Source organism: Phaseolus vulgaris, chromosome 8 (genome assembly GCF_051622355.1).
Source record: "Phaseolus vulgaris cultivar YP4 chromosome 8, ASM5162235v1, whole genome shotgun sequence".
NCBI lineage: Eukaryota > Viridiplantae > Streptophyta > Magnoliopsida > Fabales > Fabaceae > Phaseolus > Phaseolus vulgaris.
The window spans coordinates 41490766-41562854 of record NC_143505.1 but is presented as its reverse complement, the minus strand read 5'-3'; the positions used below and the strand labels follow the sequence as shown (position 1 = coordinate 41562854).

The 72089-nt window shown below is 42.2% G+C and overlaps 2 protein-coding genes across 21 annotated transcripts; both read right to left on the bottom strand.

Annotated features, from left to right (window-relative positions):
• Positions 1 to 13892: 13892 nt before the first annotated feature.
• Positions 13893 to 34813, bottom strand: RCK (DNA helicase ROCK-N-ROLLERS). 18 transcript variants are annotated; one of them, XM_068629241.2, is made up of 29 exons: positions 34674 to 34813; positions 33889 to 33975; positions 32854 to 33037; positions 32489 to 32650; positions 31865 to 32102; positions 31731 to 31767; positions 31586 to 31632; positions 31307 to 31344; positions 31153 to 31174; positions 30822 to 31034; positions 30532 to 30688; positions 30396 to 30447; positions 18232 to 18303; positions 18017 to 18066; positions 17785 to 17902; positions 17644 to 17707; positions 17492 to 17575; positions 17270 to 17395; positions 16991 to 17187; positions 16724 to 16912; positions 16370 to 16621; positions 16243 to 16289; positions 16054 to 16071; positions 15607 to 15686; positions 15320 to 15509; positions 15192 to 15229; positions 14727 to 15080; positions 14378 to 14640; positions 13893 to 14241 (listed from the first exon to the last, which is right to left on the bottom strand). In XM_068629241.2, exons 2-29 carry the CDS (start codon positions 33954 to 33956, stop codon positions 14041 to 14043), a joined length of 3561 nt encoding a protein of 1186 aa, XP_068485342.1. In that variant the 5' UTR covers positions 33957 to 33975; positions 34674 to 34813; the 3' UTR covers positions 13893 to 14040. The 18 variants fall into 18 exon arrangements, 13 of the variants coding, with proteins under 13 accessions (XP_068485342.1, XP_068485338.1, XP_068485340.1 ...); XM_068629237.2 differs by lacking the exons at positions 33889 to 33975; positions 34674 to 34813 and adding an exon at positions 33191 to 33346 and having other exon boundaries at positions 32854 to 33093; XM_068629239.2 differs by lacking the exons at positions 33889 to 33975; positions 34674 to 34813 and adding an exon at positions 33191 to 33346 and having other exon boundaries at positions 14378 to 14616; positions 32854 to 33093.
• Positions 34814 to 45184: 10371 nt separating this feature from the next.
• Positions 45185 to 49222, bottom strand: CRK42 (cysteine-rich RLK (RECEPTOR-like protein kinase) 42). 3 transcript variants are annotated; one of them, XM_068632586.2, is made up of 6 exons: positions 48353 to 49222; positions 47683 to 47796; positions 47217 to 47567; positions 46871 to 47105; positions 46130 to 46274; positions 45185 to 46027 (listed from the first exon to the last, which is right to left on the bottom strand). In XM_068632586.2, the coding sequence occupies exons 1-6, from the start codon at positions 49122 to 49124 to the stop codon at positions 45971 to 45973; spliced, it is 1674 nt and encodes a 557-aa protein (XP_068488687.1). In that variant the 5' UTR covers positions 49125 to 49222; the 3' UTR covers positions 45185 to 45970. The 3 variants fall into 3 exon arrangements, with proteins under 3 accessions (XP_068488687.1, XP_068488686.1, XP_068488685.1); XM_068632585.2 differs by having other exon boundaries at positions 45185 to 46001; positions 46871 to 47042; positions 48353 to 49221; XM_068632584.2 differs by having other exon boundaries at positions 45185 to 46001; positions 48353 to 49220.
• Positions 49223 to 72089: the final 22867 nt, after the last annotated feature.

The window sequence follows — 72089 nt, the reverse complement described above, 5'->3', positions numbered from 1 at the left end:
AATTTTCTAATTCCTCTTCCAGTGATTTTACTATGTTTTCAAGCCAGCTATTCTTTTCTTTTAACCGATTGTTCAAGAGGGCCAATCGGTTGGCTTCTTCATGCGTTTCTTGAAAAGCTTGAAGTAATTGACCATAATTTCAAGAGTTTGAGGAGTTAGATGAACTTACACTACTTGAGTCATCCTCCTTTCTGGCCATGAAGCAGAGGTTGAGGTTTTTCTTGTTTTGCCTTCTTTTCCTTCTTGCTTGACTCTTTGACCTTGCCTCCTTTGGTTCATTGTTTCCATGAGTAGCCTTGAGTGTGTCCCACATCTCTTTAGCAGTTTTGCATTTTGATATCCTGAAAAACTCATTAGTATCTAGTGCATAAGCTATTATGTTTTGAGCAGTACAATCAAGCTTGGCCATTTTACATTCATTTAAGACCAAGGTTTTGCAATGAAAGAACCATTCTTTTTAAACTTTGGAATGTAAGGACCATTCTCAATTGAGTCCCAAATTCCTTTATCAATAGATTCCACAAAGATTTTCATTCTGGCTTCCCAGTATTTGTAATTCAATCAACAGAATAAAGGTGGTTTGTAGATTGAAGCACCTTCCTCAAAAGATTGTTTTCCAGCCATAGAAAAAAAAAATGGATCAACTTGAATAACTTTCAAGAACCAAGCTCTTGATGCCAATTGTTAGAATGTATGGCTTTAAACTAGAGGGGGGGGGGGGGGGTAAATGGTTTAAAGAGAGATTTCGAAAACTTTTAAGCCTTGAATGAAATTACTTCGAGAATATCTTGATTAAGAAATCAGTTTTTCAAAACATAAAGCAAAAAGCACAGCACCAGAAAAACAATCGGTTGTTTATACCAGTTTACTAATAACAAAACTAAATTTAAAGAGTTAAGGGATAGAGAAAATGCACACATAGATTTATACTGGTTCACTCTAAACCCAGAGCTACGTCCAGTCTTCTCACAAACCACTGAGGAACACCACTAAGCAATCAAACCTAGATCACTTACAACACAACCAAGAAAGTGACCTTGATCCCCTCAAGACACACACTTCTCTTCGCCAACACACCAACACTAAGAATGTTGATCTTGATCCCCTCAAGAACACACAACACTTCTCAGCAAACACACAAAGATTCTTGTTCAACAAAATACAATGATTACACCTGTTACAGAAGCAATTCTGAAATCAATACAAGCAGAAATCCTATCTCACACTCTTTGATCAATCTCAATCTCTAAGCAATCTCAACTCTTTGAAAAACTCAAAACACTTGTGTAAAAAATTCTTAATTCAAATCTGTTTTTCTGAATATATTCAAAGATGTTGTTTGTTATCAAATCTTAACAAACTTATTCATTGCATTTAAGGATTGGTCAAAGCATTAAAGACTGGAGCGTAAACAGTTAGAAAAAAATTTAATGCTCAGTCAAAGTGTAAACCATTTTTCTGTTATGGTACCAAAACAAACAATCGGTTGTTTCCACGAATCAATCGGTTGTTTTGGTTTTAACAACTCAACCATTTGAAAAACAGTTTTCAACCTTTTATAAAAACTCCTAAGTATAAAACAATCGGTTGTTTCGACAAAACAATCGGTTGTTTTTCACTTAGTTTGAAAAACACTTTTCTTTTAAAAAGATTGAGAATGCCTATGCTTTGGAATCAATCAAGAGTGGATTACATAAACAATCTACCCCAGATCCTATCTAAGATAGCTCAGCAACAGCAAGCACAGCCAAGCCTTCAACATCCTTCAAAGGGTTTGGATTCTTCAAAGCTTGAACACCACTTGGTTCAACAAACATACCATTAAAATCCATCCACTTCGTGGTTGACCCATATAAAGCTATCAGCTCTCAGGTTGGCAGCTTATAAGGCAGTTGATCAATAACAACTAAAATCTCTTTATCAAAGGGTGAAAGGGATGACCAAAACCAATTACCAAGTTGCGTCGGTTTTTCGGTCCAGTGAAATGGAAATTTGGTTGTCCCATATGTGTTATAAAAATAGTCTCGGCCATCCAGTTCCACAAAATTTTTAAGGTATCTTTCTTTGAAATTTTTATACGAAGTAGTAAAAGCGGCAAAACGAATATTCCCCGGTCGGCTAGACAAGGATAACCAACTCACAGGAGTACTCAGACGCGCGTTATAATACAAGAAGGATTCGAGGGTAGGTTCCAATTTAAACAGTCGACACAATACTCGGAACGCCTGAAGGGCTGCCCACGAGATGGGATGTAACTGTGTCGGTGCTACGTTGAGGGTCCGAAGGACCCCCATGGTGAAGTTATCGAAAGGTAGGGTTACATGCAAATCAACAAACAAAGTGCTATATACAAAGAAAAAGTCGACCGGTGCGTTCTCCCGACCATGACACACAAGGTCGGTCACACCACATGTATCAGTTATTATGGCTCCGGGCGGACAATTGAGCGCTATAAACAATTTTTCAGGTAGCAGCTCGTCTAACTTATCAGTCCCTTAACTTGGTGGGAATTTTCAAAACTACAAGATCGACCCAGTCGTAACTCGGGCTGTCCGACAACTGACTTGCACCGTTATATGCAGTGCGAGTCTCAGATGAATCAATATCTAGAACATTATCAGCGGAATCTACAGAAGAAGACATTACTAACCTCAACCTGACAATTCAAAGCAATGAACTCGGCACTCAAAGCATATGGCATAAGACTTAAGTGTAGAAAGAGAGCGTAAACCTCTTAAGTCCTCAATGAAGCGTTATTTATAGCCAACATAGTAGGAGAGAGAATTCTCTACCATTCATCCAACACCGTTGGATCTAATGTAATATAACGGTCAAGCCCACTCGGTATACGAAACGACACGAAATCTCCACCGTTGAAGACATCTGATGAAATGGTGCATCATGAAATGGCGGCTCGGCCAAACGTCACATCTCTGCCATGCATTCAAAGTTGCTAATAATCGCGCACTATCTTGGAATCCTCAGCCATCCTATACGACTCTTCGGAGATAAATCTCCTCGAGCCTGGGGAGCAAGTGTACCGGTCGGGCCTCGAACGACCAAGCCAAGTGACATTTACAATATAACAAATGCAAAATAAAGAAGTAGTTGAAACCGGCATTGAATGAGTCAAAGACACATTTCAAGATACGTTCCCATGATATCAGGAAGCCACTACACACGTTCTAAAGACCACTACACACGTCTTGGCGAACTGATTACCTAGCCCACACAAGTGGGGGCCCAGGTCAACCTATAAATAGGATTCCTAAAGGGGGAAAAGGTACGTTTTTCATATCCTAAGAGAACACAGAAAAATACTAGCACTGACTTGAGCGTCAGAGTGCAATCGTAGGTACCCCCGACCGGCGGAGCACATATAGCGAAAGGAAGATCTTCAAAGAACTAGGAGATTATCGACACGTCAGCGAATTGTGTACCAGTGGACAAATATTACCTAGGCCCCATCATCCGTACAGTTACAATACGGATTTGAAACCCTAAATGATTTGATTAAATCACACAATTCATGACTGTTTATGTGAATTAACTTTGTAATTAAAATTGATATAGTTTTAAATAATCATTTCTTTAAAATTTTAATTATTAACCATTTTAAAAATGAACACATGTTAATTTAAGCACTCAATAAATGTAGCAGAGATTTATGTAAAAAAGAGAATAAGAAATTATATATTCTCATTTATATAAGAAATTATATATAAGCTTGAAAAGAGACTTTTCTTTCTTTCTTTTTTTTCTTTTCTTTTCTTTTCTCCAAAGGGTGATAAATACCTCCCTCCCTCAACATAGAATCATTGAATTCACACCAATAAATATCATATATTCACACTATAACCAAACGTTGTCTCCTCAATGAGTTCAGTTCCTTCCCATTTATGAAGTCAAAGCACTGCACTGTTCATCACATTTCTTTCCCGGTAAACACTGCATTGCGCTATGAGGGCATGAGTCATTGATTTGCTCCACGTTGGATAGTTTGAGCCATTCAATTTTTTTGGGACAAGTAGGTGTTCGAGTTTATCTAAATGATGTACGTAGTATGAATTTATGCATCCGTAACTGCATCTTTGGAGTTTTCAGTAGACATGATTGTAGAGGAAAAAATGGCGAAAGAAAACTTTGTAGAGTCACCAGAAACAATGCTCTGATACCATGTCAAATATTATGAGATGATATTTCTGTATATTCCTTCAACGCATGCCTACTATATACAATCACATTAGAGAAATATGCTTAGAGAATATGCTCCATATAATTTGCTACTACATATGTTATGTCTATCTATTAGTAGTTACACCAAATTATTGTCTAATTTTTACCACGTATATTATACATTGATACACTTTCTACCTAAATAATTCCAATCTTAACTTATTAGAATTTAGAAGATATAAAAAGAAACATTACTCAACATTATATACACCTTAATAGATTAGTTTGAGAAAATTTCAATCAGTTTATTTCTTAGTAAAATAGGTCCTAACTTGTGATCTCTTTCTTCTTCCACTAAAAGTTTACATTATTCATTGTTAAAAAATTTAGATTACAGTATTTTAAAATATATTTTAGATTATATGTTTTAAAATATATTTCAGATTTATACATATGAAATTGTATAATGTAAAATATAATTTAAAATTACTCAGTTTAAAAACATATTTTAAATAATATAATACACAAATATATTATAGATAATAAGTATGTCAGATTATACAATATAAAAAATATATTCAAATGATATAATCTAAAAATCAATAATGAATTTGAATATTATACTATTCGAAATATTTTTAATCCATAAATATTGATTTTTTTTGCACTTCAAGTGGATACAAGTATGGAGATGTTGTTAGGATTTCGGTGAGTTTAATTTTATAATACATTTTTAATATAAAATAAATTAAGATGATAATGACATTATTATTCGCTTCCGATAATCAGTCATCAATTTCGACAACCGTTTCTATTTTTTTATTATTGCCTTTTGATGTCTACAGTGAATTATGTATACCGAAAAAGTTGTCGATCAAGATTAAATGTGACTCAATATACTGAAAAAGAAAAACTTATTCTCCTACACCAAATATTTTTAACAAAGAAAAACTAATTCTCCCTACACCATATCATTTTTAACTACACCAATTTTTTTTATAAAATCCCACAATTGTTCTCCATAGTTTTATTTGAAAATAAAAAATTACGGCAATGAACTCCAGATATCTGAAATGTTAATTTTAAGTTCTGGATAAGTAAACACGGAATAAATTAAAGTTCATCCCGATATCCACATCCAGAAGCAAATGTTATGTGGTGCTGGTTTATTCTGGACGACGATATCCAGAAGAATGATTCATTTGTTGAATAAGACACGGTAATTGGTATTCGAAATACATGAGAAAATTATGGACATATGGATCCAAAATCAGTGATTTGTGTTGCGGAAATGAATATCCAGACGATGTTATGCTTTTTGGGTTTAGTTTTTTATGACATGTATTTTTTTATATAATGGATACAATAGATTCATACATGGAATATCATGGGATATCATGGGAGATTGATGTGTGGGTGGATTAGATGATGTTGATCTTGGGTTGTCAATATCTTATAACACGTTAGATAGTGAATGTAGGGCACATGAGGTAAGGTCAAAGGTGTTTTATTTAGTCATATGTCGTATGTGTGAAGTGTATTTTATGAATGATATATATATTTGACATATGTTATTGTAGGTATTTGGTAATCAAGATGAGTTCTTGGAATATGCGAGAAGTGTTGCCTGTGGTTTTGACTTTGTTATTGTTATATTAAGGTCGGATATATGGATTGAGCAACAAGGAAGGATGACGTACATATTATTATATTGTGAGAAAGGAGATAAATACAGATAGTATAAAAAGGACATAGATGTCAGTAGAAGTGGAACTAGGAAATGTGATTGTCCTTTCAGATTGCTAGGCAAACCGGTAAAAGGTGATGAAGGGTGGATGGTGAAATTAATTTGTGGGTCTCACAATCATGACTTGAAAGAGATATTGGTGGGTCATCTGTATGCTAGAATGTTAAGTGTTGATGAAAAAACCATGGTTGTGGATATGACAAATAATTCAGTGAAGTCAAGAAATATTTTACTAACCAGCGAAATGAGAAGAATGTGACCATGATAAATCAAATTTATAATGTCATGGGTGTTCATAGGACAAAAATGAAACAATTGATGGGGTTATTGGAGCGAAACATGTATGCGCATTGGTGTAGATTTGAAGAGTTGTTGAATGTCATGCAAGATATATTTTGGACACACCAAATTCAGTTAAACTACTGAATTCTTTTAACATTGTAATATTGATCGATAGAACCTACAAAAATAACAAGTATAGGATGTCGTTACTTGAGGTTATTGGGATTACATCAACGAAGTTGACCTTTTCCATTGCATTTTGTTTACTAGCACCCGAAAAGGAAAATAACTTTGGTTGGGCCCTTGACAGACTTAAATGGTTGTTTCTGAGAGTTGATGCATACCCTAGGGATCCTCTACACATATCCATACTAACAAAGAACACGTTCAAGCAAGTGAAATTGTCTCCAAGCTTGATATACCCCGAGAATAAGGATATACATTCAAATGGACGTTCTTCCCTGTGCTCCTTGTATGAGAAAACCGAATGTCAGGTAATCTGATTGTATCTAGCTGCAATTGTACAATTGCAACTAAAATGACTTTCCCAACCTCATACATCATACAATGGGGTTCCTACTCAAAATACTATAGAGGGGAAATGCTCGTAGATCCAACCTTGCAACAAAGTCATATAACCAGCTAGTTGCCTAGTCTTTGCGTAGGTACCATCTTCTAATTGCTCATACATGTGGATTAAGGCAACTGCTGCCCAGGTATGCACACAAACTAAAGTAGCACTCTTGTTAGTGAAGATGGTGCAACCAACAAGATGAAGCATATACGTTATGGCAGTAACACATTGCCTCTTCGAGCATGCGTCCTCATACATCTCTCTCAACCAGCTCAACTACACATGAACACCCCGTCTCTTCAGTTGCAACTCCACGATCAACACGCAAGGACTCTACCAACAAGTCATTCGCCCCATTTCCATCTAAGGTTTGATGGGTATAAAACTGGTAAAAAATGGGGAGATGTAACAAATTTGACACATCATCTAGCGTGATGGTCATATTCCCAATAGGTAAATTAAATGTGCTAGTCTCTATATACCACCTCTCTACGAATGCACAAAGTAATTTTCTATATTGTCATAGCTTGCATGTAATTTTCTATATTGTCATAGCTTGCATGTATGAGACCACTTAAGACAAACATTTGCACTTCAACATTTATGCGCTCATGTGGTGCTCCCAACTTATTCACCTTTCTTCTATGAGAAACGAATTTAAACTCACTATGATCCTACAATAATCAACAAATACCATTTCAAAATTTCACTATAGTACATAACACTCAATTAACTAGTTGTATAAAATCCTCATTACTTACCACACCATCCCATTAATGTCTTGCCATATGCTCTTCATAATTAATCTGAGATGACGTATCCATTGAACCTCCAAGATAGCCTTCATCCTCAATTTTCAGTTTTTCATGTTTAACATTATTTTCAAATGTGTCATTTTCCAATGAATTACGAGGACCACCACGCTTTCTTCTCACATATGCGGCTGATCGCACGTGGTCCGCCTTAGAAGATCTTCCTCTTTTAGTTCTCACCATCTTCCTGTACTTTAAAAAAAATGGCATCAAACATGCAAACATGTTTTCAGAAAAAAACAATCTCAAAAACTTATTTCGAGAACACTTGTGGATTTTCATATTCAAAACAACTGAGGATATTTATATCCGAAATGCTTCATTTTCTCATTAACATACTAAAGAACGTTATGCATAACAATTGCGAATATTGATATCTGGAAAGCTTCATATTTTGACTAACAAACCAAACAACATTATCCAGACGACAACTTTCTTCACCAAACACGAAAGGAAAACTCACCTTTCTTCTCAAAAGAAAATGTGATTGGATGAGTTACAAGATGACATATAAGAGGGAATTACTTTCTATATGTCCATATTTTCCTCTTGCACTCTCAATTTTTTTGAAATTCTCGTTTTGTCCCTGAGAGCTGAAGGTAGATGTAATTATGGTATTATAGATGGTTCTTGCCAAATGATTATAAACTTGTTGTAACAAATATAGCAGGCCTTCGTCTTTTCAGTCTTCTAAATTAACTAAAAAAATAAACTTTAATAGAAGTAATTTTTTATTTAAAATAATTAATTCAAAATATTTTTTTAACTCTAAATTATGCAATGCAAAAATATAGTTTCAGATTGCAGTAATAAGAAATAATAGAAATAATATTATACAATGCAAAATATATTTTTGAATTTTGAAAGAATATTCTCTGTTTTATTCAATCTGTCTTTCATCTATAGCAATGATACATATATATAACCATAGCATTATAATCGTACAGATTCTTTTTCTCACATAACATCTGTAATTAAGACTAATTATAGACCCATTAATAGTGATTATATTCCTATAATTAAGTCTAATTATAGACTCATTAATAGTGATTATATTCCTGTAATTAAGTCTAATTAAGTCTAATAATGATTTTGTCCGGTAATATCCCCTCAAGTTGGAGCATGTAAGTCTTGAATGCCCAACTTGACCCAGATGGCTCCAAACTTTTTAGCACCGAGAGCTTTGGTGAAAAGGTCAGCTAGTTGTGTATGTGTGGGCACATAGGATGGAAGAAGGCGATTGTGAATGATTTCATCTCGAACAAAGTGGCAGTCAACTTCAATGTGTTTGGTGCGTTCGTGGAAGACCGGGTTTTTAGCAATGTGAAGTGCTGCTTGACTATCACAATAAAGACGAATTGGGTCAGGATGAGGAACATGTAGAGAAGCGAGAATGTCTTTAATCCACTTTAATTCTCGGGTGGTCTTAGCCATTGATCGATATTCAGCCTCAGCAGAGGAGGCAGAAACCGTTTGTTGTTTCTGGGTTTTCCAAGAGATTGGGGAAGTGCCGAGTTGAATAAACCATCCGGTGAGAGATTTCCGTGTCAGTGGACAACTTGCCCAATCAGAATCACACCACCCAAAGAGTTCTAAGTTGTTCTCTCGAGGTAGGAGTATTCCTTGTCCAGGATGCCCCTTTAAATATCGAACAACACGAAGAGCAGCTTGCCAATGCTCGGAGCGTGGATTTTGCATAAATTGAGATAAAGCTTGGACACTGTAGGCAAGGTCAGGTCGAGTGAAACACAGATAAATTAACCTCCCAACAAGTCTACGATAAGTAGCCGGGTCAGAAAGAAAAGAACCAGTAGCGGAGCTCAATTTGTGATTTTCTTCACATGGTGTAGTGGCGGGCTTCGCACCCAACAATCCGACTTCAGTAATGATATCTAAGGCATATTTCCTCTGACAAAGGAAGATTCCGTTGGGGGAGCGAGCAACTTCAACCCCCAGGAAGTACTTGAGGCGGCCTAAATCTTTCATATGAAAGCATTGATTTAAGTAGCCTTTAAAACATTGGATGGCAGTACCATTATTCCCTGCAATCACAAGATCATCAACATAGACTAGCACAACCAACTGTATGTCATTATTATTGAGAGTAAACAAGGAATGATCCTTCGGGGATTGTTGGAAGCCGTAACGAGTGAGAGAAGAAGATAGTTTAGCAAACCAACACCTGGGGGCCTGTCGGAGGCCATATAGAGACTTTTGAAGCTTGCACACTGCCCCTGGTTGAGATTCTTGGAAGCCAGGAGGGAGTTTCATATAAACTTCATCATCAAGATCACCATGGAGAAACGCATTGTGAACGTCCATCTGATGAAGCTCCCAATCTTTTGCGGCTGCTACTGCTAGAGTTGTGCGAATGGTTACCGTCTTTACGACAGGAGAAAACGTCTCGTTGTAATCCAAACCCTCCACTTGATGATTGCCAAGAATTACCAATCGAGCCTTGAATCTTTCAATTGTTCCATCCGAGTTGTATTTGATTTTGTAGATCCATTTACACCCAAGTGCCTTCTTTCCAGGAGGGAGAGCGGTGAGTTTCCAGGTGTCATTGAGTTCGAGAGCATGAATCTCCTGTGCCATAGCATCACGCCACTGGGGTTCTCGAACCGCTTGAGAAAAAAACAGGGGTTCCTGCTCGGTGTGTAAAGAGGCAAGAAAACTTTGATGATGGTTAGAAAAGGAATCACAATTCACAAAATCATGTATAGGATACGAAACACCTGAGGATTCTGTTGAAGGAGGTGACGGAACAGAGGGGCTTGACGGTATCGTGGTGGCTGCGGCAAAATCGCGTAACCGTACGGAAGGCAGCTTCGCGCGATGCCCTCGCCCAAGGGGAACCGCGGCCGTCAGCGGTGGTGAAGAAACCGACGGCGCCGTCTCCGTCGGACGCGGCGGTGGATCCGCGGGTAGCGTCGAGGCTTCTATACACGGATCGGAGTCGTTGATAGTGTGGTCGAAGTCATCTGTGAGGGTAGCATCCTCCTTGGCTGGGATGGGAGATGCAATGGGTTGGTTGACGATGCATTCATCTAGGTTTGAGGAGGCAACTTCATGAAGAAAATGTGGGTCCGTTCCAGTTTCTAAAGAGTTGGCAATAATTGGGTTTTGCAATGGTGGTGCAGTGTCCATCTTTTTGGCTTCAAAATATGGAAATTTATTTTCGAAAAAATGTACATCACGAGAGACAAAGAAAGTTTCTGTTTCCAAATCAAATAATTTCCATCCTTTTTGGCCATATGGATACCCAACAAACACACATTTTCGGCTACGACTATCAAATTTATCCCGCTGTCTATTTTGATTATGAGCATAACATAATGAACCAAATACTCGTAAGTGCGCGTAGCTGGGTACACATCCATGGATCACTTCATAAGGGGTTTTTCCTTTTAGAATGGAGGATGGTGTGAGATTGATTAAGTAGCCTGCAGTCAAAACGCATTCCCCCCAAAATTTAATGGGAAGAATGCCTTGAAACCGTAATGACCGAGCAACATTCAGAATATGTCGATGCTTGCGTTCGACGCGTCCATTTTGTTGCGGGGTCCCGACACAGGAAGTTTGGTGAAGGATACCTTGTTGAATGAAATAGTGTTTTAGACACATGAATTCGGTTCCATTGTCAGAGCGAACCATTTTAACACATTTGTTGTATTGCCTCTCAACGAGTGTGAAAATTTTTTTTCAAAGGCACTGATACCTCTGTTTTTTCTTTCAACAAATAGATCCAAACTGCCCGTGAACAATCATCCACAATTGTCAAAAAATATGAAGCACCACAGGATGAAGAAGTTTTATAAGGACCCCATAAGTCACAATGAATTAAATCAAAAATATTCAAAGCTTGATGCACACTTAAGAAAAACTTATCTCTCGTTTGTTTCGATTTTTCACAAACTTCACAAACTGTATTCAACTCATCACGAGTACATTTCCCACTTATATCATGAAGCATTTGCACAATCTGAAATGACGGATGTCCTAATCTTTGGTGCCAAAGTGCTAGTTGATTTTCCATCTTGACATGACATGCTTGAGTCTTCCGTACCCCACGATACCAATAAAGCCCATCTTTCCGTTCACCTGCTCCAATCAGCGTCCTCGACGTGCGGTCCTGTATAATACACAATTTATCAGTGAATGTTACAACACAATTTTCTTCATCCGTCAATTGAGGTACTGAAAGTAAATTGCATTTTAATTTGGGAACATAAAGGACATTTTTCAATTCAAGTCCTTCTTCAAGAGTCACTGTTCCCTGTTCGCAAGCTAGAACACGTTCACCATCGGGTAACCCTACGGGGCACCTTTGTATAGTTTCCTTTTCACTCAAATTTTCCAGTGACCCGGTCATATGGTTTGATGCCCCACTGTCAATAATCCACAAATCCCAAATGCTCTTACCAGACATTTTCTCTGATTCATTTGATTTTTGTTTGCTGATCATATCAACCAGTACCTTCCATTGTTCATTGGTCAGACCTGCCATCTCAAGTTTCTTGTCGTCATTGTTGGCTTGACTGTTGCTTCCACTAGCGTGTGCCACATTTGCACGTGTCGGGTTACCTTTGTTTCGCATCCCTTGGCGTCCCCTGCCGTTCCATTTGCCTTCACTTTTTGGTCTGTCACCCCACCATTCGGATATCCGATCAATTGGAAGCATCCCTTCATGTCATGATCATTTTTACCGCAATGATTGCACGTCATTAATTTTTCTACCATATCTCCACGCCCTTTTTCTTTGTAGTTGGCCTGCATCGCGAGACCCACGACCAACCCCCTTTCTTCCGTTGATTTGGCCATCATTCTCACTCTTTCTTCTTGTACCAACATAGCATATACGCGGTTCAGAGACGGCAATGGATCTGAGGCCAGAATGTTTGATCTTACTGTCCCGTAGCTTGCGTCATCCAACCCCATAAGGAGTTGATGAACCTTCTCCTCCTCCCTTCGTTTTTCCTTTGTCACTATTAGGCAAGCTCATCCCAAAGGACCTTCAATTTTCCAAAGTAAGTTGCCACCACCATTCCCTCCTGCTTGCATCTTGACAAGTCCGACCTTAGTTGTTGAATTCTAGGTCCATTCACGATCGTAAGCTTGGTTCAATGGTATTTAGAATCCAAGATACAATCATGGACTGCACGGTCCACCAATCTTCAAGGTCGGGTGCCTCATCCTCTGGTTGAATATGTGTTCCATCAATGAAGCCCCAATGAAGCCCCATTTTCTCTGGGCACAAAGCGAGATCTTTACTGCTCTTGCCCATTCGTCGTAATTTTCTCCGCGCAATTGGACTTGTGTGATTATGTTTCCGGGATTGTCACTCGCGTTGAGATCATATGACGAGTAGGTCTTCTTAGCACCTCCTCCTTCGTGCTTTACTTTGTTGGCATTATTCTTTTCTGGTGCATCTACCATGGTTGTGCACCGTTGCCTTTGCTTTGTGTTTGTCGGGTATCAGAGTTTTGTGCTCTGATACCATGAAAGAATATTCTCTGTTTTATTCAATCTGCCTTTCATCTATAGCAATGATACATATATATAACCATAGCATTAGAACAGTACATATTCTTTTTCTCACATAACATCTGTAATTAAGACTAATTATAGACCCATTAATAGTGATTATATTCCTATAATTAAGTCTAATTATAGACTCATTAATAGTGATTATATTCCTGTAATTAAGTCTAATAATTAATTAAGTCTAATAATGATTTTGTCCGGTAATAAATTTCACAAGAATTTATACTATATATGAGTAAAATTTAAAAATAAAAAATTGTTTTTAAATTATATAATCTAAAACTATTTTTTTTTATCTGGGCAACATAAAAACACTTAATTTTTTTTAAAAATAAATTCTACTGTCTAAAATATTTTCGGATCGAAAATATTTCCAATTAAACTTTATGAAGGAATATTTGTAACATTTCCTGAAAGTGTAGAAAGAAAAATTTGAGGAAGAAAATCCTTGTGGTGACGCCAATGCTCCATCCGTTGAAATAATATTACTAGACTGAATAATCAATTATTATTTATTTTAAAATTTGAAGTTTTATTATGATTTTGTTCTTAGAAAAATAATTTTTTTTATAAAAGCTCTTATGTAAGGCACTTATTTAAATTATCTTTTCCTTGAAAGTCAGTTCATGAAAGTGTTGAACTAACGGAGAAATGATATTTAAGAGTGAGGTTTTCTTCAAGGATTTTCTTATATGGCAATTTCTTTTTTTTTTCCTCAGTTTCCAAATTTAAAGACTCAAGGTCAAGATTATAGGGGTAGGTGAACTTCCTGCAGTGCCAAGTGCTATACGAAGTAGCACACAGGGATTTTGCTCAGAAATTCGTTCAAAGAATACAAGTTTAAGAGTGGTACACTTTTTTTTCCAGTTAAATGTAGTAGTGTTATCAGCTATTCAGCTGTCCGGTTAGAGAAAGGAAAATACACTTTTAAACCCAAGATATGACTCTATTTCCTTTTGGCCTGTGGTTTCCATAGAACAGCTCTGTCTTCTTATTTCACTTGGGCTAGACTGCTCTTCTATAAATTCTCTAGAAGTGCAACGATGCTTCTTACTACTCACTGCAAAGCTTCCGGGATCTGAGTCCTCTAACAACCTCTTTTTCTGCTTTAACATTGAAAAACTAACTGTTAGGATATAAACGGAAGATATGAAAGAAAAGTGCTTTAAAATACTAGAAATATTTAGTTCTCTATCAATACCACAGAAACTTTCAATTCTTTTTACATTTACATGTACCAACCTGCATACTGGATGCATATACTTCAGAAGCATTTTTCACATATGAAGTAAGCATATTATTACTGGCAATGTTCAAGGAGTTTGTCTCTCTTGCCACACCAAAAGCTGCTCTCAAGGAACTCGGATTATTCTTTGAGAATAACTCTGTTTTGTCAAACTTATTAATCAGTGCAAACTCCTCGGATTTTCTCCGTATATGGTCAAATACAGTTTCTTCAGTTGATTTTCCATGAGTTCTTGCTTCAGGTTCAGGGAGGAAAAAACCTTTAGGGATAAAAAGAAACAATGATAACATGATATCAAAAGAGAGAAAACTACTTGCTGCATCACATGACACGTCCTAGCTGTACCTGTATCAACTATATTTGAGCTCCCAGTAGTATCATGATCGTTTAAAGTCAGATGATGTTTGATCCCATCCTGTTCTGCCTTTTTGAGCTCAACAGGCAAATTGACACCATTAGGTTGAGGAACTTGAAGTCCGTCTTCATCATCCAGAACAACTATCTCATGATGATGGTTATGGCTCTTCACACGGGTATTATCTTTTGAAAGAAAGACCTCTAGTGATGGACAGCGAATGTTATCAAATGCAGATAGGAGAGAAAAGCTTTTGGCTTTCTGACGAATGTGGTCAAATACTGTTTTCTCCGTGATCATTTTGCATTTGTCCTCTTCAACCCCAAGAGCATGCCCATCTTCCTCTACAAGAAAAATGCTCATTACGATGGCCAAAACCCATGTAAAGCAGAAGAAAGACGAAAGAAGGTTTTCCAAAATCATAAAGGTCAATATAATCATCTCTGGAGTTGTACCTTCATCTAAACTTTCATCCAAGAGGTCGAAACTTGGACTGCAATAGAACACACATAAAATTTTAGGTCTGAAGATTATATTAACAAGAATAACATAAAATCATGCATTTCAAGGGAAAATGACTAACATGGAATCCTTGTCCACGCTCAATGTGCATAGTTCTTTCGTTGGTAAATGAGGTACAGTTATGTTGTCATCTTCTATGACATATATCTTTTCAGGTGGAGCACACGAAGCCTGCTTCCTGTTTCTTTTCAAAAGCACAATTGAATTGCTCTCTCTCATTAAGGAAAGCTTTTGGTGGACATCAATACCAACTGAATAGACAAAACTGAAGTATTGAGTGATAACTTCACAATTTAGAAAAATTTGCTGAAGAAGATATAATTTAGACTTCTATTGACCACATCTTACTGTATTCCTCAAATATAAAATCAGCTTTGATAGTTTGCTTCTCTTGTGGAATGGGCACAAGAATTGTTGCACAGTATGGGCTGCAACATGAAAAAAGAAATTTATCTCAGCCTAAAATTTGTGTGACCATAAGAGTTGTGTAGCTTTATTCATTTGCATAAGCAACTCGAACTGCATTTGTAATATATTTAAAGCTGAACAGTTTGCATTATCCAATCGATAAGATATCATAAATTGCTACAAAGTTTTATGCAAAAAAACTTTCAAGCCTTTTCACATTTACAATGGCCAATGTATTAATCTTTTTTATCTACAGTGATATTTTGTTTAAACATTGTTCTCAAAATCCTCCAAATTAAAATTCTTTGCATTCTTATAGTCTTGAATGCTCTACAGTATTGTTTTATGTTTTTACTAAAAGTTAAAGGCAAGGTTTTAATCATATACCTGGGGAACTGATCAACCCTGTGGTAACGATTTCGGGAACATTAAACCTTGATCAGATGAGGAAAGAACAATTTGCACAATTAGTTTGCCATAATACCAACTAGTCAATACCATGAATAAAATTCATTTTAGGATTCTTTAATTCTGGTACACTATCAAGTCATAAAAACTGAATTAGTAAGTCATCACCTTATCTTTTCATGAAAGAGAATAGTGTTGTCCTCTGAACCAATTATCTGTGAGAAAGAAATTTGTGCAACTTATTTTAATTGTCATATGCAAGAAATTTTCCTTAGAAGACATTCAGATAACACACCATATCAGCATAATGTCCTTTAACTGACTGTCCTGACTGTGATATCCTAGCCAATGTCACTACTATCTTGGATTTTCCTTCTATGTGGTTTTCAACTTCTGCAAGCTTCACATCAACTTTTGGAGGCAGAGAGAGCAGAGAATCTTTAATATGGTTACCAAATGGGTATTTTCGACCAGTCACTAGCTCTATTCTCCTAGGATCAGCTTCAGCAAGTGCCTCAAACGATTTAACTCCCATTGAATGCAGTGCCTAGAAAGAACATCAAAATAAGAATATTTCCAACTGGTTGCTAGTGCATATGTATTATTAACTATTAAGCGTTAATGACAATAGCGCATCAATCAATATTACCTTTGCTGTAACCATCCCAATTCCAGGCAACTGTTTCAGAAGGTATGGACTGTCATCCCAAAGTTTCTGGTCAAGTGATTTGGCTAGAAGTGCTGAATTCACAGCTCCTTTGTAATTCCTTTTATAAAAAAAGTACTCTTTCATGCATTTTGCAATTCTAAATCCATTTGAGCATATAGAATTCATGTCCTGTAGCATCAAGTGTACTCAATCACTAATGATTTTAGAATGTTGATCAACAAAAATACTTATGTTACAATGCAACACCTGAATCAAAGATAGGTCATGAACTGATGGATCACCAGTTAAGCAGTCATTTGCTAAAATAAATATCTTTTCTTCTCTTGTTTGAATGCGCTTTTTCTTTTTCCCTTTATCTCCAAGAATGTGAAAGCGAAGCCGTCCATCTTTATCAGCATTGATCTCATTTAAGAGCTTCTTCTCATTGCGTCTAAGCTGTATCCCTTCATTTTTATAGTGCAGAATTGTCAAGTTTTAATGTCAATGCATTGTTTATTTAATTTCGTTTTACAAATATAACCGCACATGCAATTTCTTCTGCACTGCAAACAACATGAAGTGCATTTTCCAAACTGAAATTTTCAGGAGTCCGCATTATCTGTTTCATAGTGTCAAACCTCAAATAGTACTTTGTCATTAACCTTCCCGGATCTAAGGCAGGAAAAGGAAGACATCAGCAGTCAATTTGAATTACAATATTTTACCATTACATCAGAGATATGCATTATACTTAAAATATATTAATACCTAATGGTCGCAAGAGGAAACCATCTTCATCAACCCAGATCATTTGACATTGTGATAACTCGTTAACTTTATGCACACAAATATCTGAGAGAAAATAGCTTCAATAATTTATAGAGGGAGATAAATGGAGGGGGGAATGATGATAACTGTACCTTGTACATGCTTCTCTAAACTATCGCCAGAAATTCCTTTCTTAATTGCATAGTTCATAGGATTCTGGTTGTGCATAATTTTTTTTATCAGATGGGACAGGAAACTAATGAACAAAATTACAGGCATGTGGAGTTACTTACCATTTTCATTCTAACATACAAGTAGGAGAATTTAAGCCATTCAATTGCTTTTGTAATATCAGATACTGTCAGTTGAACTATTTCCGCAAGTAAATGCTCCGTCAAACATGAGAGCAATCTATAGTAAGCAAACATTAATTAGCTGAGTGTGGTCAATACACAACGTTAGCAAACCATGAGCAATATCAAAGGCATCATATCTATTTAGCAATTTTGGAATAGGCAGTCTTACTGTGATTCCACCACTTCACACCCATTTAAGAGATTCTCATACAAATGAACCTGTTGTATGACATTATGTAAGAGCAAATAAGAACACGTGTTGTGAAACACTAGAGCTCGTGATCAAAATTAAAGAACTTTGTGAACATAGGAACAAATCAGAGAGAGAAATGAGTTGGAAATATATATATATATATATATATATATGCAAGTAGCATATTTCACCGTTTCTCTCCTTGTCATGATTATAACCATGCCTGTATCATCAAATGGGGGTCGGCCTGCCCTTCCACACATCTGTACCATGAAATGGTTTTTAATCAAATGATATACACAACATGAAACAATTAAACACTAGATGTGGATTAGCTAATTGATTCCCGTTTAATTTTCCCACAATATTTACGGTTATATACTAAAGTTTTGGGATTTGATTAATATTAGTGTTGGGTGGTTAAGATTTAATTGGTAGATATTGGGATTTAATTAGTTGGATTTAATTAGTTGGGCTTTAATTAGTTAGGATTTAATTAGTAGTTTCTATCATTTATCATTTATCTTTTAGTTGGGATTTAGTTAGCAGTTTTTATCATATATCTCTTTAGTTGGGATTTAGTTAGTAGTTTCTATTATATATTTCTAGCATTTGTAATCTTTAGTACTCTATAAATAGAGTATTAAACTATTATCTGGATATGAATAATATATGCACTTTGTTTCCTTTTCTCAATTCTCTATCATTGTTCTTGTTCTTGGTATAATCGGAAGCCACCTAAAGGTTCCCTTTGTCCAAAGCCTAATCGTTCTTCGAAATCTCTTACGAGAGGACCTAGACGCTTCTACACACGATCATTCATATCATTTACTTGAAAAAAAATGCATATATTTGAACAGGTAATTACTTGCTGTTTTACGTCATTAGTTGACAAGTTTGAATAACTCTAAAATTAGTCATGTATTAAGCAGAGTTTCCTTGTACAGCTATAGGTAAAGTTTCCTTGTATAACGTTAAAAGATTCTTATTAGATGGGACTCTCTCAATGATGAGAAGCATTCAATCAAATTTGATATGGTACCAGAACTTCAACTCTAAAACCTAAATCTCTTGTATAGCCACAGACAATTTTTTTCCCCATGTAATGTTAAAGATTCGTATTAAATGGGTTCTCACAACAATGAGAGGCATTCAGTCAAAGGATATGGTATCACAACTTTAGCTCTACAATCTAAATCTCTTTCCATGCTCTAGAAGCTTTTGCTTTTGCACTTTTCAACCCAAAATTTTCTTGGGTTCTAACTTAGTGTTCAAATTCTTGAAATCTTGTTTGGTGGGAATCTGTTTCTATCAGTTAATCATGTTTGAAGAAAAATTGATTGTATGATTCAAAGGGAAGAATTATTTTAGTTAGGAATTTCAATTCAAAATATTTGCCAATGGCAAGAAATTGTAAGGGCATTAGATTCTTCACTTCGGTGCTTGAAAATGAACATATGATCCTTAACTGTAGTATCCTTTACACAAGGGAAAACACTTGCTTTAAACCTCTGTAGCAAGACTTTTGATACAAGGAATTCACAAAACTAGGATGCATCACATATTGTACGAGCTAGTCACCAAGCAAACAATCAACTTTGACACCACTTGTTGGGTTCTGTTAGGTTACACATAGAAGAGTTAGGAAGATATAGAATAGTCATGAGTTTGTTATTTGATTTGTTAGTTAGATATTATTAAAGGAAAAGAAAGAATAGGGTAAATCCCTTGTGTATATTGAACACATAGGGTTATGTTTATATAGGAAAAAGAAACATATGGGCTAAGCCCATTACATAAATATGAGATATCTAACAATATCTATAATATCTCATAATATCAAATAATATCTAATTATATCTAATAATATCTAACACTCCCCCTCAAGCTGGTGCATATAGATCATATGTACCCAGCTTGTTACAAATGTAATCAATCCTAGGTCCTCGTAAGGGTTTAGTAAAAATATCTGCTAATTGATTATTTGAATTAACAAACTCAGTCTTGATATCTCCTGATATAATCTTTTCTCGAATGAAATGACAATCAATCTCAATATGTTTTGTCCTTTCATGAAAAACTGGATTTGAGCTAATATGAAGAGCAGCCTGATTATCACATATCAGTGTCATTTGAGTAAACTCTCCAAATTGCAATTCTTTAAGTAACTGTTTAAGCCAAATAAGCTCACAAGTAGCCGAGGCCATAGCTCTATATTCTGCTTCTGCACTAGATCTTGCCACAACACTTTGTTTCTTGCTCTTCCAAGAGATCAAGTTATCACCAATGGAGACACAATAACCAGAAGTTGACCTTCTATCAGATGGAGATCCTGCCCAATCAGCATCTGAATAACAAACGACTTTAGTATGGTTATTATGACCATATAACAAACCTTTTCCAGGAGAGCCTTTAATGTACTTCACTATACGAATGACTGCATTCCAATGATCTTCACATGGAGAATTAAGAAATTGACTCACCACACTGACTGCAAAGGAAATATCAGGACGAGTAACAGTGAGATAGTTCAATCTTCCAACTAATCTCCTGTACTTCTCAGGATCTGAAAGAGGCTCCCCCTGATTGGGTAGAAGCTTGACGTTGGGATCAACAGATTTCGAATTCATCAACCCAATTTCCTCCAAAATATCTAATGCGTATTTTCTTTGAGAGATAACAATACCAGTATTGGATTGTGCTACCTCAATCCCCAAGAAATATCTGAGTTTGCCAAGATCTTTGGTCTGAAAGTGTTGACAAAGGTGTTGTTTTACTTGTGAGATGCCATGGTGATCACTTCCTGTAAGAACAATGTCATCAACATATACTACAAGATAGATACACCCAGCACTCGAGTGACGATAAAAAACTGAATGATCGCCTTCACTGCGAGTCATACCAAATTGTTGAACAACATTGCTAAATTTTCCAAACCAAGCCCTAGGAGACTGCTTGAGGCCATATAAGGATTTGCGAAGACGACATACCAATCCAGAAGACTCCCCCTGAGCAACAAAACCGGGAGGTTGCTCCATATAAATTTCTTCCTGCAAATCCCCATTAAGAAAAGCATTTTTAACATCCAGTTGATAAAGAGGCCATTGTTGAAGAGCAGCCATAGCTATGAATAAGCGAACAGAGGCCATCTTTGCTACTAGAGAAAAAGTATCACCATAGTCTAAACCAAAAATTTGGGTATAACCCTTAGCCACAAGACGAGCTTTGAGACGATCAATAGTACCATCAGGACCAACTTTGATAGCAAAAATCCACCTGCAACCAACAACAGATTTCCTAGATGGTAAAGGAACAAGTTCCCAAGTTCCATTATTCTGAAGCGCATTCATTTCATCAAGCATGGCCTGACGCCAACCAGGATGGGCTAAGGTATCACCTACAGATTTTGGAATGGATACAGAAGAAATAGACGAAAGGCAGGTATAAAAGGGTTGAGATAGTCTATGGTAACTCAAAGCAGTATAATGTGGAGAGGGATTACGAGTAGAACGTATACCTTTACGGATAGCAATAGGAAGATCAGGTTCAACAGTCGGAGGTTCAACTATAGGAGCCGGAGGGGGATGAGCTGTTGGCACCAGAATAGAGTCTGTTGATGGACGATGAGACGGTTGACGACGACTATACACCTGAAGAGTTGGCGGCGGTGGTGAATTGTTAGGTGCACTAGGCACAACAAGAGGAATATTTACTTGATTAGATGAAGAAATTGAAGGAGAAGGACAAGACTTAAAGTAAAGGGAAGATTCACTGAAGGTGACATCTGCTGAAATAAAATAACGGTTTAAAGACGGTGAGAAACATTTATATCCTTTTTGTGATCTAGTGAACCCTAAAAAGACACATTTGTGTGACTTAGGAGATAATTTATCAAGACCAGGACTAAAATTATGAACAAAACATGTGGACCCAAAAACTTTGGGAGGTAAAGAGTGGAGAGGGTCATGTGGAAATAAAATAGAATGAGGAATTTTGTTATCTAAAACTGAAGATGGCATGCGATTAATGAGATAACATGCACTAAGAACAGCATCACCCCAAAAACGCTGAGGAACATCACCATGGATTAAAATAGTACGAGTTGTTTCAACAAGATGTCTATTCTTGCGCTCAGCTACCCCATTTTGTTGAGGTGTATAAGCACATGAAGTTTGATGAAGAATACCATGAGAAGCCATAAAATTTTTAAAAGGATGAGAAAGATACTCACGTCCATTATCACTGCGCAAAATTCGGATGGAAATTCCAAATTGATTTTTAATTTCATTGTAAAATATTTGAAATATAGAAAACAACTCAGAACGGTTTTTCATTAAAAATACCCAAGTACATCTTGAATAATCATCAATAAAAGTAACAAAATACTGAAATCCTAAATTAGACTTAATACGACTTGGTCCCCAAATGTCAGAGTGAACTAAGGCAAAAGGAGATGAAGCACGTTGTGAGACACTACGAGGAAAAGAACTACGAATGTGTTTCCCTAACTGACACGACTCACACGATAAAGTAGACACATTAGACAAACTTGGAACAAGCTGTTGCATCTTGGCAAGACTAGGATGACCCAACCGAGCATGAATGAGAGATGGAGAATCCATAATTGCGCCAACATGTGCAGAGATCTGTAGTTGATAAAGTCCATGAGACTCACATCCGGTGCCAATCATCCGTCCCAAACTCCGGTCCTGTAAAGTAACAGAATCTTTGGTAAAAGAAATAACACAGTCAAGGGAACGAGTGAGACGACTAATGGATAATAAGTTAAATGGAGACCCAGGGACATAAAGAACATTATCAATAGATAAAGATGAAAAAAGATTAATAGTACCAACACCATGTGATGGTACCCTATATCCATTGGCCATGGTAACTGAAGGTAAATAACCCGTAGTAGATAGGGAAGAGAAAAAAGATTTATTACCAGTAATGTGATCAGTGGCACTTGAATCTAGAACCCAAGGGCCATGGGAAGTGGAGTGAGTGAGGCCAACAAAAGATGTACCTGAATGTGCAACAGAAGCCGTGGAACTAGGGTTCTGACGATCCTCATACCATTTAAGAAATTCATTGAAAATAGCAGGCTGGCTTGGGGTATCAATTGAAGTATGGTCCATGGTAGAAGGTTGCACAGGGGCAATTTGAGCAACCGCAACAGATCTAGGAGGACGACCATGTAAGGCATAACATCTGTCAATTTTGTGGCCAAGTTTGCCACAATGGTCACACTTGTGACGCCCTTTGCCTGGCTTGTGAGGGCGAGTACGATCATTATGCTGAGATACTAAAGCAGAAGAGTCATCAACATGAGACGTTATATCAGCGGTGTGTTTACCTGGCACGCGCAAAAGGGTAGAACAAGTGGAAGTAAAATTGGGCACAATAGGAGATCCCAAAATTTGATCACGAACGTGAGAATAATCATCAGGAAGACCATGTAAACCCAATAACATGAAGAACTTGGATCTTTGTTCTAGTTCTTGAGAAGGAGTAGAGGCAGGAGGTAATAACTCATTAAAATCATGAAGAAGAGCATGAAGTTTACCTAGATATTCTGCCATTGTACCATCAAGACGTTTGGGAGCAACAATTGTGAGAAGATTTTGACACACACCATAAAGACGTTGAGTATCATTGGTGTATAATAATTTTGCTTGTTCCCAAACTTCTGAACATGTTTCATAGGTACGAAAAATTTGTTTTAAAGATGAGTGAATGGTCGATTTGATAACAATGCATAATTGAGCATCAATTTTCGACCAACGAACAACCTCATTTTCAGGAAGAGTAGGATGAGTAAGATGATCAACATAACCTTGACTCTTAAGCCATAATTTAATATCTGATGCCCAAGTGTCATAATTGGTTCCATCCAATTTGTCAATGGAAAGATGAACATTGACGTAATTAGTATAAATAGATGAATCCGGCATAATGACAGAAGAAGAAGCCATAGTGGCAGCGGAAGCGGAAGAAGCCATAAAAGATAAGGACAAATCCAGTCACCGGTTAATTGGCGGGAGCAACAAAGATGAAGGCTCCGACAGCGATTCCGGCGGCGTCTCCGGCGAAGGTCCGGCGAAGTTCCGACGAAGGTCCGGTGAAGGTCCGGCGAAGGTCCGGCGAGACAGTGGGGGTGGTGGCTAGAAAATTCCAGTGAATAGTGGATTCACCAATAAAAATTGAACCCTAAACCCTAACCTTATGCTCTGATACCATATTAAAGGAAAAGAAAGAATAGGGTAAATCCCTTGTGTATATTGAACACATAGGGTTATGTTTATATAGGAAAAAGAAACATATGGGCTAAGCCCATTACATAAATATGAGATATCTAACAATATCTATAATATCTCATAATATCAAATAATATCTAATTATATCTAATAATATCTAACAGATATAAATAAGAAAGAAGGAGAGGGGGAGGGGCAGTGTGTAATATTTTTGTAGATTGAGCTTTAGCTCTTTGTGAAGGGGAAGCCCTTGAAGGAGAGAGTGCTCTCCTATTTCTTGTTCTTTTCTGTCTATTCAATAAAAACCTTTATTTTCTTCTCTTTATAATTCTTGGTTCCTAACAATTTGGTCCGATCTGCCGGATCTGAAAAATAGTGGGGGAGGAAGAAAAGATGGAACAGAGGATGGCAGAAGTAGAGAAATTTACTAGCGAACAAGGGAAATGGAATTCTGAAATAAGAGCGGAAATTTTGGGGTTGAAAGAAGACATGCTGGAGTTAAAAGAAATGTCGCGGGATTTCAAGAAAGGGGAAAGAATGTCTGAGGGAGGAGAGAACTCTGTTAGAACGGACACAAAGTTCTTGAAGGAAAGTCTTCTAGACTTGAAGGAAATTAAAGAATTGCTGCAGGACATCAAGAAAAGGGACAAAATGTCGAAGGGAGGAGAGAAATCTGTTAATGATGAAGAGAAGAAGACCCAAGATGTGGGAGAAGGTTCAGATATGAAGAATCACACCCTCTGCACCAAAGCAAAAACCAAAAATGAAGTGAGATTTGCAAGAGAAACTGAAATGATATGGGCAGAAGGGGACGCATCAATAAAGAAAGTGAAGACTAAGTGTTGTAAGGATCTTTTTCTTGATAGGCCAATTATAGAGCTAACCAGTAAGAAAGTTGAAGGTGGAGATGCAACCAAGCATCATTTTTTCCCAGATTCAGATTTATTTCATATGCATAAGAAATCATTGTGGGATCAAGATTTGATAATGAAGGTGGCTAGAACATCAATGACATCAGAATCTTGGAATTTCAACTTACTGGGTGCAGAGACTTTTATACAAAACCCCCTCTCACTCCCACCACCACCTAAGCCTCCAGACCTGAATTTGCATGCAGTAATCAATGGGTTCCCTTCCCATGATAGACAATATCACAATACTTTCAGGAGAGTAGATAAAGATCATGGTGTTGAAGATGAGCCACGAAGTCAAGGTTCCACTGTTTCAACCTTGAGGACAAGGTTGTTTTTTGGAAGAGTGTATTGTTAGGTTACACATAGAGGAGGAGTTAGTTAGAATTAGAATAGTCATGAGTTTGTTATTTGATTTGCTAGTTAGATATAAATAAGAAAGAAGGAGAGGGGGAGGGGGAGTGTGTAATATTTTTGTAGATTGAGCTTTAGCTCTTTGTGAAGGGGAAGCTCTTGAAGGAGAGAGTGCTCTCCTATTTCTTGTTCTTTTCTGTCTATTCAATAAAAACCTTTATTTTCTTCTCTTTATAATTCTTGGTTCCTAACAGGTTCTTTGAGGGGAGACATTAGGGAGCTTCAATACTGATGAGACATGAGCAAACCCATATAAGAGACCAAGACAACACTTTCAACCCAAAATCTTAAAGAAATGGGTTTATGAGTCTTTCTCCTTATATATTATTTCTCGTGCTCATTTTCATCTAACATGAAACTTCCAACTCAGAATTCCTATCAATCCCTTGAATAATGAGAAGGAATAAAATAATATTTTATTAATTAGAATCATGTTAATTCTCAACTCGTCTATTTATAATAATCATATTCTCTTAAAAGAAAATAAACTTTTTGGCATGTGTAGATTCTAGGAAAAAATTTCCTAATTACTATAGAGATATTAGGATATAAATATCCTAATAAGCCCTTATTTACAACACTCATCCTCAAGTTGGTAAATGAATATCGATTCCCAACTTTCCTATAAGATATTGGAATTTGTCTGAGAAAGTCTCTTAGTGAAGATGTCTGCTAATTGAATTCTTGTTGGAACATGACGTACCTACTAGAATTTGTCAAGATTATCTTTGATGAAGTGTATGTCAAATTCAATATGTTTGGTGCAATCATGGTTGTACGGGAGTCTGAGCTATGCACATGGCTGACTTGTTATCACAATACAATTGCATAAGGATGTCGATCTTTATTTTAAGATCTTAAATTATCTACATCCAAAGTCCTCTGCACACACCTCGAGCAAGGACTTAAAATTCAACTTTTGCCCTTGAATGGGATATCCTATTCAGTTTTGTTTCTCTAGGTCACCCTCCTTTTTCCAAAAAAATATCGGATCTAGAGGTAGATTTTCTGTCGATAACAGAACCTGCAAAGTTTGTATCAATATATGTCCTTTAAGGTAAAAAAGGATCTTCTTTCTTGGAGAGTAGTCCCTTTCTGGACTTGACCTCAAGTACTGAAGACTATTGTCAATTGTTTGCATGTCTTTCTCTCTCAGATCATGCATAAATTGACTTACCACACCAATTGCACAAGCAATGTCTTGTGTGTGATAAGTAAGTTTCCTACCAATCTCTGAAATTCGGTTCTTTTTTATACAAGAGAGCTCTCTTCACTTCCAATTCTAGGATTTTGTTCAATAGGAATTCCTAAGGTTCTACGTCTCAACTTACCTCTTTTTTCACAGAGATCAAGTACACATTTCCTTTGCGAAATGAAAATTCCCTTTTCATAGAATTCCATAACCAGGTCATGATAAAAGAGTCTTCATCGTCCCAGTCTTCATATTTAGGATCGATATTGGCTTGAGGGTTCCCTTCTAGGTGATTCAATTTCTTCCTTCCCTTGAGGGTAGCACGAACCAACTAGGCCCATTGTTGGTTCCATCAATACGATTGTGCTTTGCAACACCTGCAGATCATTGGAGTTAAGAGGGGTTATCTTTTTATCCGACATCAGTAAGAGTTGACAACAATGAGACAAAACCGATTGGGCTTTGCAGATCGGCAAAAATTTGGTGGTGGTCCTATTCAAAAAATAAAAGTGGCGGTGGTCGACGACGATAGTGATCGTCGGCGCCGACGGCGGTAGTGGCAGTCAACGGTACAAAGTGGTGGTGAACGGATAACAACAATATAGTTACAACAATGAAGGCTGCCCGGAAAAATAATTGCAACAATGAAGGCTTCCCAGAAAAAAAAAATTGCAGAAGTAGAGTCTCCCAAATCGGGAGCTCTAATAACAAGTTGAAAGAAAATGATGGAATGCATTTGTGATATGTGTTTACAAATGTGATTACAGTCTAAATTTATACACTTGTTCCTGCCAGATACTTGAGCACCTTCGCGCGTCTCTTCGAACGGTGGAACGCGAACCTTCGAACCTCTCCTTCTCCCGTGAAGATTTCCTGCAACACAGAGACAAATGGCGCGTTCGCGGCCGTTTGCACTCCGACGCTCAAGTCAGTAAACGAGGCAGAAAACACCATGCACCTCCGTATCAGAACAGGGCAACAACCGTGCTCTTGGAAGTGCGTAACTGAATTCTCTCCTATTTCCTCTCAAGTTCACAAGTGCGTGCAGTTTGCCAAATGACAGAGTATCTAGAAAACGTACCTTATGTTGTTTCTCTTGTTCCTTATATACCTTTGCCCGCGTTTCTGCCACGTGGCTTCTCTGACTTAAGCTTACTAACGAGCGCACCTCACGACGCTGCATTCCAGACTTAGGAGTATCCCAGCGCGTGCGGTAGCCCTGTTGGAGTGTCGGCATGCCCAGGGGTGACTGCATAGGAGCCAACTGATGCACCCGTCTCTGAGTCACTTCCCCTGGGAGTCCCCTGAGTTGCCCACGTACCCTGCATGTAGACGCCCCTCTGGGGCGTGGCCTCTTACAGGTCGTATCTGCTCCAGAGGGCATCAGCAGTGGTGCGTTCTACCGCATTCCTACACCTCATGCGCGGATAAGTCATGGATTGGGGTTCTTCTTACTGGTACTGAAGGTGTGGCTTTAAATCCACCTTTCTCAGCTATGCTCACTTCCTGACATACCGAGGCCCGAGGCCTCCAGGCCTTTACCGTGCCGCCTCCTTCTATGTTGCCCCCTCCACGGTCATTTCTACCTGTGGGTATCGGGGGGTGGCACCATCTAGGCCAAAGCACGTTCTCAGGACAACTGGTTACGCCTTCGAGGTGGGCGACGCCTATGGCAGTCGAGGCCCTACAATGGTCGATGCCCAAAGCTGGCGACGCCCGAACTTGGCGACGCCCAAGGCCTGTAAACACCCAAAGCGGTCAACGTATTGACTTTTCCTCTTGGAGCCCCTGGTGGGTCCTACCACATGTTGACTTTGGTCAACGCCCGAAGACGGGTCGGTACAACATTATTTACAACCCAATTAAAGAAAGAAATAATAGGTAATTAAAGTTATACAAATCAAATCAAATCACTAAAAGATATCAAATATTACCTAATAAATAGAGAATGAGATATGCACTTAATTACGAAATAATTATCTCCAAATTATGCAACAATAAGATAAATCAGCTAATATTGTTTTATTAAAGATACGCGCCAGATACGACCTATGAGAAAGATAACTCATTACTAAACACTATAAATAAGCATTTTTACACAAGAGTAAGGTATGCTTTTATCAATACATCATACACTCTTATACTGAGTATTTGATCGTTGGAGAATCTTTGCAGGTTGACTCTCAACCGGGAACTAAGTAGCAAGCACGAGAGGAACGAAGGAGGCGACCAAGCACTAAGGAGCGAGTACGAGAGGACCTAAGGAGCGAGTACGAGAAGGACAAAGGAGGAGCGACTGAGGGATCAGAGACAATTGTTTACTATCTAGGTCCTATTAGTCTATACAAGTACAATTACAAAACTCTTGTTTTAATATTCACTAGGTGAAAGCTTTTGTACAAAGTGTAATGGTACCAGTGTTGACAATGCTTAATGCAAAGTCTTAAATTCAAGAACTTTGGATGGCATCTACTTCATGAGAGACGGCGCAGCAATAACCTCATTTGTCGAATGGTGGCTAGGAAAACATGCTCCAAGTAAATGAGCATGAACAATTTCAAGGATATGATGATTTTTTTGTTTTGCAATGTCATTTTGTTGAGGAGTGTGCAGCATGAGGTCTCTTAGATAAGTCCATGTGGTTGAAATAATTACAAAACTCTCGATTTATATATTCACGAGGTGAGAGCTCTTGTACAGAGGGTAATGGCACCTGTTTTGACCATGTTTATAGCGAAGCATTAAATTCATGAACTTTTGACAGCATTTGATTGATGAGATACGTTGCAATGGTAACCACGTCAGTCCAACGGGGGATAGGAACATGTGCTCCAAGTAAAAGAGCACAAATAGTTTCAAGGATATGACAATTTCTTTTTTCATTTTGCAATGTCATTTTGTTGAGGAGTGTGCAAACATGAGGTGTCACGAATAAGTTCATATGGTTGAAAATAATTCCAAAACTCTCAATTTATATATTCACGATAAAGCGGAAAGTACGAATATTTGTTGAGTATTGAGTTTGAATCATTTTATGGAATATTTGAAATACTTTTCTTTTGGAAAATGAATTGGATGACTATTAGCTAAAATGCAAGTTTCACAAATGAAGGATTGAAAAACAAATCCGGAAACACATGTTTTAGGTCAGAAATGAAGGATGACCTAGTTAGAGATGCCAAAGTAAAATATGATCCATCTTCAGATTACTAGGGTTATGCAAGTGATGTGCTCAACCTATATTAATATCCTTCATATAGTCGAATCCTCCCACTTGGTACCATGCCAAATTATCTCCTCTGTGAGAATATTTTGAAGAAGACAAAATGATAGATACATAAGTACAATACAATTCAAGTCTTTAGTGACTTGGCTAACATATAGAAACTTATGAGATAGGGAGCGGACAACTTTTGCTAGGATTAGCTTTGTTACTATCTTATAAAGTGGATTCAGGCTTAACTTAACCATACAAAACTCACTAGTAGGATAAAGTTTACACCTCACTCATATACTCTATAATTTGTCCATATTGGAAGATCTTGAATAGTTATCACAATGAATCTTAAGAAGAAGCTAACCTGCAATATAGTGGAGCGATCATATTCCATATAGAGACCTTTTTCCTTGTTGCTGTCCATAATATTTCAACAAATCAACTTGTAAAAACATATTTTTCAATATGCTACAATGAAATGCATAAAATAATTGACATACAAGTGCTGTGTTGATTTAATAACCACTGTATGCGCTGGGAGATTGATTCCATGGGCTAGCGTATTTGTAGTGCAAAGTACTTGAATATCACCCCTGAGAAAAAGGCCTTCTACAATATTGCGATCTTTGAGGCAAAGCCCACCGTTGTGAAAACCAACTGTAGGAAAATCATTTTCTAAGTCACAATCAACCAATTTGAAGTTCTATCACGTGCATGGGATTGTAATCAATTTCCAATAAAAATTATAGTTTAGCCAAAGCCCAGAACAATAAATAGATTCCTTTCATACCACCGTAAAGGATGTATGACTGCATTTGCTTGTCACTGCATGTTAGAGAAGCCTCCCTCAGCCGATCTTGTTGTTCTCTGTTCTTAATGAATGGATTGGATTGACCAAAAGTCATTACTATTTGAGAGAGTCGCTGAGCAGCTTCTTGTGCTCCTTTTCTTGTTGAACAAAATACAAGAGCAGATTTCCCTCTTGAGTATTGCATGAGAACATCTGAAATCATTTGTACATATAGACTAAAAATAGTTCTCCTTGTATAGAAATGTCAATAGTAGTGAAAAGCTACAAGGTATAAAACTGTTAATTGGTAGGATGACTTATCTTTACTTACCGAAAATATAATTTTGAAGGCGCTGCATGGCAGTAGAGATATGTATAACACAATAAAAATAAGTTTGATTAGTAAAATGGGTTATTTAAAAGTAGCAGCTCCTAGAGAAAAATAAAGATTGATACTCTCGGAACTTTGTCAACTTCAAACCAACCTTTTCAAAGAGGAAGTCATTCTTGGCGGGGGCATAGCCTATATAAACATGGTAGTAGAACGGTATTAAAACATCTCTATATCACTGCCAGGAGTGAAGACCATGACATTGACTAATATTCAACAAAAAATTACAAATTCAAAATTAATAATCTTTGTTGCTTCCATCCCCTTTTTTTCTGAACTTGGACGTATAGATTTTGTAGTGGGATGCAAGAAATGGAATGATAATTGATCAGAAACTAAATTAGCGATGCAGAGTTCTATTATATTTGCGTACCAAAAACCTTGGTTGTCAGCTTTACGGGCCTCATTTCTTCTCCAAACCTGTGAACATTCAAAAAAGCAAAGCAAAATTTGTCTCAATATTGACTTTCAGTATCATAGGACAAAGTCCTATGGTGGATGTTTAGGTGGAAAACTACCTTTTGATCCCTTGGTCAGGAACCTCAAGCCACTTTGCTGCAATAGTGCATGTATTGCATAAAATTCCCATGGTTGTTGACATGTAATTTTATTTTTCACGACTCTTGTAACAATATCAATTAATAAAAATTACCTAGATCCTCAATATTTGGAATTGTGGCAGACACAGCTAGGAAGCGGACCTGAGCCAGAGGACTTGATTTCAATTTCGGATTGCCAGCAACGATTTTTATTCTACTAACAATTGCTTCAAGGGAAGCTCCACGTGGATCATTCAATAGATGAACTTCATCGATTAGTAAAAGTGCAATGTCACTGAAAAAGCTCAAGCCACCACTTTCTATACCGTATCGTGACACTGCATCAAATTTCTATTCATTGGAAAAAGAAATCAAGTTCAGCTATCTCCCATAGTGTCAATAAATCAGTCAGCCTACTTTTTGTGCTTGTCTAAACGGCCAAGGAGAAGACCATCAAAGGTTGTCATTTTAGGAACACAACAACGAATGCTGATTTATCACACATAAATCTCTAAGTGTAGTTTAATTTCTTATTGAAAAAGATATGCTTCTGGAGGCTAAGGGGATCGGGGAACATATGCATACATAAACTTAATCATTCATTATAAAATTAAAATATATCCAATTTTTGGGTGAATATAAAATATATCCATTTAATATTTTAAATAAGAACAAAATTATGGAAAAGAGTAACAAGTGGTCCTGATATGCTTATGTTCTTCCATTTGCATACTGACCTCAGGAGTTGTGAGAATAATATCAGCTTCTAGTATACTCCTTGGAGTGTAAGATTCATTGTCACCTGTCAGCTCCAGGCAATTTATTCCCCATGGCCCAAACTTTTTATTCCAATCACGGAGCTTCTCCTGCACTAAAGCCTTGGATGGAGCTATATAGATCTTAACACGAAGAGTAAAGATGATTAAGTGGTTACTAAACATAACGGAAATACTCATAAAAATGTGATTCATATGATTCACGGTGACTAAAGCTTCGGCTGTTGTTTATCTGCCTTTATAGCAAAACATTACTGGGCTTACAAGATTAATACAAGGATTAAAACAACTTGGCTATAGGCTTTTTCTTTTAGGAAAGGACTTACTGTTTTAAGAGATCCCTTTTCATGTATGAATATTCCCCCCGCAGATATGAACCTGGAGAGTAGCCTCAAAATACAAAGCTCAAAGAGTACAGTTTTACCGCTCCCAGTTGGTGCAGAGATGACCATGTTTACATCAGAGTAGAAACAGATAGGAAAGCATTCACTCTGAAGCGAATTAAAATATCTGCATGCCATATAGAGAAAGTCACGTGACACGAAGGTGCAGAGTATTTTCCGAACCTAATCAATCAAAGGGTCGGAAGGCAAAACATCAATTTTTATTTTATATTTCAAAGATAAGTGATAGATGACTTTCATCTCTTATTCAAGTCAAGACCTTGGGAAATGTGACACGGACTAAAGCTTTATGCCTGTTTTCATCAAGGGAGAGAGGAAGAGAGCGCGAGGAAAATGAAAGAGCGAGCTTGTTTGGGTTCATGATGTGCACAGAAAATCCAGTTATCGAGAAAGAAAGATGTCAACTCACTTTTTGCCCTTGTGAAACAAGAAATATGATATATATTTAACTATCAATCATTTCGTAGTATTTATTTTTCATAAGTTCTAAATATATTATTAATATTTATATTATATAAATATTTAGATTATATAACTGATTACATCTTATAAATTATTAATATTTACGTTTTATTTATAATAATAATAATAATAAATATTAAAAAAAAATTATTAATAATAAATAAATTTATCTCATTTTTTATTATTTTTATCTTATTTCACTTAATTTAAACAAATATTTTTCATTCTTTTCTCTTCTTTTTCTTTTCTGTTCCTGCATTAAAGAAAAGCTTAGAGCAGCTAAAGTTATCTGTAACAACTTATGACCTGCTAGCTCTAAAGTATTTTAGAATTATATTTGCTAAAAGTATTTCAACCATTAACTTCACTATTCAAAGTAATCCCGGTCACAAATTTTGTATTACAATGTAAGGAACAAAATAGAAGAAATTGATTAAATTATTTGGCCAAACATCTTAGGATATCTTTCACATAAAAAAAGTATGTGTACAGTACCTGAAACTAAAACATGAACGAAAAGGCGGTGGCAAATCGAACACAGACTTCAAAGAATATGAATCCATAGTCTGGTTGCTGAATTAACTAAAAAAAAGAAATCGATAACAGAACTTCAGTTCTAACTTCGAAATGAACTTAATTAAGTTAGCATGATCAAGAACATGTTAAAAGAATTGAGATATAAAATTAAAACTACATATAACCACTGCTTATTCCAACTAATTTTCAGACAATAGTGACACTCAAAAATGTCAACGTCAAGAATGACAATAAATTGACATAAGAAAGGATGAAAAGACATCCATCAAATTCTGTAAACAAATATCTGCAAACCAAAGCTTCTAAGTCTCAGCTTATACGTGATTCAGCCTATCTCTCTCTAACTCAACAAAATGAATTAAAATATCTTCTGTAAATGGACAACTAAAATCTTTGACAATTGAAACCATGAAAAAAATCAACCGGATAAATTCAGAAATCCTCATCGTTCTCCCAAAATTAAATCATTTATCAGCGGAACAAATCTTCATGTTATACTCCAAAGTAATGAACAGTTAATCGATTCCAAATATCTAGATTGTACAAAGTAGAATTGCAACAAAAACCGATACAAATTCAAATACGGAAATGGAATTTGAGAAAGACGATTCTCGTTGGCTTCAATATAGAATTGAAATGCATCAGAAAGAAAGATGAAAACAATTTTTCTATTGGATCCTAAAATTCAGAGACAAATCGAGTTTCTCAAGCGCGCTTTCACGCGGAGAGCGGGAGAGAGAAACCTGGGAGAAGAAGTGAAAGAAGAGTTCCTAAATGTATTCAGAGCGAGGTTCGTAGTCGAGAGAATGGTTAGAGGGAAATGCAAGAGGAAAATGATTTAGTTGGGGTTTTAAGAGAGGGTACTTTGAATGGAGTGTGGAGGAAGCAGACCAAAGTTGAATAGGGTATTATTTATAGTTGGGCGCTCTTGGCGGGGTAATACGGGGATGCTTTCGGTGAGTTGGAAAGAATTCATTTAGAAAGTATAAATGCCTTTTTATTCATAATTAAAAAATTTTATCTTTTAATAAATTTAAATTTTATTATTTGATATATAGTTTATCATATCATCTAACAATGCATAATGAGTTCTCTCATGCTTTATTTATAAATTATTTTGTTATGTTATCTGTAATATTAATAATATTTTAAAGTGATAATACAAAATTCATAATAAAGGGAAAACACTAAAATATATATAAAAAAGGAGAAATTAACAGGGGATTCGAACGTCGAAGGATTCGTCACGTCAAACTCTATCTTCCACCTTCTCAACCGCAACAAGTGCAAGAACGTTCCAGGAACTCCACAAGAACTCCAAGCAAACCTGCGAAACACACCAAACGGCGCTTCTAGCAGTCGATTGCACTTCGACGCTCAAGTCAGCCTTACAAAACCACCAAAGAACTAAGAATCTCTGCGAGACTCGTGTGCACTTTGTGTGTGTGTAAACTAGTAACTTGCAAGAATGAATTTTACCTCCCTTTGCATGAGCGCGGAATGCCCTTTATATACACTGTTGCGCGCCTAAGTTATCCGTGCATGAAGTAACTTAGCGTGTTTCTTCCACTAAGTGTCTCGTGTAACCTCAGTGTGAGTACCAAGTGTGGCTTGGCTAAGCGCACGCACCAGGCATCACCTATTGTGTGAACGATCACCTCTGCTTTGCACCATGCACGTTATGGGCTAAGAGAGCACCAACCACCGACTGGCTTACTAGCTCTCTTAGGCCACTCTCGTGCACGACACCATAAAGCACATAACTTCTCCTTTCTCTGATACTCTGCCACACAAGGCTCGTATGCAACGCTCTCGCTGGGAAACGTCCTTCGTTTCCAGCTTAACTGCGTGCAACACGAGAACCCGATGACCATCGCTCAAACCAGATGACTGATCGGTGCACCATAGCGCCACGCCTTCTGCTTCCAGGCGTTTATCTAGGTGTTGATCGCGCATCCTCTCTGACCGTCGTCCCCTGATGACCGATCACCCCCTGGGTGACTTTCTCAATGACTCATCTGCTTCCCTGCCCCACGTGTTCCACTAAGAACGGTCCACGTGGCTATCTTTTGCTGCTGTCACCGACTACCGATGACCGACCGGATCACAAGCCCCCAGTCTCGAGCTGTAAACTTGTTTTCAGCGAAGAGACTAAGTGATCGTCCTCAATGGCCACGTGGCAAGTGATGCCATGTCATGTGCCACATCACGTGTTGTGTTTTAAGTGACGTTACGCCTTCCTTCCTTAATCTTGCGACACGTGTACGCATCAACGGCTAGCATGAAACGCCATTTGCGCTTCCCGCATTCAAAAACTTGCGCGCCTTCACTGTTCCTCTACCTTCTCCAACACTCTTCTCTGAACTTTCGAAGCCTCTCTCTGGGCGATTCATCTCCCTCAATCTCAAGCTTTCAGAACCTACTTGCGATCATCAAAAGGTACCCCTTTTCTTCATCTATGGCATATTGAAATACTTTCTACCGATTGCATCATCCAATAACTGCACTATGCATACGTTGTGGGTTGTTTTCCCTTTCCCTGCACTGTACTAGGGTGTCTTCTGGTTTTTCTGCATTTTTCTGTGCTTTCGCTTCTTCTTCTTCATCGCTTTTGCTTCTCCACTCCCTTCAACCATAGCATTTTCGTTCTCCTCACCTTCCTCTTGTTTTTCGCTGAACCCTGTTTTTCATTGGTCCCTCATTCCTTCTTTTCTTTCTCCATTGTAGCTACTGAACAATGGCTCGCACCAAAACCACTGCGCGTCTCGCCTCCTCCTCTGGTGCACAGCCTTCCGCAAGTGCACCACCACCGCCTTCGACGAGCGCGCCCCCCTCAACGAGTGCGCACCCCCACGCGGCGCCTTATCAGCATAACTACGCGCGGCTGTACCAGTGGGCTCCCCTTCACTTGCTCACTGAGACCTCTACGCAACTCCCCGACGATCATCTCACCAACCTTCTGAGCAACGACTCAAACGAGCCCACATGCGCCCTTGACAGGGAGGACGACTCACACTTGGGCGTGTGCATCCCCTCTCGGGACATGCCAATATGCGTGGATGATAGGGCCACCAACGGAGTGCCCTTCACCTTCATTTACTCCGCCATCTTCAAGAGGTTGCGCCTCCGACTCCCTTTCACATTCTTTGAGAAAGACCTCCTCACCGAGCTGAACGTGGCTCCCTGTCAACTCCATCCCAACGCTTGGGCCTTCATCCGAGCGTTCGAGATCCTCTGCAACCACTTCGGACACCCTCCTTCAACCGACGTCTTCCTCCACTTCTTCGAGGCCAAGAACCCAGGTGATAGGTCATGGGTGAGCCTGAACGGCGTGTCAGGGAAAGTGATCTTGGGCCTATACCAGCAATCCTTCAAGGACTGGAAGGGTAGGTTCTATATTATCACCTCCAACGAGCACAGCCCGACTCTACTTGAGGGCTTCCCACTCTATTGGGTTCCCAAGGTAGAGTTCAAAAAACCCCGAGGCTTGGAGGCTATGGCACCCTACGAGCGCGAGCTGTGTGGCCTACTCTCGAGCTTGGGCGCTAAGTTCGGCTCCTCCACCCTCATCAAGCACGAGTTCGACGCGGAGATGCTAAAAAAATACATTGGTTTTCACCCTCTCCTTCCCTTCAACTTGTCACTTCTCTGAGTACGATAGTGTGCTTGCTTGCCACACTTGCACACTTGCACATGTTAATCACTTCTCTGCATACTAACACTGAACTGATGAACTTGATTGACTTTTCTGCACTTTGTTTGCTTTCTTGGTTCTTTGTGTACTAACCCTTTGCCATGCTTAACCGGTGCAGATATGACTTCCAACAAAGAACGACGACAAAAGCTAATCGCGCTGGCCAAGAGCCGACGAGCTGTCGGGTCGTCTTCAGGGACTGAGGCCACCTCCGAGCCCATCTCTGCCTCCCCTATCTCGGTCGCGCCAGCTGAAGGCCCCGAGACTAAGGGTGAGAAGAAAAGGAAACGGCTGGTGAAGGCTCCCACCACCGTCGCATCCGCCGAAGAGGAGAGCTTGGGGTCTCCTCTAGTCCAACGAAGAAGAAGGGGAGCCGAGGGCGCTGAGGGAGATGCCTCTCCAATCCCTCCAGCACAGGTTTCTCCTACACGCCCTCCTTCTCCAGCCCCTCTTCCTTCCCCAGCACATCTTCCTTCCCTGCCCCCAGCCAGCCAACCCCTCACCTTTCCATCTCAAACTGCTGGGAGCGGGGCTACTCGCTCGGAGGGGACCTCTCACCCCTAAAGCTCACCACGTCCTCAAGCCTCCACCGCCACGACCGAGGGTGGTGGTGAGAGTTCCCACCAAGCCTCGGGTTCCAGCACTGAAGGGCTTACCAGGGTTATTCAGCTGACCAGGCAACTGCTCCAAAACCGCGAGTTGGTCAAGTGGAGCGGGAGCGAGGTGGACCTTCATCTGGCTCGCCAACTAGTGCTCTCTCTGGAATTCTCCACCCAGCATCGCCGCATCGAGAAGTTGGAGGGAAAGATGAGCGAGCTGATCAACTAGAAAGAGTCGCTACAAAGCGACTACGAGGCCCTGCAAAGCACCAACGAGATGCTGAGAGACATGGTGGAGGAAGCCAAAAGGGGGCGCGCCCTGCAAGTCCAAGAAATCATCAAGACGGAGATGAGGATGGGGGACGCCGTCGCCGCTCTTGACGCTGAGCTGGTCGAGACCACGGGCAGGGCCATTCAGCTTGAAGCCGAGAATGCCTTCCTGCGCCAACAGATCGCAAACCTGGCGGAGGCTCTCGCAGCGAACGAGAGGCGTGCCAATGATCAGGGGTCCAAGCTCAAGGAAGACGAATCCACCATCGCCACCCTTATAACTGAGAAGGTCGTGCTCGAGACTGACAAGGCTGAGCTCGAGGCTGAGAAGACCAAGCTCTGGGAAGAGGCCGCTGATACCTTTGCTGAGGGATTCGACTTGGCCCTCGAGCAAGTTAAGTGCGTTTTCCTGGTGGTTGACTGCTTTCAGTTTGCTATCGACTTCGAGGTGGTGGACGGCGAGATCATTCGCCCTTGATCATTCGCTGTCTTGTTTACATTCCTTTGTACATAAACTGTAAAAACTCTTTATGCATATATAAAATGCCACCTTTCTCTTACTGTTTCTCTTGCTATGCATCTATAACTACTAACTTACTCGAACTTGGCACGAATCTTTACTGTACTTGACTTCTCTACTTCTGACTTTGATCACAACTAACAACACTTGATAATTGATCTGGTGTGGCTTTGCTCGCTTAGGCCTATCGCGTAAGAACTTGTCTAAAACTCTTAAACAACGTTCTAACCACCGATAACCGATCAGAATGCCACGACCACCCACTCATCAGTCATCACGCTTCTGATTCCACCTTACATCCCTTTATATTGCTTGTCACTCCAGCGCTAAGTGCATAGAGGACTGCTACGCCAATCGGCCAAGGATGATGCCTTGTTTTGGGGAAAATAGTGTTTCTCGGTAACCCCTCTTGCCTGCCCCAAGGTCATCAACCCTTAACACGTCGGGTCGTACTTTCCACCTTCTCACTCCTAGGGTGAGAAGGGTTTTAACTAAGAGTTCTACTGCGCCAATAATGATGCTATGCCACTTGGGTAAAGGCGTTTCTCGAAATCCTTCCCTTCCCTTCTTGGGCTTACTAGCACCCCTGACTTTTTGAAACTTAGTTGCCTGCACTCACACCTGGGGGGAGGAGGACTTCAAACCGGTTGCCATGCTCGAGCCTGGGGCGAGGAAGGCCTAATCGATTACCTGCGCTCGCGCCTGGGGCAGGGAGGATTTTAACTTTAAAACTTTGCAAATTCTTATACCGATAACTTCTTTTTATTGGGTGGCCTCATTAGAAACCCTTTTTTAAGGAAAAGAGTGCCCCCTGAACTGTTCAAACTTGTTTAGCGCGAAAGCGCGACTACTTTACAATTTTGACTAAAATAGAACTTCAAGTGTGTGGCATTCCTCGTTCTAGGGATCGCCCCCCGTCCAAAGTCTCCAGCCGATAAGCACCATTCTTCAACACCTGGCATGTATGAGGCTGACCACGCAAACGCGTCTAGATGCCTCTCAATCACCCCGCCGATCTGCCGTCGCGTGTCCTCGCTGAGCGGCCCTCCCAGCTTGAACTTCTTCCCTAGGATCTCCGTCTCCACCCACCCCTCAGCAGGGTGGGGCCTCTTTCACTGGCGATGACCGTCCTGGCGATCCCTGACTCGCAGGGAGTGATCCTGCTCTCTTTCTCAGCTCCTACTTGAGCCACCCCTGAGACCCCAGCACTGCTTCCTCCATCTCAACATCTCCTTGTGTACCTCTTACCAGCCCTGCGACCTCCGATCGCCTCTCGTCCACACCCGGCGGTGGTGTCGAGGTAACATGGCACACACTCCTTTGCTGCTTGAGGTTGTTCTCATAGCAGCGCCTGCCCTCCTTCGGGTCTGACTTAATGGTGATCACCACCCCTTCCATCGACGACAACTTCAACTTCATGTGCCTCGTCGACGATACAGCTCCCAACCTGTTGAGCGTCGGCCTTCCCAACAGTATGTTGTAGGCGGATGGGGCATTAACCACTAAGTACTTGATCTTTTCAGTGCGAGCCACGGTCCCATCCGTGAACGTGGTCCTCAGCTCTATGTAGCCTCGCACCTCCATTTGGTCCCCTGCGAAGCCATACAAGCACCCTGCGTACGACCTCAGTTGATCAAGGGACAACTGCAGTTTGTTGAATATCGGCCAGAACATCACGTCCGCCGAGCTTCCCTGGTCCACGAGGACCCTGTGCACCTTTCTCCCTGCCGTGACGAGGGAGATGACTATAGGATCGTTGTCCTGAGGCACAACGTCCCGGAGATCCGCCTTTGTGAATGTAATGTCAGCATCGGGGGTATGATCTTCTTCCACCGAGTCGACAGCCATCACCGAACGAGCGTACCTCTTCCTCTGAGAGGCTGTACACCCCCCTCCAGAGAAGCCCCCCGCGATCGTGTGCACCTCTCCGTGCACAGGTACCTCGTGTTGCGGATCTTCTACTGGTGGCCCCGACGTCCGATCACCTTGCGCCTCCCGCAAGTAATCGCTCAAAAAGCCACTTTTTACCAACTCCGCGAGCTGGTGTCCCAACACCAAACAAGAGTGCAGTGAGTGGCCATAAGCCTGGTGAAAGTCACACCACACATTCTTTTTCCTTCCCAGCACCTTGTCAGTCTTCTCTGGTGCTTGCAACCGTGCCGCTATGGCTGGAATGGCGATCAGCTCCGCCAATTCCACCACGAAGTCAAACCTGGGGGGCGCGTTACTCTCCCTTGCGCACCCCCTACCCTGGTCCTTCCTAGGCTCGTAAGGGCGAGACTTCCCCTGATCCTTCTTTCTTTCTTTGGCCTCACGCACCCTCATCGGCTGCTGAGACCTGCTCGGTCCTCCGCGCGACTTGGTCGGGGTCGCGCTTCCCCTCTTCTCATAAACCTCCGTCTCTGCTACGATGTGCGCCACAGCACGACGCCTAATCTCCGCAAAGGTGCTGGGGTGATTTCTGATCAACGATTCACTGAAAGGGCCCGACAGAACCCCTTTCTTAAACGCATGCACCAACATATCTTCATCTTTGCTGGGTAGCCTCACCACCTGAGCTCCAAAACGACTAAGGTAGTCCCTGAGGGACTCACCTTGGTTTTATCGCACGTCGAACAAGTCATACGACACCACTTGGGGTGCCCTGTTCAAAATATACTGCTCCATGAACAACTTAGAGAACTGCTGAAACGAGGTGATGTGGCCATCTGGTAGGCTCACGAACCACTCCAAAGCAATTTCGCTCAGGGTGCTCATAAACAGCTTGCAATACACCGCATCCGAACCCCCAGAGAGCATCATCTGGGTGTGAAACGCTGTCAGATGCGTCTCTGGGTCCTCCACCCCAGTAAACAAGGCTTTCACCCCCACCAAGTTTGGTGGCACCACTGCGCTCATAATCTTCGATGAGAAAGGCATGGGGAAAGTCTTGGGGGGAGACGGCGGCGGCGCCACCCTTTCCTCCGCTGCGCATTCCTTCTGCGCTTGCAGCGCCTTGCGCAACTTTCCATTAATTCTGTCTAACTCCTCGTTTCTACTCTGGGATGCAGCCAAATCCGCTTGCATCCTTTCTTGTTCCATTCTTGACGCTGCCACATTGTCTTGCAGCGTTCGCATCATTTCCAAGACATGTGCCATCGTCACAGCTCCTTCTTCAGCTGATGGCGCGGGTGAAGTTTGCCTTGTCCTTCTCATTTTCTCAGCAAAGAACCTTAAGAACAAACAAAATCTGACAGCAAAGTGTGGATGGGATCACAAATTCACACGTGCCCCACGATGGGCGCCAAATGATCTTGCAGGGGATTCGAACGTCGAAGGATTCGCCACGTCACACTCTATCTTCCACCTCCTCAACCGCAACAAATGCAGGAACTCCACAAGAACTCCAAGCAAACCTGCGAAACACACCAAACGGCGCCTCTAGCGGCCGATTGCACTCCGACGCTCAAGTCAGCCTTACAAAACCACCAAAGAACTAAGAATCTCTGCGAGACTCGTGTGCACTTTGTGTGTGTGTAAACTAGTAACTTGCAAGAATGAATCTTACCTCCCTTTGCATGAGCGCGGAATGCCCTTTATATACACTGTTGCGCGCCTAAGTTATCCGTGTACGAAGTAACTTAGCGCGTTTCTTCCACTAGGTGTCTCGTGCAACCTCAGTGTGAGTATCAAGTATGGCTTGGCTAAGCGCACGCACCAGGCATCACCTATTGTGTGAACGATCACCTCTGCTTTGCACCATGCACGTTATGATCAGAGTGTGGCAGAGCAACAGATTAACTAGAATTAGAAACACCATAGTGTAGCCTAAATTACAACCAAATGAACCACTAAATTCTCCCCCTATTTGTCTTCACAAATAGACAAAGAGAATGGATAAAAAAGCATAAAACAACAACGTTCCATGAGAACTCTGAAACCCCATCTCCAATGGGATGTTTTGTCTCTCATAGAAAATAAAAACAACGTTCCATGAAGCTTTTTCAAGAGAACAACAACGGACATGAACAGGTTCCACCACACCCTTCAAAATTGTGTTCTGGCAGAATCGACATCGGTAATTCAACACCTTGTGTTTCTAGGCTTGGAACTCCCACTCCCTCGCTTTACGTGTCTTCAAGGTATAGACTCTCACAACAACACCATCACCCTAATAACCATCACTTATGTGGGTTGGACTTTTTTTTTAAAAATCCAAAACCAGTTGGAAGGAATAACCAATGCAATATATCTAGCTCCACATTTATATTTTTTTTACTCTGAAAGACATATCACATCGGTTAGAAGGACCAACCGATGTAATATGTCATACTCCCAACTATATTTTTTGTTAAATTTTTTGTTTACTCTAAAAAGAACATATTACATCGGTTGGAAGGTGTAATATGTGTCAAATATTTACAAAAATGTCACCGCATTTTTATTTACATCGGTTATCAATTAACCGACCTAATATGATGTTGTAGAATGCGTCATTTGCACTAGTGAAATGACCTATGCAATTGGTTGTCCCATCTTAGACAATGATTTCCCAAAGGGGGTGTAACTAAGTAAGATAAAACTAAATAAATTAATCTACAAAACAATGTCTATATTTCTAAAAAAAATAGAAATCAAATAAAGTGAAAGGTAATTAGTTATTTACCTTTTACTAACTCCATTGAAGAGACTTTGTATCTTCTCTTTAGCAAGATCCATCTCTTCATAAATAAATCCTATGATTAATTTTTCATCTAAATCCACCATACGCAACACTTAATTAGGGGAAAAACACCCTCATAAAATTCAAAATATTTGTCCAGAGATCCTTATCCAATACCAAATTTCAACAAGCCTTCCATCTCTAGTCTTTACAAATTGATTAGATTGTCACCCCTTAGATGTAAACATCCTAATAAGTGATCCCCGGCAACGGCGCCAAAAACTTATTTATCTAATTTGGCAAGTATATCAAGTTAGTTGTAATAATTTGTCTTAGAAAGACGGATGTGGAACCCACAATGAACTGTTAGTTAAAATCATAATCGTAGTATTCACTAAATATAAGAATATGTACAATAATTGAATTCATAAGATATTGATATAAATTTGCATAAAAATTAAATTAAAACAAAATAAATGAGTAAAATAATTCAATTGATAAAATCGGGATTGACGTTAATCTTTCTCACTCATGTATTTTTGGTAAATAAAAACATTGATATTGATGCAACATGTAAGAGTCATTCATATTAATTCCTCAATTATGAAATTATTAAGATTATCTCCTAAATATTGATGTCTTGTATCTTTATAAAACATTCTTATCAATAAGAAAAGATGTTATATAGCAATTGATACATTCAAATTTGTTCCTAGTATCAAAACATATCAAGTATTCTCATTAAGGTCAGATTCTCAAAAGTACTTCCCAGTAAAATCCAAAAATTTCGTTCATGAATAAAAATTCAAGCTTTAAGCACAAAATAAAAGATCTAATAATCAAGTTCATGAATAAAAATTGAAGCTTTAAGCACAAAATACAAGATCCAAGAATCTCATTCATGAATAAAAATTTAAGCTTTAAACACAAAGTACAAGATCCAATAATCAAGTTCATGAATAAAAATTCAAGCTTTAAGCACAAAATACAAGATCCAATAATCACATTCATGAATAGAAATTTAAGCTTTAAACACAAAATACAAAATCCAATAATCATGTTCATGAATAAAAATTCAAGCTTTAAGCACAAAATGACAATACCAATATCAATCAGGAACAAAAATTCACATATAAATACATACATAGTTTGAACAAGTTACTCTCAATCTCCTAGAAAAGAATTTAACCACTTATGGTGCCCATTACATGCACCAAAACCAGAGAAAAAGATCCGATTTTATAAAATGAATATATTAGAAATTGCAACCATATAAGGTTTAAATATTTTAGAATAAATATGGGTTTAGTTCTTCCAAAGTTTTCTGTGGTTTTAGTTTTTTAAGAATATAATTTGGTTTTAGTATTTTCGTCTCTATAACTTAAAAAATATATTATCTTTTACTTTTTTTTTATTTGTAGGAATTCAACAATTATAATTTTTTTATAACAACTAACACATTATGTCCAACGAACTAACCTAGTTTCTCTTTACGTTAATTTTAATTTTAAGTGATTTAAATAACATGCTTATAAAAAACCAGAAACTAGTTTAAATTAGATAACTCTTAAAACCATGTCTCTGTTACATCTACAGTTAATGTCTTAATGACCTGTTGTTGAACCGCTAGCTCACTTGCCACCCTTTCAAAAGGCGACCTTCTTTTCCTTTCTATCTTTACATTTTTTCGGTTATATAAATTGTCTTCCTAGCTCCTAACTCTAACATTTCACTCTTTCTAATAAACAAAAAATTATACATGACTACCCAAAACCAAAGAACATATTCGAAATGACCATGTTTTCTGAATTAGGGATGTTGTCAACCTGTGGAGACCTCCAAAAATATCATGATGTTGCCATAGATTGTGATTGTGAGTATAATGTGAGCCATGCAACAGCTATTGCAGTCACAACACAAAAGCCTTCAAAACTGTGATATGATGACTGCAGTTTAATTTCTTGGAAATCAAACTTGAACAATTGATTCTTCACTTCTTGATGGCCCATCTGAGTTGCGTGAACTAGAGGACTCTGAGTAGATGTAGGATACTCCAATCTTCTTCAAGGCATTGGATATGAAGCTGTTAGTGGTATAAGACTTGGAACCATCTGAGTCCAGCATTCCAGTGCTCAAAAATGGGGGCTGGTTTGGAGTGGGAACGTCTTCATTTGAATTAGTTAGCATGTAAACAACTTGAGAAATGGATGGTCTTAGGGAGGCAGAAGCTTGTGTGCAAAGCAATCCAATTCGAAACACCCTTGATGCTTCAGTTGCAGGATAATCATCTCCCAAGCAAGGATCAACAGCTTCAGTTAATGTGTTTGATCGGTAAAGTTTCCAAACCTGGTGTTCAAAATGATAATTTTCCACTAGAATAATTACAATAACAGAAAGTGTTGAAACCAGTAGTAGCCCAGAAAATGAAAAAAGGTTGTTTCAAATGTTGTGCAAGTTAGGCATAGAAGTTTTACAGTTTGTAGAAGCGAGCCGGAGTCCTCTCGGAAGACATTATTCCTCCTCCCACATACAACCTCTAGAACAAGTACTCCAAAACTATACACATCAGCTTTATCAGTAAGTTGTCCTCTGATTAGGTACTCAGGAGCCATGTAACCTCTAATCCAAAAATAATAAAAGCAGGAATTAATTAAGATTATGGGTCATGTAAGAGAAATAAATAAAATAAACTTTAGTGTTAAATTGCTCTTTACATGTCATGAGGGAATCTTCACAGGAGGGGTTGAGTTGAGCTAGAAATACACATTAAAAGCTTCTATTCATCTTTATCTTAAAAGATTTTGGCTAGTCTGCTGCTTAAAAATATACGAATCCAACATAATTGTTTTTTAGTTTTGAATAATTTTTACCACATAACATGACATTATTTTTATTTGACCCTCTCACAAGATCTATTGTGATTTAAAAAAAAATTGTTCTACTTTAGTATCTGATGCGAGGATTTTCTATTGATGTGAAGAATGACTAACAGAAATGGAAAAACAGAAGTGTTACCTAAATAATAGAAAATAAAATGAAATTATAATATAAAAGGAACTTATTCCAAAAGTTTAGTTAGTTTAATAGGAACTAAAACTATTATCCCAAAGACTAAAATAAAACAAAAAAAGATATTATTAACCTCAAGAATTTATGTCGTATTTTTTACTTGCAGTTTAATCCTTCTAGAACATGTGCTAAATCCAAGGACTTACAGTGTTCCGGCAATTCCAGTGCTCAAATGGGACTTATCAGCTCCAAAACACCGGACAAGGCCGAAATCTGCAATCTTGGGAGTGAGATTGTCGTCCAGAAGAACATTGCTGCTTTTGATATCTCGATGGATGATTCTTATTTTGGTACCTTCATGAAGATATGCAAGCCCCTCTGCAGTTCCAAGAATGATATTAAACCTCTGCTTCCAGTTTAGAATCTGAGTTCTGTTTTTTTCTGCAAAGCAGATTAGTACATCACCTTCGTGAAATTATACATAAGCGTTTGATTTTATGAAATTAAAACAAAAAATGGACTTCACAATGTACTACAATAATGGGAACTTACCGAAGATAAATTGGTCTAAACTCTTTTTGGGCAAGTACTCATACACAAGGAGGCTCTCAGGGCCTTCAATGCTACATCCCAATAGTTTGACAAGGTTCTTGTGTTCAATTCCGCTAATCAAATTCACTTCGTTGAAGAACTCATCCACCCATTGCCTGTTATTGAAGATCAATCTCTTAACCGCAATAACTTTCTTATTTGGGAGAATACCTTTGAAAACTGAGCCAGCTCCACCTTGGCCTAATTTCCTAGAAGAGTTAAAATAATCTGTGGCCTTCTCAAGAGTTTCGTACTTGTAATTCAAGCTAGATTTGCTTATGGAAGAGGAAATATGACCAAGATTATTGTTTTCTGGTGATGCAGGAGAAAAGAAACAGCATAAGAAAGTGAAAACGTAAGAGTTCACAAATTTAACTTTATAGTGTGTAGTAAATAGTAATGATAATTCCTTCTTTATAATGTTCACCTTTTTTTATCCTAGTTAATTTTGTGAAGGCTACATAGGAGGCGGAGAGGATAAGCATTAAAACTGCAGCTGCTGCTAACACTTCTGCGATTATGACTCCTCTTCTTAAGAATCCTGAAAGAGTAAAATTCAGGCAAGGACAAAGACTTAAGTCTTCAAAATAAAACTAGTCGTTTGGTTGTTGGAAAAAAAATAAAATCCTGTAACGAAACAAATTTTTTCTCACTCTGAGCACCGTCTATGAATTAAGATATAGATTCTATATAGGCCAGTGTAGAAACATTGAAAAGCATTGGAGTCATAATGACAAAGACTTAAGTGTGATAGAATTTTTATGGACAACAAAAGTGAACTTCAAATTGCATACTAAAAACAAAGTAGATTGAATTTCCAGATAAGCTTCAAATCCCATTTGAAAACAAAAGAGTAAGAGTTGAAACCAAGGCTTTAAAAAACAATTAGTGACTCAACCATAACTGTGGACCCATTCATCCGCAATTTCTCATCAAAGATCGTGAGAAAACCGTGTTTGCAACGGCAATTTAAAAAAGCTTGCTTGAAACTAAAAGATTACTACATTCATCCACAATTCCCCTTCAAAGATCGCGAGGAAATCGTGACAATGATTGCAATTTAACACCTTGTTTGAAATAAAATCACACATACTCACCATTTTTACCACCTGCATCGCCATCTTCATTGTAGAACTTATTTGTTGAATACCTCAAATAACAGCCAGCATTCAAGGCCCTCCCATCCCTCTTTGGCAAGCACCCTCTCACCTCCTTCCCAGCTTTCCTCAAACACTCTCTACACCCATCACTCCCAATGGTATTCCAGCACTGTGCCAATGCATAAACCCCCTCAACCTCGCCCACAGCAAAGCCACCACCTTTTGCCAGAGCCCTGTTGGTCACACTCTCAACTACCCTTCCAACGCTCTCCTCAAGTTCCAACCTCTCAGTTTTATCAACAACCGTCCCATGCTGTGAGGTGCAGTTCAGTGTATCCCTCAAAGGGTCACTAACCTCCGCATAGAAGCTGTAGTTGTCATAGCGCAAGAAGCAGCCATCTAGGTAGATGCGCGCAGAGACAGAAGGTAGGCAGCGTGGAAGCTTGGTACGGCTTGCGGCGTAGCAGAGAAGGCAATCGGTGTTAGAGAGGTCCTTGAAGCATTGTGCAAAGCCATAAATTGGAATGGACGAGCCTGAAATGTTGACAACGTGAGTGCCCCAGTTGTGGTTGGTCACCAACTGCGAGATGCTCTCCATTTCCTTGGTGAAACTTGGTATGTAGTTGGCTTTCAGAGGGGCCTTGGTGGTTCCACAGTAGAGTCCTGCTTCGGTGATTCTTGGATCGGAGAGTGAGAGGGAGAAAGACGAGAGAAAAAGTGTAGTGAAGAGAATCCATGGTGGATTTGAGGTGATGCTTTTGGTGTTCATTTCTCGGTCTGCTGTTATGGCTAACTACTTTTTTGCCAACTATATATGGGTGGGAGTTATTATAACGTGTTCTTTTCTTTCTTGCTGCGTGTAAGAGTGAGTATTGAAAGAAGAGGCCATAAAGAAAGAAAATATGCGGAAAAATACAAGTTACAATTGGCAACTTCAAAATTTATTGTTGCTTTATTGCTGTTTTTCCCATATTTGTGGAGTGGGCTACTAGAAGCGTGATTGTTCCTAGATCTGCTGTGTGAACAACACAACATTTTACAGCGGTTTTCGATTCACTTTTGTCATCCATGAGGGTTGTTGATGGGTTTTAAAAAGTAATGTGAACATGGATAGAGTGGATTATCCAACCGATACATTAGAATATATAATATATATATCGAATAAATTTTAATAATTTTTTTTTATCATAGTAAAGTATTAATATATAAAAGAACAAACAAAATTGAACATGGTATAATTTTATAGTTTAAATTTTAAAATATTGATAATAAACTAACTAATATTCAAAATAGAATCCTTAATAACAACGTAAATCTGAAAAAAAATAAACAATACAATTTCATAGAATAGTTTAAAAGATATATCTATAACAAAAAAAAAGATAAATTAAGAAAAGGTTAGCAATATTTTTATTGGTCATGCAAGATCAATTCAGAATGATTATACATTTTTCACCATTGTTCCACTTTGATATATTTCCCAAGTCTCATTCGGTTCGAAACAATTAGATTAAATTTTAAAGTTACACATGTGTGGAGTCACATGATGCAACGATTTTTACATAAAAATATTAAGTGACAAGGATTATCTTCAAGAATATACATTTAACATGTTTAATCTTGGCCCTCACCTGATTTTTCATTATTTGAGCAAACATCTCTCTTATTTCATCTATTTTTTTTTTTTTTTTTATTTACATTTTTTCAAGTTTCCTAACTTTATTCTTAAATGATCCTGCCTGTTGACCAAGACGCAAGAGCCTTGCCTCGTCAAACCTGGATCGACTTTGCGCCGTGTTAGCTTCCGTCCTTCGCTCTGATTCATCTCAAGAACCTGCAAAAAGACAGAACGGCGCCGCTGCGGCCGATCACGCTCCGACACCCAAGTCAGCGACTGAACCACCAAATACTAAGAGAAAACTTAAGAACTCTCAGGAACCGTGCAAAATTCTCTCTCAGCGTACTCAAGTTCTCGCAAGCGTAAAGAAGTATTCTAAAACGCGCGTACCTCAGAAGTTCGTTAGAATCTCTTATATACCTGTGCACTTTCTCTCTCCTGACAGTTACACATCTGGACACGTGGCTCGCATCCAGCTGTACACGTGTCACCATCTGGAGCATCATTGACTTGGGCGCCACTTCGTACTCTTCAGGCTTTTCGGCTAAGTTACTTACGCAAGAAACAACTCAGCGCATAACTGCCTTGGAGCGTGATCTCTTCTGCGTGGCGAGTACTGGTGCCTTCATACACACCTTCCCTGTGGTCTCGTCGGCCGCCTTCATGATCTACTTCACTTGCTTCATCGTGCATGCTCGGGTGGTTCAGTCGCTGAAGGCGCCATGACTATGGCGCAGATGGTGGAGATCATGCGTGCGCTGCCGGCGAACGTGGAGGCATCGCGCATAGAGCAGGCAAAGATGCATGAGGACCTAGTCGCCTCTCAGGCCAGGAATGAAGAGCTCAGCAGAGTGACTGAGGAGTTGCGCCAAGCTCTTCAGGAGCAGAGAGGACGCCCGGTCGCTGAAGAGGCCGCACCGTCGTCGCCACCTCGCGTTTTTCCTATGCCATTCGCACAGGCGATCACAGACATGCCTATCCCTGCGAGTGTGGTACCCGTGAAGGCTACTATTGTTGGGTTTAATAGTGCCAAAGTTCAAGAGGGGGGGTGAATTGACCTTTTAAAACTTTCTCGCAGAAACAGTGTTTAACACAGTTTTACAGAAAATAAATCGATTTATGTGAAAATGAACAGATTTATTTCAGCACTGTTTTTGTTTGAAACGCTTTTAATTCAGGAAGGTTAATCACAAGATTATGCAGTGAGAATTTCCAGCAGCACACACACAAATATCAGATTTGAAAAACAGTGGAACACAAAACAGCAAGCCTCAATTTCAAGCAAGTGATTAAGGTTCAATTGATAGCATGCTAATTAATTGAGTGACCTTTGCAAACAAGCTGTTCCAGTGGCTTTTAACAGACTATGAGTGTTCTTCTTGATGTCAAGCAATTTTCCAGAAATTAAGAACAATGAATCACAGAACAGCAAGCTTCAACTTTAAGTAATTTGTTTAAGGTTCAATTAATAGCATTTACAGTTTCTTGAGCAGCCTATCACAGTCAATCTGTTCCAGTGGCTTTTAGCAGATTTTATATGTTCTTATCAGATTAAAACAGCTTTTTCAGAAATCAAGAACAGTATGCACAGTGCCCAGAAAGAACAGATTTATTTTCAATTGAACAGATTTATTTCTTTGCTGTTTTATCAATTATGCAGAAACGATATTGCAGAGAGTGAGAGAGAATGAACACAAGCAGTTATACTGGTTCACTCAACCTGAGCTACATCCAGTCTTCACCAACAACAGGTGGAAATCACTAAAACACAGTACAATCAAGTACACTTCCCACTGTTCTTGAAACCTACAAGAACTTAGGTACTCTTGCTGAAAAAACCTATTTCAGCACACACACACACCCACTCTCCAAGAACACCTATCAAGAAGAGGGATCAACCAAACTATTACAAGTAATAAAAAGTGAAACGACTACACCTGATTGAGGTAACAAAGATCAGCCTTAAACCAGTAGGCAAGATTGCTAGAACAGTAGCTGCACCTCACACCAAGCTTTTGGAACCAAACCAAGAACAAGCACTTTGTGATTTTCGAAAATCACAAAGTGCTAATCCTTTGTAAACCTTTGATTCTCTGCTGTAAAACTCGTTTTTGCAAATGTATGAATTGTTGAATTGATTGTGAACTCAGAAAACAAGTTTGCATTTTATAGAGAACCAACTTATAACAGATATTTGAAAAACAGTTAAAGCTGTTATAAAATGAACAGATTGAAAATAAAATGAACAGATTTATTTTCAAAAAGCAGTTAGAGAATTTGTTAAGTGAGGAGACTTAGTCAACCATTCTGGTGCTGAGATAAAACTGAAAAACGTTTAAGCTTGACATGGCACCAGAGGCAAAAAAGAATCTATTCATTTACAGATGAACATATTTATTTTTCAAAACGAAAACAGAGAAAGTTTAACTATTTGAAACTCAGTCGTTTTGAAAAGAAGAAGACTTAGTCAAAATACCTGATGCACAAAATCTAATTTTTACAAGACTTTAGCCAAGGCATCAGTGAAAAAAATGAATCTGTTTATTTAGAAAAGAACAGATTTATTTTTATGCAGTAAACGTGTTTTTGTGTAAAACATGTGAAAAACAGTTTAAGAAAACTTATGCTTGTTCTTAACACATGGCCAGTGGTTATGAGGTGAGTTACTCAGCAAAAAGCCCACTCTTAGACAACCTCTAAGCACTAACTAAGACATACTTAAAGCAAAGCAAAAATACATGAAAAGTACATACAAGTCTTCATCAAACACTATATATAAGTCTTCATCAAACACAATCTTGAAGGGGCAGCAACCATCTTCAACAACTTTCACCGGCGTGGAGGATCCTGAGGCACATCTCACCACGTTCCACACGTAGATGATGCTGTCAGGAGGCTCGGATGCCGTGTATTGCAAGATGTTTGTGAGCACGCTCCAGGGGACAGCACTGGAATGGTTTGTGAGCCTGCCTACAGGTCACATAACCAATTTCCAGCAGTTTTCGAAGCTTTTTGTCGAGTAGTACATAGTGAACAAGGCGCCGCCTAGGGTGTCTTATGATCTGTTTGACATAAGGCAGTACCAGGGAGAGTCCCTCAGGGACTACTTGAATCGTTTTGGGGCGCAAATGGTCCGCTCGTCGGCCAAGGACGAAGAGATGTTGGTTTACGCCTTCAAGAAGGGCGTGCTGCCGGGACCTTTCTGCGAGGCGTTGATCAGGGCTCACCCCGCCATGTTTGCTGAGGTTAGGCGACTTGCGGTGGCCCACATCGCCGATGAGAGTGAGGTCGCCGAGAAGAGAGGGAGCGTGGCCCCCGCTAGGCCACGTGCCCAGACCAGGATCCACCACAGAGGGTGCTGGAGACAGCGGCAGCTAAGAGGGATCAAAGGACCCGCCATCCTTATGATCCAAGGAAAAACAAGGGCAGGGGCCCAGGGCGCCCCAGGGAGTACAATCGCCCACCAAAGCATAAGTTTGTCATGGGGCTGGCAGACCTGATCGCCATCCCCAATATAGCAGCCAGGCTCAAGGCACCCGAGAGGGTGGGTGACAAGGTGTTGGGACCAAAGCCAGACGCCTGGTGCGAATTCCACCAGGGCTTTGGTCACACCGTGGATTCATGTTTGGCCTTGGGATACCAGCTCGACGACCTGGTCAAAAGCGGGTTCCTAAATGATTACCTGCTGGACAGGAGGATGGGGGGAGCGTCGAGCTCCCAGCCGGCGGGTGGTGAGGCTCAGCAGCACGAGATGCCCACTCATGGAGAGATCCACACCATCGCTGGGGGTTTTTCGGGTGGTGGATGCACCGCGTCACAGAGAAAGAAATATGCAAGGTCTGTGATGACGGTGGACATGTTCGAGGACCACTCGCCAGATGTGGACATCACGTTCACAAGGGGAGATCTCAGGGACGTTGTGCCTCATGACAACGATCCAATAGTCATCTCGCTTGTTACGGCGGGAAGGAAAGTCCACAGGGTTCTGGTGGACCAAGGAAGCTCGGCAGATGTGATGTTCTGGCCGACTTTCACACAGCTGCAGTTGCCCCTTGACCAGCTGAGGCCCTATGGAGGGTGCTTGTATGGTTTTGCTGGTGATCAGGTGGAGGTCAGGGGGTACATAGAGTTAAGAACTACATTCACGGATGAGGCGGGCTCGAGGACGGAGAAAATCAAGTACCTCGTCGTGAATGCTCCCTCAGCTTATAACATTCTGTTGGGAAGACCAACGCTCAACAGGATAGGAGCTGTGCCTTCAACCAGGCACATGAAGGTGAAGTTGCCATCGATGGAAGGGGTGGTGATCACCATCAAATCTGACCAGAAGGAAGCGAAGAAGTGCTATGAGAATAGCCTGAAAAACAAGAGGTCAGTAAGTTACATCACAACGAAGCCGCCTCCCGGTGTGAAGCCCAGGCCAACAGAATGGCGAGTTGTTGATGCAGCGATGGAGGTGGCCGCTGGAGACGACGTCGCCATGATGGATGCTGAGGCTGAGGGAGAGAACGCCGATCGGGAAGAAGAGGCGAGGAACCGCCCAGAGGAAGCGAGGGAATTGGCAATCGCCAGGGCGGTGATCGCCAGGGAAGCTAGACCCAAACCCGTCGAGGTGGCTCGAAAGGGAGATCGGGGGGAAGGTCTTCAAGCTGGGAATATCCTTGGAGGCTGAGCTCCAAGACTAGATCGCCAAGGTGATAGAGCGGCATCTGGATGCTTTTGCATGGTCTGCTTCAGACATGCCGGGAATCGACCCCGACTTCTTGTGCCACCATCTAGCAATGGATCACCAGGTCAGGCCAGTGCGACAAAGAAGAAGGAAGTTCAACGAGGAGAGAAGACAGGCGATCGGGGATGAAACACAGAAGCTCCTCGCTGCAGGCCACATCAGGGAAGTCCAGTACCCTGAGTGGCTGGCCAATGTCATACTGGTGAAGAAAAGCAATGGGAAGTGGCGCATGTGCGTCGATTTCACTGACCTAAACAAGGCTTGCCCAAAGGATTCGTATCCTTTGCCAAGCATAGACGCCCTGGTTGACAGTGCTGCAGGGTGCAAGTTGCTGAGCTTCCTGGACGCCTTCTCGGGGTACAACCAGATAAAGATGCATCCCATGGATGAAGAGAAGACCGCCTTCATGACCGAGAGATCGTGCTACTGCTACAAGGTGATGCCCTTTGGGCTGAAGAATGCGGGGCCACGTACCAAAGGTTGATGGATAGGGTACTTGCACCAATGCTGGGGAGGAATGTGCAAGCGTACGTGGATGATATGGTTGTGACCTCGCCGGAGAAGAGCAAGCACGTTGCGGACTTGGAGGAGTTGTTCAACACAATCGCCAAGTTCAGATTAAAGCTGAACCCCAAGAAGTGCATTTTTGGCGTGGAGGTGGGGAAGTTCTTGGGATTCCTCTTAATTGAAAGAGGAATAGAGGCCAATCCTGATAAGTGCGCTGCCATCATGGTGATGAGGAGCCCGGCTACTGTGAAGGAGGTGTAGCAACTTACAGGTCGGATTGCCGCCCTGTCTCGTTTCGTGTCGGCTAGCAGAGAGAAGGGCCATCCGTACTTCCAGTGTTTAAGGCGGAACAACAAGTTTGCATGGACGAAGGAGTATGAAGAGGCCTTCGTCAAGCTTAAGGAGTACCTGGCGAGCCCGCCGGTTTTGTGCAAACCGTTGGTAGGGACCCCTCTCAAGTTGTACTTTGCTGTGACTGAGAGAGCGGTGAGTGCGGTGCTCGCCCAAGACCAAGACCAGGCTCAAAAGCCTATTTACTTCGTCAGCAAGGTGCTGCAGGGCCCGGAGGTGAGATATCAGGCCTTGGAGAAAGCTGCATTGGCTGTGGTATTTTCGGCGAGGAGGTTGCGCCACTATTTCCACAGTTTTACCATACTGGTGATGACCGACTTGCCCATCCAGAAAGTCCTGAAGAAGCCTGATGTAGCTGGGAGGATGGTGAAGTGGGTGGTGGAGCTGTCGGAGTTCGATATCAAGTATGAGCCCCGAGGTCCGATCAAGGGGCAGATTTTCGCTGATTTCGTGGTCGAGCTCTCGTCAGAAGCAATACGAGTTGAGGGGAATGATTTTCGTTGGGTGCTCTCGGTGGACGGATCGTCGAACCAGCAGGGTAGCGGTGCTGGAGTCATCCTGGAAGGGCCCAACGGTGTGCTGATTGAACAGTCCCTGAGGTTTGCCTTCAAAGCCAGCAACAATCAAGCAGAATATGAGGCGCTGATCGCCGGAATCTTGCTGGCCAAGGAGATGGGAGCCAGGGTGCTGATGGCTAAGAGTGACTCGCTGTTGGTCACGGGACAAGTAACAGGCGAGTTCCAGGCCAAGGATCCACAAATGGCGGCTTACCTAGAGTATGTGCGGGAGTTGAAGAGTTCCTTTGTCTCCTTTGAAGTGGTCCACTTGCTAGCTAAGCTCGCCAGTTCAGGCAAGGGGGGTAGGCAGAGGACAGTGATCCAAGAAACTCTGAAGACGCCTAGAGCATTTGTGGCAGATCACCTGGTTCTTCAAATAAGCAAGTCGACGGAGAAAGCGGCGAGGAGTCACAGATCTTTGACTCAGGAGACCTTGAGATCGCTGAGAATAAGAGCATGTCGGGGGGAGAAGGTGAGCATTACGCAGGTCTGCGCCACCCATGAGCCAGACACGTGGATAACGCAGTACAAACGATGCCTGGTAGATGGCCTTCTCCCGCTGGATCCGATGGAGGCCAGGAAGATAAAGAAGAACTCCAGCAAGTTCACTATGATTGATGGCGAGTTGTATAGGTTTGGGTTCACACACCCACTCCTGGAATGTGTGCACGGAGAGAAATGTGCAAGAATTATGGCCGAGCTCCATGAAGGGATATGCGGAAGTCACGTCGGGGGTCGAGCTCTGGCCGCGAGAACCCTCCGTGCAGGTTACTACTGGCCAACAATGAGGGAGGACTGCAAGAAGTATGCACAGTGTTGCAAGCAATGTCAGCAGCACGCCGATTGGCACAAAGCGCCTCCTGAGGAGTTAAAGTTGATTTACAGCCCTTGGCCGTTTCATACGTGGGGGATCGACATTCTGGGACCTTTCCCATTGGCGATCAGGCAGATGAAGTACTTGGTGGTGGCGATTGAATATTTCACCAAGTGGATCGAAGCAGAACCAGTGGCCCAGATCACCGCGCACAAGATCGAGAGTTTTGTATGGAAGAACATCGTGTGCCGGTTTGGTGTGCCTAAGCGCCTGGTGTCAGACAACGGGACTCAATTTGCAAGTCACCTGTTGAAGAAGCTGTGCGAAGAGGTGGGAATTCAACAAGTGTTTGCATCCGTCGAGCATCCCCAGACAAATGGCCAAGTAGAGTCCGCCAATCGGGTATTGCTAAGAGGCTTGAAGAGAAGACTAGAGAAAGCCAAGGGAACGTGGGCTGAGGAGGTACCCCGTATAGTTTGGGCGTACCACACCACCGAGCAGTCAGGAACCCATGAGACCCCGTTTAGCTTGGTCTATGGATGCGACGCAATGATTCCAGTGGAAATCCAGGAGAGCTCGCCGAGATTCCAGAACTTTGTAGCGGAAGACTCGAATGAGGAAAGAAGGCTGAATCTGGATTTGTTGGACGAGGTCAGGGAGGAGGCGAGAGTTAAAGCTGAGGCAGTGAAAAGAAGGATTGAACGAAGGTATAACTCGAAGGTGATGCCAAGGCAGTTTAAAGAAGGCGACCTGGTGATGAGGAAGGCCCACCAGTACGAGATGGAGAACAAGTTGTCGCCTAAGTGGACGGGACCGTTCAGGATAACCGAGGCGCTCGGGAACGGTGCCTACCGCTTAGAAACATTGGAAGGAGGGGCGATTCCTCGCACTTGGAACGCCACGCACCTCAAGTTATATTACAGTTAAAAGCTTTGTAAGTAAAAACAAACACGAAGAGTTTGCAAGCTTTCTGTTAAAACAGTTTGAAGGGGGCACTCTTTTTTCCCTAAGGAGGGTTTTTAATGAGGCCACCCAATAAAGAAGAGTTTTTCAAAGTTTAAAGTGTTTTAGATTGCATGCTTGTTGTTATTACGAAAGTTTTGAAAAAAGACCTTGTCACTCGTATGTGATTTAAGGCGAGTTGAAGTTATGTTGCATGCTTTCTAAAAGTTTTAAGTCCCCATCGCTTTTCGGCGATTGGCGGCATCAGTTAAAGTTAAAAGACCCCATCGCTTTTCGGCGATTAGCGGCATCAGTTAAAGTTCTAAAAGTCCTCATCGTCTTTCGGCGATCGGAGGCACCAGCAACGTTTAAAAGACCTCAACGCCCTCGTGCGTCCTGAGGCAAGAAAGAGATTAAAAGACCTCCTCGCCGTCGAGCGAGTGCAGCGAGAAAGAGAAAAAGTCCTCAGTGCCTCCAGGGAAGAGAAGATGTAGCCCCTGGAGCAATGTAGAGGCACCAGTAAAAAGTCCTCAGTGCCTCCAGGGGAGAGAAGATGTAGCCCCTGGGGCAATGTAGAGGCACGAGATAAAAGACCTTCTCGCTGTCGAGCGAGTTCAGGCGAGTTAAAGACCTTCTCGCCATCGAGCGAGTTCAGGCAAGATAAAATCCTTCTCGTCTCGAACGAGTTCAGGTACGGTGTGGAGGGTGGAAGAAGTGTAAAGGATAGCTAAGGTAGGTTCGAAGAGAACGCCTAGCTATCCGGTTTATTGTTCTGAAACCCTGGGAGGTAGAGAGGGATCCGAAAGGCGCCTCTACCCCCGGACGAGGGAACAATAGCCAAGTTATGAAGGCAAAAGGAGGCTTACATCGCCGGGACCCGATGGCGATCAGAGGAGAGTCAGGCGATGACAAGAGTAAGGGCCCGTTTTGATGGAGCAGATCAGGTGAACTATGTCTTAAACTATCAGCTGGATTGAAACTCGCTGTTTAGTAAGTAGTTTCGCACTGAAATTCATTGCCTTAAAGTTCACAAGTTATTAAAATGCTATCGTTCGAAAGTTGATAGCTTGATCGAGTTCGAAGCAGTAAGTAAACAGTTGCGCCCGCGAAATTGCTAAGTTAAATTCGTTTAAGCGATTTTTACAAGAAGAAGCAAAGCAAACAGAGAAACCATATGAAGAAGCAGAAAAATTTATAATAAGGTGGTATCAGTTCGAAATACATAAGAAGAGAGGTGATCCTGCCTGTTGACCAAGACGCAAGAGCCTTGCCTCGTCAAACCTGGATCGACTTTGCGCCGTGTTAGCTTCCGTCCTTCGCTCTGATTCACCTCAAGAACATGCACAAGACAGGACGGCGCCGCTGCGACCGATCACGCTCCGACGCCCAAGTCAGCGACTGAACCACCAAAATACTAAGAGAAAACTTAAGAACTCTCAGGAACCGTGCAAATTTCTCTCTCAGCGTACTCAAGTTCTCGCAAGCGTAAAGAAGTAATGTAAAACGCGCATACCTCAGAAGTTCGTTAGAATCTCTTATATACCTGTGCATTTTTTCTCTCCTGACAGTTACACATTTGGACACGTGGCTCGCATCCAGCTGTACACGTGCCACCGTCTGGAGCATCCTTGACTTGGGCGCCACTTCTTACTCTTCAGGCTTTTCGGCTAAGTTACTTACGCAAGAAATAACTCAACGCATAATTGCCTTGGAGCGTGATCTCTTTTGCGTGGCGAGTACGGGTGCCTTCATACACACCTTCCCTGTGGTCTCGCCGGCCGCCTTCATGATCTACTTCACTTGCTTCATCGTGCATGCTCGGGTAAGCTGTTCCCCGACCTCAACCTCTGGCTAGCTAGGGAATGACTATCTGACGGCTTCATCCTCTGCTTCGAAAGCCTGGAACAAGCTTCACTGATCCTTCGGCGATGTCCTCCTTTCGGCGATCTCTGATCACTTGGCCGCCTGGGTTCGCATCCGGCGACTTCATCACAAACCTGGTGACCGCCGGTTTAGGTATGCTAGAGATTGGAGCACGCCAACTTAAGGACTGACGACTACACGAGCCCCCTGACTTCCTTCCCTTCTGCCAGCCATGAGCCCTGCTCAACACGCCTACATAATAGCTTGCTGCCACGTCATCACTTCCGACTACCTGGGCGGTACACAAGCCCCCCAGTCTTAAGCGAAGACTTGTCCAGCGAAAAGACTAAGTGGTCACGTCACTGCCGATCTACGTGGCGCTGGTGCAGAATTCCAAACGTTCGTACCTTCTGCTTTTCTGACGCTCCACCAAACACCTTTTCCAATCGCTCGACACGTGGCTTCATCAACGGTCATCTTCAGCTGTCGTTTGCGCTTCCAAAAACGTTTGAAAAACCCTTAAACCCCTTTCATTTTTACTGTTTCATCATCTTTCTGCCTTCTCAAAACGCTCTGAGTTTTCTCTGCAAACCCACGACGCTCTTCGTCTCTCTCAATCCTCAACTCCCTTCAATGCTCATCTGATCATCGAAAGGTACCTCTTTTACTTCCTCTGTTGATATTTGCTGCATTTTAACCGATTCGCATCATCCATTATCTGCCTGGTGCATACGCTGTGGGTTGTTTCTTCTTCTTCTCCCTTTTCGTCACTTAGGGCTTCGTCTTCCATTACTTTCATCACAACGAACTTTCGTTCGTTCGTTTTCATCCTTCCTCCACAATCGAGTCGATCTTTACGACCTTCGTTCATCTTTCTTTTTCTTTTTCCTTTGCAGTTCCCGCGATGGCTCGTACAAAGACCACCGGGAATCCTCCTCCTTCATCACGAAACCCTCCATCCCAAACGCAAAACCTACCGCGAGTATCTGGTGCTCCCTCTTCCCAGGCTGAGAGGCCTGTAACCTCTCGTCCCAACCTTGCTTAGGCAACTCCACCAGTCGCCGGAGGAGCCTCCATTCCCACTCCAGACTTCAAGAAACTCTACCCATGGGCCACCCCAACTTTGCTGAAGGAGACTTCTTCAGTAAACTCTGCGTTGGCGGTGTTACGGTTGAAGAAAGGGGACGAACCCAACCTTTCGTTCCACAAGGAGCACGACGACAAACTGATGGTGCTGCCTTGCCCCCCCCCCCCCCCGACGTGCCAATCTGCGCGGATGACAAGGGGAACAACGACGAGCTGTTCTGCTTCCTTTATACTACTCTCTTCAAGAAGGTGAAACTCAGGCTTCCCTTCACCCGTTTAGAACGGGAACTATTGACCGAGCTCAACATCGCCGTTGCCCAGCTCCATTCCAACAGCTGGACATTCGTGCGGGCATTTCAAATTATGTGCGCGCACTTGGGACTACCGGCCTCGGTAGACTTCTTCCTTTTCCTGTTCGAGGCCAAGAATCCTGGAGACCGCCTCTGGGTGAGCTTAAACGGAATTGCTGGGAGATCGATCCTCTCTATCTTCCAGCAATCTTACAAAGATTGGAAGGGAAAGTTCGTCCAAGTGCTCCAAAATGACCAAGACCCTTCACTGCTCGACGGCTTTCCCTTGTACTGGGTAAACAAGGGAAATAAGGACTCCAAGGAAAGCTTCAGAAGGCCAAGAAGTCCTGACAACATGGGCGAGTTGGACAGGGACCTCTGCCTTTTCTGGAAGAGCGTAGCGGCTGCTAACATCACCTTTCCCACCTCCGCAATAATCACCTTCGAGTTCCTCGAGGGCCAACTCGAAGCCCACATAGGTTAGCACTTACCTTGACACTTAGGTTTTCGCCTTGTGCTGCATCTCTGTTATCTATTATTGGGCGTCCCGTTTGTTGCGCACTAGACTTGGTTTTTATTTCCTGCACCATTTGTTTGTCTCATTTGCACACGTACTCATACATTTCACCTTTGCCTTTGCACTTAATTGTATATTTTTGCACTGTGCAGATCTCATGCTGGGCAAAGGCTAATTAGCGGAACTGAGGGCGCTCGCCCGAACCCACAAACTGGCCTCGGGTTCTCAAACTGTGCTTAACTCGGTGGTGGAGATCGCCGCTGCTCAGGGCAGATCGCCCCCTCAAGGCCCAGCTCCTCCAGAAGCACTGCCCGCCCCTTAACGAAAGAAGCTCGTCTTAAAGAAACCAAAGAGGAAAACTCCTCTAGTGGTTCAAGAAGACGAGGATGAGGATGATGAGGCAACTGAGGACGACCTCATTACCAAAAGGAGAAGGGTGGCACCTTCTTCACCACCTGCTCCACCTACTCTCCCAACACCAACACCGCCCTCTCCCCCAGCTCCAACACCGCCAGTCCAAGCAGTACCCTTGGCAGCAGCACTTCCTGCGGTTGAGGCCAACGAGCCCAACTTCATGGAGAACCCTCCGAGCGCCTCCACGCCATTCGTATCTGCTGGAGAGGGTCCTCCTTCAACCACCTCAATCGCTGAAGCTGCACCAGGTGGGGATGAAGGCGCTCATAACTCGCCAATAATCATTACCGAGTCCCCCACATCACCACCACGCCAGGAAGCCCAACCTCAACAACCAATTCAAGAGGGTGGTGGTCAGAGTCAGCACCAGGCTCCTCCAGCACCTCCACCAACAGCGGCTGCAAGCCTTCCCCTCGCGGTCAAAGGAATCTGGGGGCCCTTCACGGCTAAGCTCAAAATGATGGCAGAGGACCTCCCCTCTATCATAACCAAAGCTGTGGAGAGCTCCAACAAAAAACTTCAGGATGATATCTCCACACTCGAAGAGGAGAATCGCCTGATAAGAATCGAGGCGGAGAAGCTGTCTTGCAACCTCATGATGGCAGAGATCGACCACTCAAGGGTGGAGGATGCCATGAGCGCCGAGCTGCGGGTCGCACGCAAGGAGACCTCCGATCTACGCCAGAAACTGCACCTCCTAGCTCAAGAGAAGATCGAGCTAGAGAGTAAGCTGGTTCCCTACCGGCTCAAGGTGGCTGACTTGGAGGCATCAATAAAAACGGATGCAGCCAAGGTAGAGAACCTTGAGAAAAGGTCGGTTGATCGGGAGGTTCTCCTAGGAAAGGTCGAAAAGGAGAGGGATGACGCCGTGGCTAAGCTCGCCGAAGCTAGAGAGGAGAATGAAAAGATTGCTGCAGAGCTGGCCCAGGTGCGGGAGGAAAACAAGAAGGTTGCTGATGACCTCGCTCAGACTCGTAGGGAAACTGAAGAACTAAAGAAACGAGCTGACGAGCTGAAGCAGCAAACCGAAGGGCTCAAGCAACAAAACGAAGAGCTTGAGCTGAGCTCTGCCCAAGTCCTCGTCGCTGGGTTCGACGCCGCCCTGGAGCAAGTCGCCTGCCAATACCCCGATCTCGACCTCTCCATGCTGTCAATATGTAATGAAGTGGTGGATGGGAAGATCGTTCCTTCTGAAGATTAGCTGCTTCCCTCCATCACTCATTTGCCTATTTTCTTTGCACAAACTTTGTAATAACTTTTCTTTTCTTCTTATGTATTTCGAACTGATACCACCTTATTATAAATTTTTCTGCTTCTTCATATGGTTTCTCTGTTTGCTTTGCTTCTTCTTGTAAAAACTGCTTAAACGAATTTAACTTAGCAATTCCGCGGGCGCAACTGTTTACTTACTGCTTCGAACTCGATCAAGCTATCAACTTTCGAACGATAGCATTTTAATAACTTGTGAACTTTAAGGCAATGAACTTCAGCGCGAAACTACTTACTAAACAGCGAGTTTCAATCTAGCTGATAGTTTAAGACATAGTTCACCTGATCTGCTCCATCAAAACGGGCCCTTACTCTTGTCATCGCCTGACTCTCCTCTGATCGCCATCGGGTCCCGGCGATGTAAGCCTCCTTTTGCCTTCATAACTTGGCTATTGTTCCTTCATTCGGGGGTAGAGGCGCCTTTCGGATCCTTCTCTACCTCCCTGGGTTTCAGAACAATAATCCGGATAGCTAGGCGTTCTCTTCGAACCTACCTTAGCTATCCTTTACACTTCTTCCACCCTCCACACCGTACCTGAACTCGTTCGAGATGAGAAGGATTTTATCTTGCCTGAACTCGCTCGATGGCGAGAAGGTCTTTAACTCGCCTGAACTCGCTCGACGGCGAGAAGGTCTTTAACTCGCCTGAACTCGCTCGACGACGAGAAGGTCTTTTATCTCGTGCCTCTACATTGCCCCAGGGGCTACATCTTCTCTCCCCTGGAGGCACAGAGGACTTTTATTGGTGCCTCTACATTGCCCCAGGGGCTACATCTTCTCTTCCCTGGAGGCACTGAGGACTTTTTCTCTTTCTCGCCTGCACTCGCTCGACGGTGATGAGGTCTTTTTAATCTCCTTCTTGCCTCAGGACGCGCGAGGCTGGTGCCTCCGATCGCCGAAAGACGATGAGGACTTTTAACTTTAACTGATGCCGCCAATTGCCGAAAAGCGATGGGGTCTTTTAACTTTTAACTGATGCCGCCAATCGCTGAAAAGCGATGGGGACTTAAAACCTTTTAGAAAGCATGCAACATAACTTCAACTCGCCTTAAATCACATACGAGTGACAAGGTCTTTTTTCAAAACTTTCGTAATAACAACAAGCATGCAATCTAAAACACTTTAAACTTTGAAAAACTCTTCTTTATTGGGTGGCCTCATTAAAAACCCTCCTTAGGGAAAAAAGAGTGCCCCCTTCAAACTGTTTTAACAGAAAGCTTGCAAACTCTTCGTGTTTGTTTTTACTTATAAATCTTTTAACTGTAATATAACTTGAGGTGCGTGGCGTTCCAAGTGCGAGGAATCGCCCCTCCTTCCAATGTCTCTAAGCGGTAGGCACCGTTTCCGAGTGCCTCGGTTATTCTGAACGGTCCCGTCCACTTAGGCGATAACTTGTTCTCCATCTCGTACTGGTGGGCCTTCCTCATCACCAGATCGCCTTCTTTAAACTGCCTTGGCATCACCTTCGAGTTATACCTTCGTTCAATCCTTCTTTTCACTGCCTCAGCTTTTATTCTCGCCTCCTCCCTAACCTCATCCAGCAAATCCAGATTCAGCCTTCTTTCCTCATTCGAGTCTTCCACTACAAAGTTCTGGAATCTCGGCGAGCTCTCCTGGATTTCCATTGGAATCATTGCGTCGCATCCATAGACCAAGCTAAACGGGGTCTCATGGGTTCCTGACTGCTCGGTGGTGTGGTACGCACAAACTATACAGGGTACCTCCTCAGCCCACGATCCCTTGGCTTTCTCTAGTCTTCTCTTCAAGCCTCTCAGCAATACCCGATTGGCGGACTCTACTTGGCCGTTTGTCTGAGGGTGCTCGACGGATGCAAACACTTGTTGAATTCCCACCTCTTCGCACAGCTTCTTCAACAGGTGACTTGCAAATTGAGTCCCGTTGTCTGACACCAGGCGCTTAGGCACACCAAACCGGCACACGATGTTCTTCCATACAAAACTCTCGATCTTGTGCGCGGTGATCTGGGCCACTGGTTCTGCTTCGATCCACTTGGTGAAATATTCAATCGCCACCACCAAGTACTTCATCTGCCTGATCGCCAATGGGAAAGGTCCCAGGATGTCGATCCCCCACGTATGAAACGGCCAAGGGCTGTAAATCGACTTTAACTCCTCAGGAGGCGCTTTGTGCCAATCGGCGTGCTGCTGACATTGCTTGCAACACTGTGCATACTTCTTGCAGTCCTCCCTCATTGTTGGCCAGTAGTAACCTGCACGGAGGGTTCTCGCGGCCAGAGCTCGACCCCCGACGTGACTTCCGCATATCCCTTCATGGAGCTCGGCCATAATTCTTGCACATTTCTCTCCGTGCACACATTCCAGGAGTGGGTGTGTGAACCCAAACCTATACAACTCGCCATCAATCATTGTGAACTTGCTGGAGTTCTTCTTTATCTTCCTGGCCTCCGTCGGATCCAGCGGGAGAAGGCCATCTGCCAGGCATCGCTGGTACTGTGTTATCCACGTGTCTGGCTCATGCGTAGCGCAGACCCGCGTCATGTTCACCCTCTCCCCCCGACATGCTCTTATTCTCGGCGATCTCAAGGTCTCCTGAGTCAAAGACCTGTGACTCCTCGCCGCTTTCTCCGTCGACTTGCTTATTTGAAGAACCAGATGATCTGCCAGAAATGCTCTAGGCGTCTTCAGAGTTTCTTGGATCACCGTCCTCTGCCTAGCCCCCTTGCCTGAACTGGCGAGCTTAGCTAGCAAGTCAGCTCGGGCATTCTGCTCTCTGGGCACATGTACTACTTCAAAGGAGACAAAGGAACTCTTCAACTCCTTCACATACTCTAGGTAAGCTGCCATTTGTGGATCCTTGGCCTGGAACTCGCCTGTTACTTGTCCCGTGACCAACAGCGAGTCACTCTTAGCCATCAGCACCCTGGCTCCCATCTCCTTGGCCAGCAAGATTCCGGCGATCAGCGCCTCATATTCTGCTTGATTGTTGCTAGCTTTGAAGGCAAACCTCAGGGACTGTTCAATCAGCACATCGTTGGGCCCTTCCAGGATGACTCCAGCACCGCTACCCTGCTGGTTCGACGATCCGTCCACCGAGAGCACCCAACGAAAATCATCCCCCTCAACTCGTGCTGCTTCTGACGAGAGCTCGACCACAAAATCAGCGAAAATCTGCCCCTTGATCGGACCTCGGGGCTCGTACTTGATATCGAACTCCGACAACTCCACCGCCCATTTTACCATCCTCCCAGCTACATCAGGCTTCTTCTGGACTTTCTGGATGGGCAAGTCGGTCATCACCAGTATGGTAAAACTGTGGAAATAGTGGCGCAACCTCCTCGCCGAAAATACAACAGCCAGCGCAGCTTTCTCCAAGGCCTTATATCTCACCTCCGGGCCCTGCAGCACCTTGCTGAAGAAGTAAATAGGCTTCTGAGCCTGGTCTTGGTCTTGGGCGAGCACCGCACTCACCGCCCTCTCAGTCACAGCGAAGTACAACCTGAGAGGGGTTCCTACCAACGGTTTGCACAAAACCGGCGGGCTCGCCAAGTACTCTTTAAGCTTGACAAAGGCCTCTTCACACTCCTTCGTCTACGCAAACTTGCTGTTCCGCCTTAAACACTGAAAGTACGGATGGCCCTTCTCTCCACTAGCCGACACGAAACGAGACAGGGCGACCATCCGACCTGTAAGTTGCTGCACCTCCTTCACAGTAGCCGGGCTCCTCATCGCCATGATGGCAGCGCACTTATCAGGATTGGCCTCTATTCCTCTTTCAGTTAAGAGGAATCCCAAGAACTTCCCCGCCTCCACGCCAAAAATGCACTTCTCGGGGTTCAGTTTTAACCTGAACTTGGCGATTGTGTTGAAAAACTCCTCCAGGTCCGCAACGTGCTTGCTCTTCTCCGGCAAGGTCACGACCATGTCATCCATGTACGCTTGCACATTCCTCCCTAGCATTGGTGCAAGTACCCTATCCATCAACCTTTGGTACGTGGCCCCCGCATTCTTCAGCCCAAAGGGCATCACCTTGTAGCAGTAGCACGATCTCTCGGTCATGAAGGCGGTCTTCTCTTCATCCATGGGATGCATCTTTATCTGGTTGTACCCCGAGAAGGCGTCCAGGAAGCTCAGCAACTTGCACCCTGCAGCACTGTCAACCAGGGCGTCTATGCTTGGCAAAGGATACGAATCCTTAGGGCAAGCCTTGTTTAGGTCAGTGAAATCGACGCACATGCGCCACTTCCCATTGCTTTTCTTCACCAGTACGACATTGGCCAGCCACTCAGGGTACTGGACTTCCCTGATGTGGCCTGCAGCGAGGAGCTTCTGTGTTTCATCCCTGATCGCCTGTCTTCTCTCCTCGTTGAACTTCCTTCTTCTTTGTCGCACTGGCCTGACCTGGTGATCCATTGCTAGATGGTGGCACAAGAAGTCGGGGTCGATTCCCGGCATGTCTGAAGCAGACCATGCAAAAGCATCCAGATGCCGCTCTATCACCTTGGCGATCTGGTCTTGGAGCTCAGCCTCCAAGGATCTTCCTAGCTTGAAGACCTTCCCCCCAATCTCCCTTTCGAGCCACTCCTCGACGGGTTTGGGTCTAGCTTCCCTGGCGATCACCGCCCTGGCGATTCCCAGTTCCCTCGCTTCCTCTAGGCGGTTCCTCGCCTCTTCTTCCCGATCGGCGTTCTCTCCCTCAACCTCAGCATCCATCATGGCGACGTCGTCTCCAGCGGCCACCTCCATCGCTGCATCAACAACTCGCCATTCTGTTGGCCTGGGCTTCACACCGGGAGGCGGCTTCGTTGTGATGTAACTTACTGACCTCTTGTTTTTCAGGCTATTCTCATAGCATTTCTTCGCTTCCTTCTGGTCAGATTTGATGGTGATCACCACCCCTTCCATCGATGGCAACTTCACCTTCATGTGCCTGGTTGAAGGCACAACTCCTATTATGTTAAGCGTTGGTCTTCCCAACAGAATGTTATATGCGGAGGGAGCATTCACGACGAGGTACTTGATTTTCTCCGTCCTCGAGCCCGCCTCATCCGTGAACGTGGTTCTTAACTCTATGTACCCCCTGACCTCCACCTGATCGCCAGCAAAACCATACAAGCACCCTCCATAGGGCCTCAGCTGGTCAAGGGGCAACTGCAGCTGTGTGAAAGTCGGCCAGAACATCACATCTGCCGAGCTTCCTTGGTCCACCAGAACCCTGTGGACTTTCCTCCCCGCCGTAACAAGCGAGATGACTATTGGATCGTTGTCATGAGGCACAACGTCCCTGAGATCTCCCCTTGTGAACGTGATGTCCACATCTGGCGAGTGGTCCTCGAACATGTCCACCGTCATCACAGACCTTGCATATTTCTTTCTCTGTGACGCGGTGCATCCACCACCCGAAAAACCCCCAGCGATGGTGTGGATCTCTCCATGAGTGGGCATCTCGTGCTGCTGAGCCTCACCACCCGCCGGCTGGGAGCTCGACGCTCCCCCCGTCCTCCTGTCCAGTAGGTAATCATTCAGGAAACCGCTCTTGACCAGGTCATCGAGCTGGTATCCCAATGCCAAACATGAATCCACGGTGTGACCAAAACCTTGGTGGAACTCGCACCAGGCGTCTGGCTTTGGTCCCAACACCTTGTCACCCACCTTCTCGGGTGCCTTGAGCCTGGCTGCTATATTGGGGATGGCGATCAGGTCCGCCAACCCCATGACAAACTTATGCTTTGGTGGGCGATTGTACTCCCTGGGGCGCCCTGGGCCCCTGCCCTTGTTTTTCCTTGGATCATAAGGATGGCGAGTTCTTTGATCCCTCTTAGCTGCCGTTGTCTCCAGCACCCTCTGTGGCTGAACCCTGGTATGGGCACGTGGCCTAGCGGGGGCCACGCTCCCTCTCTTCCCGGCGACCTCACTCTCATCGGCGATGTGGGCCACTGCAAGTCGCCTAACCTCAGCAAACGTGACGGGGTGAGCCCTGATCAATGCCTCGCAGAAAGGTCCCAGCAGCACGCCCTTTTTGAAGGCGTAGACCAACATCTCTTCGTCCTTGGCCGGCGAGCGGACCATCTGCGCCCCAAAACGATTCAAGTAGTCCCTGAGGGACTCTCCCTGGTACTGCCTTATGTCGAACAGATCATAAGACACCCTAGGCGGCGCCTTGTTCACTATGTACTGCTTGACAAAAAGCTTCGAAAACTGCTGGAAATTGGTTATGTGACCTGTAGGCAGGCTCACAAACCATTCCAGTGCTGTCCCCTGGAGCGTGCTCACAAACATCTTGCAATACACGGCATCCGAGCCTCCTGACAGCATCATCTGCGTGTGGAACGTGGTGAGATGTGCCTCAGGATCCTCCACGCCGGTGAAAGTAGCCTTCACGGGTACCACACTCGCAGGGATAGGCGTGTCTGTGATCGCCTGTGCGAATGGCATGGGGAAAACGCGAGGTGGCGACGACGGTGCGACCTCTTCAGCGACCGGGCGTCCTCTCTGCTCCTGAAGAGCTTGGCGCAACTCCTCAGTCACTCTGCTGAGCTCTTCATTCCTGGCCTGAGAGGCGACTAGGTCCTCATGCATCTTTGCCTGCTCTATGCGCGAGGCTTCCACATTCGCCTGCAGCGCACGCATGATCTCTACCATCTGTGCCATAGTCATGGCGCCTTCAGCAGCAACTGGCGCAACTGGACTTGAACGGTTGCTTCTCATCTTTCTCATGAAAACTTAACAGACCACAACGAGCGACGAACAAAACCTCCTTCAGCAATGATCGATCCAGCAATCAATCGGTCAGAACTTCGCAAACTCCAAAGAACTTCAAGAACGCGATCTCAATCAGCAAAAACCTTCGCAGAAACTTACAGCTTCACCACAAACCACCGCTTCTCCCACGAAAATCCGAACGAACGGCGAAGCTTAGATCTCACCGATTAAAACTCGCGTGAACAGCGAAAAACCTCTCCTCACCGAACAAGAACCTCAAACGAACGGTGGAAAACGCGAATTTACCGAACAAAGCTTGAATGAACGGTGGAAAATGGTTGCACCAGCACACAACCAAACAGAAACTGCAGAAACTCCAAGAACTCACGCTGTGGATGGGAACAGGTTTTACACGGCCCCACGGTGGGCACCTGATGATCCTGCCTGTTGACCAAGACGCAAGAGCCTTGCCTCGTCAAACCTGGATCGACTTTGCGCCGTGTTAGCTTCCGTCCTTCGCTCTGATTCACCTCAAGAACCTGCAAAAAGACAGAACGGCGCCACTGCGACCGATCACGCTCTGACGCCCAATTTAGCGACTGAACCACCAAATACTAAGAGAAAACTTAAGAACTCTCAAGAACCGTGCAAAATTCTCTCTCAGCGTACTCAAGTTCTCGCAAGCGTAAAGAAGTATTCTAAAACGCGCGTACCTCAGAAGTTCGTTAGAATCTCTTATATACCTTTGCACTTTCTCTCTCCTGACAGTTACACATCTGGACACGTGGCTCGCATCCAGCTGTACACGTGTCACCATCTGGAGCATCCTTGACTTGGGCGCCACTTCTTACTCTTCAGGCTTTTCGGCTAAGTTACTTACGCAAGAAACAACTCAGCGCATAACTGCCTTGGAGCGTGATCTCTTATGCGTGGCGAGTACTGGTGCCTTCATACACACCTTCCCTGTGGTCTCGCCGACCGCCTTCATGATCTACTTCACTTGCTTCATCGTGCATGCTCGGGTAAGCTGTTCCCCGACCTCAACCTCTGGCTAGCTAGGGAATGACTATCTGACGGCTTCATCCTCTGCTTCGAAAGCCTGGAACAAGCTTCACTGATCCTTCGGCGATGTCCTCCTTTCGGCGATCTCTGATCACTTGGTCGCCTGGGTTCGCATCCGGCGACTTCATCACAAACCTGGTGACCGCCGGTTTAGGTATGCTAGAGATCGGAGCACGCCAACTTAAGGACTGGTGACTACACGAGCCCCCCGACTTCCTTCCCTTCTGCCAGCCACGAGCCCTGCTCAACACGCCTACATAATAGCTTGCTGGCACGTCATCACTTCCGACCACCTGGGCGGTACATTAAATATAATTTTTTTTATGAGAATCTCTAGCACTACCATGCACACTGGATAATTGAGAATGATAACTCATTTTTTGATTTAAAAACAAAAATGTTTTCACAAAAGTTTTGATTTCGAAAGATGAGCAATAAAAAGTTTTCATAATAGGTTAATTTTAGAAGTTCCCAACAAGGTTAAGATGTCAAAATTTTACTAGGTTCACTCCTAGAAAAGAGACTGCATCACACAGACACCGTTAAGAACCAACTCTTTCCTAGCAAGAGATTCCCTAAAGTGTTTTCACAAGTTTTTCTTGAAAGAAACTTGAAAAGAAATTTTCCTATTTGTGTGTGTAATAGTCCTAAAAGCAAAAGGAATATCCACTAATTAACTTATATAAGCGATTGAATCCTAATTGTCACAAAGAACTAAAATTTTAAAAGAAACAAGAAATAAAATTTGCAAAACTAGGTGAAAATCCTAAGTGAAAGTGCAAGTGGCACTTTGAGTCCCTTCACACATTTTCACAAGTCTCGACGCTTATTATTACAATGTTTAATAATGGAGATGAGACTGCACCAAGGTCATTTTCCGAAGACTCCAAAGCAAAGAAAAGAATACAAATGAACATACAAAAATTATAAGAATAAAACACCAAAATTTTGTGGCAAGTGTTAAGACGAAATGAGCCAAAACTAGCTCAATATGTGCTTGTCTTTTGTATTGAAGGTGCAATTGACTCTAGAATG

Excerpts from the sequence above, each read along its gene's own strand:
- CRK42 (XM_068632584.2), bottom strand. The coding sequence starts at position 49,124 with ATGAACACCAAAAGCATCACCTCAAATCCACCATGGATTCTCTTCACT. Across the intron at positions 47,568-47,682 it reads ATTAACTAGGATAAAAAAAG|AAAACAATAATCTTGGTCAT; the intron begins GTGAACATTATA and ends CTGCATCACCAG. Across the intron at positions 46,002-46,129 it reads CCGGCTCGCTTCTACAAACT|GTTTGGAAACTTTACCGATC; the intron begins GTAAAACTTCTA and ends TTTGAACACCAG.
- RCK (XM_090293844.1), bottom strand. The coding sequence starts at position 33,292 with ATGAACCCAAACAAGCTCGCTCTTTCATTTTCCTCGCGCTCTCTTCCT. Across the intron at positions 33,094-33,190 it reads TCCGTGTCACATTTCCCAAG|GTTCGGAAAATACTCTGCAC; the intron begins GTCTTGACTTGA and ends TTGATTGATTAG. Across the intron at positions 31,175-31,306 it reads ATGACTTCCTCTTTGAAAAG|CGCCTTCAAAATTATATTTT; the intron begins GTTGGTTTGAAG and ends ACTGCCATGCAG.